This window comes from Falco peregrinus, chromosome 1 (assembly GCF_023634155.1).
Source record: "Falco peregrinus isolate bFalPer1 chromosome 1, bFalPer1.pri, whole genome shotgun sequence".
NCBI classification, from domain to species: Eukaryota; Metazoa; Chordata; class Aves; order Falconiformes; family Falconidae; genus Falco; species Falco peregrinus.
This window is the reverse complement of record NC_073721.1, coordinates 98,715,924-98,787,133: the sequence shown is the minus strand read 5'-3', so window position 1 is coordinate 98,787,133 and position 71,210 is coordinate 98,715,924. Positions and strand designations below refer to the sequence as shown.

The window sequence follows — 71,210 nt, the reverse complement described above, 5'->3', positions numbered from 1 at the left end:
GAATGTGGCAGCTCCTTTAATATAAGAGCTAGCAGTAGGGTAAAGAAGGGGGGCGGGGCAGAGAAGGAACTGTCTCTGAGGAACTCAAGGGGAGACAGAGTGATGTACCCAAGGCCATGTGGAGGATCTCTAGCAGCTCTGAGAGATGCTCTTCCCATGTGTCCATTTGACCTGGTTGCCAGTGTTGTTGTGCCTTGAGGTGTCCTGAATTTCAGGCATGGTGGTTCAGTGCCTCCACCTACTAAAACTTTAAAAGTTTTCTCTTTGCCTCACTCTAGGATGAACACACCCAAATCTGGCTCTGTTCCTTCCACGCTCATCATTCTCCCACACATGCTGTGACTGGATATCTCCGTGCATCTTCTTTTCCCTGCTCATTCAGATATGTTTCTCAAGCTTTTTTTGGGCTCCAGCTAAGACATATCCCCATGGAGCAGATGGAAAGAGCCATTACATTGCTCCATGGGCCTACAGGCTAAGACCACATATGTGATTGAGGTCTATTATTGCTCCTGGTTTTGGAGGCAGGGACTGGAGGGTGCATTTGAACAGGGTGATGGGTGCTAACTGTGCACTCCCTTGTGCGAATGAGGCTTTGCTCTCACCAACTGCCACCCCTCACCCCTGGCTTTTGCTCCATTTTCTGTCTAATTGGAAGGAAAATGAAGCAATGTGAAAAAGCCACTGCAGTATCTCGTGCTAGAGATCTGTGGTGGCTCCGGGTATTTTATTGTACCTATACACAGCTCGCGTCCCCCGCCACCGCTGCTGAATTTCAGATAAACACAAGCACACGCTTGCATTTTCTGCAAGGACTGTCCCAGCTTCCCTTGTTAAATTATTTATTCCAGTGCAAGGGCGCAGCTTTTTATTTATTTTATTATTTTGGCATTCATCCGTGTTCCTCTTGCCATCCTACAGCCTTTTTGCCAGTGAGCTGCCGAGAGCCACGTGGCCATGGGCCTACCACAGCCCTGTAGCTGAGGGAGCCCCTGGCAAGGAGATGCTCATACCCAGCAGGTGGGATGAGGCTCTTCCCTGGTCCAAGGGTATTTATTTGAAGAACCACTCACTTGTGACAGCAATGCAATAGTCTGGAGCAGCCTTCCACATTTTCTGTATGGTTACGGTGAAATTTGCATTTGAGACTTTAAAGGGCTGGTAGGGAGCCCTGCTCCTGGATATAGGGGCTTTTTATTGCTCAGCTTCAAAGAGGTTCAGTAACAGGAACGAGCGTTCAGGTAAGGAAAAGCTTTTTCTTCTTTCCATGTGCAAAAGCATGCCAGAGGACACAAAGGCATCCCCGCCACCCCCACCCCCAACCCCTCCCAGTTACAGGGCTCTGGGGACAGTTAAAACAGAGCAGGCTGAGGATTTTGCACCAAAACTATTATTATTTTTGGATGGAGAAGTCAGCTGACACAATAGTCCAAGCTGTCAGGATCCTTTAGGTTTGGGTGGGGGATGGATCAAAATGAAAAACCCTTCAGTTTGCTGAAAGGAACCCAAAACAGCAATTTTGGGTCAGTTTGAGGCCAAGGTCCAGCTGCCTGCAGGGGTTCACGAGAGCTGAAGTCCAGGTGCTGTGGACATCAACTCCTTGCGTGAGTTGGACCCAACAGCAGGTCACGTCTCTAGGTGCAGACCAGCTGCTGGACCACGCACAGGGACAGAGAGCCCCATCCAAGGGCTGACGAGGGCAGAGTGCTCCTTGCGGGTCTGTCCCCAAGGGCTGGGGCTCCTGACTGTCACACTCCAGTCTGAATATGATTCGCCAGAAGAAATGTAAATGTTTCACCCAAGTCACATCCCTCCTGCCTGAAAACTTAGCAATAAATTTGAGTTTTCTGCATGTGCGTTTTTTCTGGATTTTTTATTCCACAGGCAGGGCTGATATTTTGTAGCTTGCTCACTGTTTGGGATGAAAGTGAGTGTTGGAAATTCATGGGAGAAATTTCATTCATGTTTTAATGTGGAGAAGTTTGGGTCATTTGCTTTCAGAAATAATGCTCGGCCTCCTCCAGGAAATCACATACAGCGCAGGACATCTACGACATGCTTACAGGCATCCTTTCTTGTCCTTCCTCACAGTAAAAATTGGACATATTTGTCCGATTGCCCAGTTTCTCTGCCATCTCTTTTGACTCCCTTGCATATGGGCACACATGTTTACGTATACATGCCGTTACCCCCGGGTAGGAAAACACTGACTGCCATCATTTGTAGCAGCTGAGGGCTGCAAATATATAGCCGTATGTGCACATGGGCATCTCTCAGACATCTTATGTTTTTGGGTCTAACCTCTTCCTCCTCTATTTCCAACCCATCGCTGTGGGGTACAGCCCCCAAAAGGGCATCCCTGCATGCCACCTCCATGGACACAGCTCACCCTGCTCCAAATGGGCTGAACTTCTGAAGGCTCAAACAAATTTGGCTTTTCTGTAGAAAGCTGATGGTGTCCTGAGTGGTCCATGAGCTGATGTGCAAGCCGAGGTGAGGTCCGTCCCCAGGTACCACTATGCTCCTGGAGCTGGTGCCTACCTGTGCCCTGGTGCCTCTGTTGACCCACAGCCCCAGCAGCATCTCTGCTCCTGGCCACAGTGAGGACACTGTGTCCCCTCTGTTGCTTTTTACTGCTCATGTTAAATTATTTGAAAGAAAAATTTCCAGGAGAGGCTGGCACTGGTGTGGGAAGGCGTCCCTCTCTCTGCACTGCTCCGTCCTCCACCACAGCACCCTCCGTAGCTGTTTTCCATCCATGAGTGAGACCCACACGTGCCTGCAGATGCTTCATGGCTGTTCCATGTCGTGTCTGCTCCTTGCTGCACCAGGGAGAGTGAGCCAGGGCAGGGCTGAGGGTGAGATTTCCCTGGCAGAGCCGGCCATTTCCCTCCCAAGCTGTTTGGCTAAATGGAAATAATCTGAAGGCAGCAGTTCCCGGAGCCCTGCTCCAGCTGCGTTTGTGGAGGCTGGGGAAGCAATGGGGCAGGGACTGCCTCTTCCCGCAGACACAGCGGGACTCTGCTCTGGTGGGGAGCATCGAGGCAATGTCAGCCTCCTCTGAAAAAATGCAAATGAAGTCTCGAAGGGGTAGTGCTGGAAGGGGGCTTGGCAGTGCATCCCATTTGTGGTGTGGGTGAGGTGGATGGCCTTACACCCAGGCTCAACTCCACACTTTCCTTTTGACCCCTCTTAATTGTAAAGAGAAGGGTGGGGGATTTATTACTCCTTATTGGACCCTTCTATCTCATGACTGATGCTTTCCTTGTGTCTCTCAACATTCCCCCATTTCTTCTTCCTCAGTAGCTTTTTGCTGAGATTCCGGGATCATTCACACCCCATCACTCTGGTTTTAGCTGGATAACCCTCCCTGGAAAGCCGGGATTGGAACTGATTGCTGCCAATTTTCTGCAGCTCTGCAGTAAATCGGGGTCAGACTGCTGGCTCGGGCTTTGCTCTGGATCCAAATCAGCATTAACCTCCCCTGCCACCCTGCCTGAGCTCAGCACCAGCTCCAGCCCAGTGATGCAAAGCTGGATGACCCTTATCTTGGGAGCGCCGATGACACTGGCTTTCCCAGAAAGGACCAGAGGTTAGCCCTTCCCCAGCTGGCTGTTTTCAGAGGGGAAGCAGCTGCCAGCCAGCGTGGTCACTTCTGTGGGTGTCTGTTTCGTAAGCAGCCCCCTCGCCCCAGGGGGCTCAGCCCAATGCACTCACCTACCCCTGAGTCAGCTCCCTGACGCCGGTGCTGGGAACCACAGCATTTCCCTTTGCTGACTGCAGGGAAATGATTTTAATTACTGGGGGATTTGCCAGGCCTGGGAGACAACAGTGGCCCTGCTGTGCTACCTCTGGGCTGCAGCATGTGCCTTGGGTATTTATTTTCTTAGGCTGGGAGGTGTCTGAAGTGTTTCTGGGACCTGTTCCCAGCACGGGGCATGGGTACAGATGTGCAGGGCAGGATCAGCAGCTGGAAGCTGCTCGGAGTGGGCAATACAGCTGGACTGAGACATTCCCTGACACAACCCGAAATGCTCCCGCTGCAGCTTTCTGGGCAGGAGACGCAAAGCCGGTGCCAAGGGTTGTGCGTTGCGGGGAGGGGGGCTCTGCTGACAGCACGAGGAAGGGCACGTGCTTGTGGGGCTGGATGTGGCCAGGCTGATAACACAGGGCTGACCAGGTGCCAGCAACCACACCGATGAGCTGGAGAGATTGCACCCAGACCTGGGGGTTTTGCCTCCCAGAGCAGGCTGTCAGAGAGACAACTGTTTTCTGGTCATTTTCTGTAGTTATAAATTTTTTTGGAAAGCCTTTTTTGCTGGGCTGGAATGATGCTCAGGTTAAAGAGAGAGGCATCCCAGAGTTGGTCAATGCAGAGCTGGCCATGGTCATACCTGATGGCACCTAAATGATGGGGTGATAGCTGTGCCTGCAGCATGTTGCCAACACCCAGCAGTAGCCAAAGCACCAGCCGATACACAGACTTTCTCCCATGATCTCTCCTTCTCATTGTGCTGCCAAGGCTCAGGGCAGCAAATCTGTGTGCTGGGTTGGACTGGTACAAACTGATGTGGCATCACAGAAAAATCTGAGGAGCGTCACCTAAAAGGGAGCTGTACAGGACACACTGGCAAGGGACTGGTCTAATTCCACTGCAGGGAAATATTTTCACTCTTGGGGGACAGCCACCACCTCCCAGCACCTATGGGGGGAATGGCTGCTCTCCCTTTGCTGCTGCACAAATAAGACAGGAGGGAGAAAATGCAATTCCCTGTATCTCTGGCAAACCCTTCTTTGACAGATGAGCTCTGACCTACTTTGCAGTGGAGCCAGATGTTTAAATTTATGAATGCAGGCACATTTCCGTCAGACCTGGGAAGGAACATTATATTACTGACCGTCTATGCGGTCTCTCAGGCAGAGGAGCTGGATTTCATGTGAAAATACATTTGTGGTTCAATCCTAAAGGTTTTTAAAGGAAAGGAAAACATGAAAGCATACTGCTCCTTTTCAAATGTGATCCCAATGGTACAAACGAAGGGATGTTCAAGTGGTAACATTTATACCATGCTGCAAACTGACTGCTGCTAAAAAAGAAATCCTAGCCTGACTTTTCAGAGGGTCCCGTTTTCACAGCTTTTGTCTTGGCGTTAGTTATGTCTTCTTCCATGGGATTTCACACTTGCTGGTATCCAGCTTGTTGCAGGTTCACGGTACAGGACAGATCTTAGCAGGTATTCCCTCATTCTCTCATAAATCCCCTTTTCAATCATGCAAATGGCAGGGTGGCATCCCTGGGACTTCAATCCCAAAGCAGCAATCATGCTGCTGCGTTTCCAGTTCTGCATCTGGAAAACAAGTGCTATTTTGCTGCTGACCTCCTATGTGGATTGTACTCCTCCAAAGTACCCCAGGTGGTAATAGGAGTTTGCAAGAGTACACTGAAAAAGCCAATGTCCTGAAATACAACTTGGATGTAAATCAGCCAGGTTTCACTGACTGTATTTGATGTGGGCACCTGATTTATGGTAATTTAATTTGCAGCTTTTGCTGTCCTTGAAGTTATTGTGGTTTCTAAACTGTAAGCCAGACCATGTCACCATAAAGGGAAGATGAAGTTAAATACAGGAAAACACACAAAAATACATCCTCTTCCTATTTATTTTCAGATTTTAAAGGTTCATTGTCTATACTTTGCAAATTAAAAATTACATAAAGCTGCTTGTACTGGGTATCAGAAGATACTGATATGAGGTGAATTACTGAGCTTGCATGTAATCAGGGTGTATAAGCTTAAAGAAAGGTATTCCAAAAGTTTTAAGGCATAGATTGTGCAAATTTTGTAATCTGGGGGATGTCTGACGCCATGTGATGGCTGAGAAAAGCTCTGCCTGTCTTTCAGAGAAGTGCCACGCAGGCACTAACTTTACCTGGCAGGTTAGCCAAAATCTTTGCATACTGGAGACAGTAAACTGTTCCTCTACTGTTGAGTGGAGGAAAATTCTTGACTTTGCTGTTGTCCAGATTCAACAGGAGGGAAGATGTTCCCTTCTTATCCTCCAATAAATCCAGTATCCTGCAGCTTGTAACCTGCTGGCAAAGATAGTCTCCTGGGCAGAATGCATTTGAAGTTCTTAGGGCTGCAGTGGATAGGGGCACACTCAGCTCCCCCTCTTTTTGGGATAGCTTTTATGAACAAAAAGCACTTGTGATTGCATTTAATAAGGATCTTGATCCTGTCCAGATGTTAAAATGCCAAGGGCACTCCTGGTGATGTCGTCCCACCGTGATTTACCCAGTTCCCCTTCATGGGAGAGGACTTGGCCAGGGGGCTGCTGCTCACCTCAGGCCAGCACAGACGTGCACAGCAGTGCAGGCATGGAGGATTTTCTGTTCCAGGCAGCATGGGCAGGAATTTGGACCTTGCTGGCTGGCTGCTGAGCTTGCACGGGTTTGCACTGCAGTTTTGGATTTACATGGCTAAAGCTTGTTCAAGGTTTCTCCATCCTTTTTAGAACAGCTGCTTTTCTTGCCACACCACTTGCCACAAGAGGATCAAGGAGTACCAGGAGCACAAGCCAGAGCACTCACATGCCCAACAGCTGATTTGTTTTTTCCCGAGTGTATCATTTGATCTGATATAAGGCTCCTGATCTTCATCTTGTCTCTCACCACCACTGTGATCACAACACAACTCCTGCCAACAGCCAGTAGACTGTCCTGCACTCCTCTCACACGCCTGCTCAGCTGGGATAATCGACTCTCCAGAGCAGCTTTTATTTGCATGTCTGAGCCTAAATGATATCAGCTGCACCCAACCTCATCCCAAAATATTCCCCAGCCATCGGCACTCCAACCTGCTGCCCACAGACCTGGCCCACGGGTGACACTGGCACTGGTGATGGCAGGATAGTGAGGTTTCCACAAGGTGGCATCAAAAGACCTGGGCTTCCCCTCCAAAGCTCAGACTCCACAGGATTTAGAGCTTTCCTGAGATGGTTTGGCATCAGCTGCAGCCAGAGACATCTCTGGAAAGAGGGAAGGCTGTGTGAAGTGCTTTTTTTGTCAGGGATTTGGCCTGGAACAGTCAACCCTCAACCCTGACACCCACTGCTGCCTTCCTGGGGGCTACAGGGGTGTTTGGCCACCCGACCTCATTGGGGAAGGGCAACAAACATCTGCAGAGATCACTAGGGAAATAAATGTGCTTCCCTCCCTGCAAACAACTGTAGCAAGGGGATCTCGCTGTGTGTGTCTGTGGGAATGGCAGCAGATACCAAAAACATCAGGAAGAAACAGCCTTATAACTTGACCCAGAACTGACATAGCCATGTGAGGCAGGTTTGCCTTTTGCAGGGCAGCAAAGCCAGAGAAAACCCCCAGGGAGTGGGGAACAATGAACACAGCCTATTTGACCCCAGAGATCCTCCTTTTTATATAGCTCTAGCATGGCCCTGTGTTTTCATTCACCAGGCTGGGAGGTGAGGTTTGCCAACCCTTACCCTACAAACCATCCCTGGGGTTTCCCGGAGTTTCCCAGAGCTGGTCCCAGCCCAGTAGGAGCAGTGGCCTCAAACACTGCCCCGTCACAGCCACCAGCCAGAGTGATACCTGGCATCACACAGGCACGGCTAATTGTAATTGTAATTGTGCTCCAACTGGAGCATTTGCCCAGGCTCCTGCTAAGCTATGTGGATGAGAAACACCATCCTGCAGCGCTCTGAGGCTGCCCTGGGTGAGCATGGACCCGGCCGTGCTTGGCACCCAGCTGAGAGGTCTGTCAAAAGGATGGCCTCAGACACTGATTAAGCATATTTGAGTGAGCACAAAATACGGTTTTGTGGTTTGTTGTGTTTGGACTGTTTTGGCAAGAGGCAGACTCCGATGGGACTGTTGAACGGTTGCAGCCCTTGGAGGAATGACAAGTCAAACCAAAAGAATGACAAATCTGCGACCTTGTCCTTTTGGAAGAAGCAGAAAAGGGTAATCAGGGAGAATCTGTCCCTTGGCAAGTGTTCAAAAGTGGGCTAAAAGCAAATAACGGGGCCCACGCAGTGTTGCGGCAGGCCCTGGCAAGACGCCGTGCAGCAGGATTGTGCCGGCTGTATTCGGCAGTGCCAGGCACCGCGTTCCCCAGCCCCGCAGTGCCGAAGGTACCGCTCCTGCAGCGCCGGCTGCGGAGGTGCCCTTTGAAACAGCGGCGGTGTCTTGGCTTGCTTTTTTTTTTTTCTTTTTTTTTTTTTTTTCCCTTCAATTAAAGGAAGAAAAGAAGTAAATGAAGGCATAGATGTGACAAGGGGTGGCTGAGCGCGGCCGGTGTCCTCAGGCTCCCGTCTCTGCACACGGTGGAGCTGTTGCTCCGCGCCAGGGCCGGGGCCGGGGCCGCAGCGGGGGCTCCGCCGCTCCGCTATCCCGCTGCCCCGCTCCCCCGCTGCCCCCCAACCCCGCTGCCCCTCTCCCCCCCGCCGCTGCCCCGCTCCCCCGCTGCCGCCCCCCCCGCTGCCCCGCTCTCCCCGCCCGCCCGGCAGGGATTCCCTTTCCTTCCGCAGGCTGGGAGCCGGGATTTGGGTTGAGCGGCGGCCGGAGGGGGCCAGCAGCTGCCGCAGGGCACCGGCACAGTGCGCGGGTGCCCCCCCCCCCCGTTCAGACTCTTTTGCTCCTGGGCGGGGCCAGGAGTCAGGGGCTGTGTCAGTGGGAGCAGCTTTAATCAGGTGGGGGCAGGCTGAAGTGGGAACTGGAGCCCAGAGCCTTACCCAGAACTTGGCTTCAGCTGGTCCTGTCTGGGAGAAAATAGAATTGACAAAGACCCGGCGGTTCCGGTTCCTTCTGCCCTCGCCCTGGCCGTGGGGTCCCCTGCAGACACTCCCCCCCGAGCGGGGGGACCCGCCGCTGCTGCTGCCTGCCCCTGCCGCCACCTGGGCTGGCCCGGCCCCAGCACGGTTCAGGACCGGTAAGGCCGGTATTTGTGTGGCTGATCCCTGCGGTTACTGCTGTGTCGTGGGAGGTGACACTTGGTGCCAGCTGGACGAGCCCTGCCTGGACACCGAGACAGCTCCGGAGCATGACACTGTGTGTGAGGACACAGCCACAGCACCGCTCATGGGTCTCCTTCTGGTGGCCAACATCACCATGAACACCTTCAGTGCTCCCACATGGCCATGCTTTCCTGGGGCCCGTGTGGCCTGGACCCCGTTTCTCCCTGCCACCCTCAGCCGGCCTGAGGTCTCACTCCCTTGCAGCCCAGGAGATTCTAGCGGCAGGCAGCAGGCTGGGGATCAATGGCACCTTTAAATAGCCCGAGCCAAAGCCTCTCTAAGCAGCCGGCTTTGTTGAGCAGCGATAAAACTGCCTGGCTGTAAGCTTTTCTATCCAAACCTTTAATGTTAACGTTACCAGAGAAACTCTTCCTTTCCAAGCAACACCCATCTCATGAGGAAGGCATTGCTGCCACCCACCTGCATGGCAGCTTTCATGCTAGGGGGTCCTTGCAGCCCTGGCACAGTGGTCCTGGCTCCGACGCACCCCAGGCCGGCGCTGAGCCTCGGTACATGCTGAAGTCTCCCGGGTGTTGATGGAGAGGCTGCCCTGGGAAGCCAATGGGGCATAAGATTGTGCTTAAGTGCTTTCCTGGCTTGGGGCTTGTAATTATTAATAATCGTAGTTAATCTCTGCCACATACAAGTCAGCCTGTACACACATCTTGCTTTAAGCTATTTAAGATATGCTTTTGTTTACTGCAACCATCTCTGGGCCATCAGATTATCGCAAATGGGCTATGAATTATCAGTTACATGTTATTAATGTTTTATGGCAATGTTCAATGACAAAGAAACAACAGAAATCTACTGATCTTCAAAGGAAAACCTCAAATAACCCCATGCCAAATCCAAAGGTTTTCAGCCTGCCACCAGGGCTATGAATATTGCAGATACCACATATCTTTGTATGGTATTTGTTAAATATTTAAAATCAGAGAAGAAATTTTAGCCTAAATGGTTGCTTGAAGTTGCAGCATTAGAGACTTGCAGAGTTACTGCTGGAATCCACAGACAAAGACAGAATTGGTTTTGAACGCAGGCTCCTAATATTTTATATCAGGTTAGGCAACCGCTTCCCAAAGATCAAATCCAGGTTACATCCCATCCTACCTGGAGCTCTAAAGAGGCAGAGGATGGAAGAGCTAGTGAGTGGACAGCAAGGAGTCTTGTTGGGCCAACAAAACCCAAGGACTTCACCAAGTATTCTTGGGCATCGTCTTAAATTAATTTTTACATTGTGAAGAAGGTGGTTATAGGCTGGGGTTTTTTTGAGATATCCTCAGAAGTCCCTGAACTGGTATAGGAGAAACTTCATTTTCACTTATCCTGTGGACCAAACTCACTGCCCTCCTCTCCCACACCTCTGTCCAATGCTGCCCCTTGGTCTTTCCTGTGAAAGCTGGGCAGGAGCTGCCCAGTTCCAGAGGTGACCTGGAGAAAAGCTTCAAGATGATGCTAAGCCAAGAACAAGCCCCTGTATAATAGGTTATCATAGAATCACAGAATCACAGAATGGTTTGGGCTGGAAAGGACCTTTAAAGGCCATCTAGTCCAATCCCCAGCAGTGGGCAGGGACATCTTCTACTAGATCAGGTTGCTCAGAGCCCTGTCCAACCTGACGTTGAATGTTTCCAGGGATGGGGCATCTACCATCCCTCCAGGCAACCTGCTCCAGTGTTTCACCACCCTCATTGTAAAAAATTTCTTCCTTAGATCTGGTCTAAAGCTATCCTCCTTTGGTTTAAAAACCTTACCCCTTGTCCTATCACAACGGGCCCTATCAAAAAGTCTGTTCCCGTCAATATTTGGTGTGTTGTATTTGACAGCAGTTGAAGCCTCCTCCTGTGATGCTGGGTAATACAGAAGTCTCTCCACAGGACACACCAAGGCTGTGGCTGGCTGCTGGGGTGCCTTCGCGGCCTTGCGTTGGGGTTTCAGGTGCGAGGGTTTCTGCCAACACCCAGGGGATTTTCACACGTGCTTGGGAGCAGGCAGGAAAAATAAACTCTCTCTGGCAACTCCGTATGGTTTTGTCTTTCCCATCAGCCACCTCCTGGGGAATGGGCTCCATCCTCTCATGCCTGCAGGCTGCTGGGATGGCAAAGGCGACTTCCAGTCACCCAAAATCCTGGCGCAGGACCAAAACCCAGCTCAGACCAATCCCACTGGTGTCGCAGCCCCTCTGAGCAGTGGAAAAGGGGAGAAGCCCCCCTAACATAGTGAGACCCCCAGCCTGCTGCACTGCTGCCAGCCAGGCACGGACTGTTTTCTTCCTGCAGTCACCTTTGGGCCTTGGCAGTAATCTCGAAGCATCTGCTCCAAATCATCCAGGATTACAGGAATTAAAAAAAAAAAACCAATTAGAGGCCCAGGGTCCTGCAAGCACAAATCCGTTTAACCCTAATCCAGGCTGCTGCCCCTTCCCAAAAGGCAAAGGGATAGTCCCCACCGGCTGGTTTTTGTGTGCTCCAGCATCATCTCCTCTCCTCAGCCTGAATTTATGCATTTTTATTCCAGAGGCAGTGCCAGGGGACCCGCTCGTGCTACTGGAGAAATAGTAGATGCTTGTCCTTGGGGTCTGAAATCAGCTGCACAGACACAGGGGTCGGTGCCAACCTCTTCCCTTGTGCACACTCGGAGGAGCTACCAGAGGACTATGGATGCAAACGGGGGTGCAAATAAATCTAAATGTGTTATAGCACCCGTCAGGGTCTGTATGTCAGGTACTGGCTCCTCTGCTTCTTGCTTACCATCATGTCTTTGTCCCTTTGTCCCACCAAGACCACCTTCAGGGCTTTGGTAGGCTCTGCACTCGACATGGACTGAGGCATCTGCAGCCCCATGCTCACTTGCCCACCACTTTGCTGGGAATTCCATGTGGAAATGCTCCTTTGAGGTATGGCACAGAAATCAGTCTTTCTATAGAATGAGAGTAGAGACTGAAAAACCATTAGGAGAATCTCTCTTTCAAAGGAGATTTGAAATCACCCCTGTTTCTTTCAGTGCTATTAGGCTTTTCTCCAGCTAGCTAAATCTTTCACCTGCAGCCCTAAACTCCACAAAATAAACTAAAAAAAAAAAAAAAGAGGGATCCAGTGTTGATTAAAATGCATTATCCACAGAGTTTGTAACTCTCGTGTGGTGGTCTTTGTTTTTACTTGGGCCTTTCGCATCAAGAAGACATCCACATTGAAAACAATCAATGCTTTAATTGTTAATAATTGAATGGGGAAAATTCATGGGATTTGTGTGATTCTAAGAGATAAGTGATTGTTACAGCAGGAGATAAACAATGCTTTGTTTGTATTTCTTCTTACATGTGATGCAAAAAAAGTGATCATGGCAGAGCCTCCAGACAGGTGATGCTGTGACAATTAACGCAGCTCGACCAAGAATTAGGATATAATTCTTTGTGGAACAGGAGTGTCTATGAACTGGACAAGAACCCATTGTGCTGACCATGGGCTCCATATGCTGAGACATGAGATGCTACAGTTAGTAAACAGTTTTCACCATTCAAAGGGAGGTTTGCAGTAGAGAAATCCTCTTCTGGCTTGGAAAGTCCCCAGCTGAGGGGGAGCCTTACAGGACTGTGATATTCTTCTGTTCTTTCCTGGCATCTTCTGCTGCTGTCAGGTCATGTTGACCTCTGGGCTCAGTGTGGTGAGGGCAGACAGGGGGTGAGAAGAAGGTGTGTAGCATTAGCAGAGGGGACCATATGACAGCAGTATGTTGGTGCCAGGTCTTTTTGTGAGCCTAGGTGGGGATTAGATAAGCTCCAGAGAGATAAGGGAGAAGGGCTCTCAGTGGGTGATGGGAGAGGGCTGGGGAGGAGGAAAAGCAGGAAGGAGGGGACCATGGGGTTTGAAATGATACTAAAGCAAAGAGCACATGGACAAGGTGGGGTTTGTCATGAGCAAACAGGCAACCACTGCAGGGCAGAGGATCCACCATGCGAACACCCAAGCACTTCCCTCAAGTGCCTCAGACTCGCACCAATTCCTGTTGGCTTTGGGATCTGGCACCTCTAGTGTCTCAGTGCCACAGGGATGCCGGTATGCTGGGGTGGCTGGCAGAGACCATTGGGATGCAGTTTGAGCCTGGGAGGCTGGGATCAGGGGCTGCGGCAGGGACACAGCTGTTCTGTGAGTGTGTGTAATGCTAGACCATCTGTGTGCCTCATCCTTGTTGGACACAAAAGCCGTGTTTAACCCATCATGTCAATATAGCCCTCAGTTTACAGACTTCTGCGTTTGCTGACTTTTACTAAGAGCTTTGTTAATCTGGTGTATTCCTGACTTGAAGGTCCATCAACTTCCTTGGAACCTGGAACTTTCATCCTTGGGCTATTAGAAGATGCCAGCTGGGTATGGTTGGTCCTGGCTTGTATGAACAGCAGGAATTGAAGGATTCTCCTCATAAACAAACCTTTGCAGGATAAAAAATTCAGGTAGCTCATTTTTCTAAGACCAGTTCCTGAAACTTCTCTGGGGCAGAAATGGGAGACAGGAAAATGACCACACAATGACCACAGATGTGTATTTCTTCCATCATTCAAGAAGATGCTAGCAGTTGAAAATGTTCCCAAACTCCTGCTCGATGGCTAACTTCCATTTGACTTATATACCACTCAGACTGAGAAAGTTAAGTCTACACCTTTTCTTTGACATGGCCAAAGTCCTGTTCATTTTGATACCCACCCCGAGACAGTTTCCTTCTGCTTCTGGGAGACAAGCTGTAGCCCATTTCAGCAAGCCCCAAGACAGTGAGATACTGCCTGGATTTCCTTAGCGCCTGCTAGCACAGCCTCTTCCAGAGTTATGATGCAGAACTGCAAGGGTGGAAGGAGATTTCTCTTAGGCTCTATTGTGCAGCTTGTTACAAAGTTTTTTACGTCCAGCTAATTAAACCTCAGAAAACTGCAGGTTTGTGTGGCTGTAGCAGGACCCAATCTAATGGCCACTGAAGTCAACAGGAACCTGTTGCTAATCTTAAGATGTGTTTGGATATGGCATGAACTGACAGCGAGATGCGACATAGAGCTCAGCAACTAATGCTGAAGGAAAGAACATTTATCTATGCAACAAATAATTAATACCATTCTATTAAAGAAATGAAAGAAGCATTTCATTAATTACACCTACTTTGCAATGTAATGAGGGAGTGTGCTCCATTGCTCTTTGCGTCTTCTGATACGTGGCTGATGCTCCCAGGCATTTCATGTCTTCTCTAAGCCTTACCCCCATCACTTAAATAAATCTGCAACAACTGCAAACAGGATCAGCAATGCCAGTGTGAGCAGCTGCGCCAAGGCACTGTGCTGTCACGTGTGTGTGCTTGGAAGGTGAAGCTTAAGAACTTTATAATGACTGGGTCAATCTAGTACCACAACGAAACCTGAACAGCCCAAACATATACCCGCATCCATATGTATGTACAGCACAGGCTATGTGAACAGCAAGTTCTAATGCCTGAAAGGCCCTGAGAGCCTCAGCAAGGTGACTTGTTCCTAAGAAAACACAGGAAATTGTTAAAGGTAATAAAAATAGCAAATTAAAATCATGCTGCACCACTAAGAACAGCCTTTCTTCTGTGACCCTGTCTCACACAATGTGGATGTGACCGTGCAGCCCCTCGATACTTCTTGGCACAGATACCCCGTTGACTTCAGTGGGACCAGAGGGAGGCTGAGGTCCGCTAGTCATGAAGATAACAGTTTGCCCTATCAGGGTAGCACACAGTGACAGCTCACTCCTGTTTCTGTGGTGCAAGAGAGCAGAAAAAAAGAGGCAGTTCTTGATGAAATAGTTGAAGCAGTGGGGATTTACTGAACCAGTGTTACACTGTCCATGCAGCTTGCTCAGTTTGCTGTTGCTAGCAATTCAGATATTGTCCAAGCTGTCCTGCTCATCAGTGCATGAACTCTGAAAACACTTAGCCACTACCAGCTCTGTGCATTATTTCAGCTGGAAGAACCATGGTAGGTAAAGTAACGATGATGGATCTAAACGATAATAAAGTCTCCCTGTTGAAAATTTAAAGTGCTATACAACTATTTTTAGTGACCTCTCCAGCTGAGATAATGCAGAAAGCTAACTAGATGTGAACATCCATCTTAGGTGAATTGATTCTTACAGTTTGCAAACCAAGGTGAATTGTAGGAGGTTAATGTTCATGCTCCGATACAAGAGATATCAGCTACATAAAAAGATGTTTGCTATACATGTAAAGAAATAACCTATTAAATGTCGAATGTGGATGCAATGGTGATTTTTTCTCCTCTAAGCACGTTTATTTCTGTAATGAACATTTAGTTTAGACAGAACACTAAGAGCTCCATCCCTCGTATCCTCCTCCCTCTGTGTGTATATGTGTGTGTAATGTGTGTGGGCATGAGAAAGGGAGAAGACTTTTGCCTTTGATTCAGAAAAGCAAACATTTCCTAGCTGGGGTGTTCTGATCCCACACTGAGAAAACATATTTAAATGTGATTTTACCAATCAAAGATATTTAAAAAATGTTTTAAAATTGATTTTTTTCTCCCTTCAAACATGCCCCAAACCTGAGTTCTTGGGTGAGCATTTTCAAATTTAGGACTTTAAAATGAAGAAACTAGTTTTTGTGGCTTTCTAAATAAAAGAGCTGAGGACTGGCAGCAATCTTTCTGCATGGAGAAGCAGAGCACTGGGTGCCTTTGCAAAATGCAGCACATATTCCAGGACTGCTACAGCAAATTCTTTACTTCTCAGACCTCATTTATCTCAGGAGGGCTTCACATTCAGCAATGCAGCCTGCTCCCCCTCCCATCCAAATCCTCAGATGGCAATTAGCAACATCAATAAGTAATAGAACAAATACTTGTCTCTAAAAAAACAAGCCACAGACAGAGCAGCTCATTCACTTTACTCTCAGGCTGCATTACAAACCTTAATGTTTTATATTTCATCTGTTTAAAGCCCCAGTCCTACAAACACTTACTTTGGAGATAAGACACTTGAAAGTCAATGGGTGATGAAAGATGGGTGACAGGCAAGTCCTAACACTGCAGGGACCCAGGGTGAAGAACCATATCCAAGTCCTGTGCACACCAATGATGCCATGTAAGGAAGATTTTTAGCTGAGTTCCTGCAGCTCAGCTCTTTAATGAAGAGTTTTAGGAACAGAGAAGTGAGTCTGTTGACTTCTCAGCTCTTGGAGACAGTGAGTTTCCAGCAGAAGCAAAGCCAAAAGAAAATGGTAGACACCAGCTAAAATACTGTAGTAGGTATTGTGTCCAGTTCTGGACTCAAGAACCTTCTGGGTTCAAGAAAGATAAGGAACTACTGGAGAGGTTCCAGCTGAGGGCTATGAAGATGATGAGGGCAATGGAGCATCTCCCTTCTGAGGAAAGGCTGAGAGAGCTGGGGCTGCTTGGCCTGGAGAAGAGAAGACTGAGAGGGGACCTTAGCGCTGTATGCAAATACCTGAAGGGCTGGTGCCAAGAGGACGGGGCCGGGCTCTTTCAGCGGTGCCCAGCGACAGGACAAGGGGCAATGGGCACAAACTGTAATACAAGAAGTTCCACCTGAATATGAGGAAGAACTTCTTTACCTTGAGGGTAACCGAGTGCTGGCACAGGCTGCCCAGAGAGGCTGTGGGATCTCCTCTGGAGACATTCAAACCCCCCCTGGATGCGGCTCTGTGCAGCCTGCTGTAGGTGACCCTGCTTTAGCAGGGGATTGGGCTGGGTGACCTCCAGAGGTCTCTTCCAACCCCAACCATTCTGGGATTCTGTTAATGTATTAGCATTGCATAGTAATTAAATGAAATATTACTGGGAAAAACAGCTTCAAAAAGTTGGAAATGGGTGAGCAGGTTCACCAAGGAGCCATGAACCATGTGCTCGTAAGTACCAATGTGATTCTAGTATTGCTTCAAGAGCCATTCCCTACAGAAGACACCACTGAAGTCCTGAAGTACTTCTGACTCAAGAGTGACCTGCCAAACAAGTCTCCTGGGAAATACTCCAGCAGTTTACATTTAACAACTAAATTGATTAGCATCACTCCTTCAGTGCTTGCGGATGTCAAGGGATAAAAAGGATCACTGATTGAGAGAGAACAATACTCACAGAAACTCCATAGGCAGAGGAAAGCTTTCACAGACGGTGAACTTGATTAGATATCTGATCTTGGTTAAAACTGTCTAGATCTTCTTCCTGCTAAGGATGGAGGGGGAGGAGGGTGGGATGGTCTCTCTGGGCAACAGAGCCAGAGTGACAGTGCTGGATTACTGTGCTAGCCTAACTAGGGTGGGATTAGGTGCTCTGAGCCATCTACCTGAGAACATCTCTCTTCTACTGACTGTGCTGGTGTCCTGCAGAGACCAACCTCCTTCATGTCAGTTGTGGGGACATCAACCCCACAGCAGCTCCAGGGACTGGCTGCCAACCTGCACAGGAGCAGGCACATGAGAAAGCGATTGCGAGCCAAAGTAATTTTGAAGAACAATGCACAAAGCCTTCAAACTGACTTAAGATACAACCTGGCCTGAAGAGCCATTTCCAGTATAAATGTCCTAATAGAGATGTTTATAAGAGGGCTTTTTCCCCAGCTTATAGACACGACAGTTTGCTCCCTGAGGAATGGTTGCATGTCCTTGTGTGCCTTTGAAGTGCCTGGAAAGCACCAGATCTGTGTGTCTCTGTGTGGTTGGCTTCACTGCACATGTAACAGGGAATTATCCTATGGTATGATGTTCCAGAAGACCTGTCATACTGTCCTCGGCTACCTTAGTATTACAACTATGTGGTATGGAAGCATTTCAATAATTGCTTTGGGAGGAAAGGGGTGGGTTTGTTCTGAATCAAGTCACTAATGGTCATTGAAAGAAGATTCAACACAGCAAAAGTCTTCCAGCTGAAAAAAATCATGCCCTGCTCTCCCATTGTAGAGCTCTCCATTGAAATTAACTGGTCTTGAAAAAGAGATGGTACTGCTAGAATAAAACTCCCCACTTATCCTAGTGAAGCCCCAAATAGTGTGTCATTGCAGGTTACTATGGAGTTATTGAATAAAGGCTGAGAAGCTTGTTCTGCTGATCAATACCTGTCTGTGAGGATGCAGATGCAGATCTCAGCAGTGGCGGTATCTCCTGGGGGCTCCCCTCCAAAACCTGCATTCAGCTCGCATAAAGTTTTCAAAGGGATTGAACTTCTGAGACTAGGGCAAATATGGTGTGGGTGCTTAGGACAAATGGATGTCCTGTTCTACTCATACTGCTAGATTATGATAACCTCTCTTTTCACATCTTCGCTTCATATCAGGCCACTAACAAATAACAACAACAACAACAAAAAGTATCAAGAGGAACAGCTTTAAATGGAAATAAAGAGATGTGTCTAAATCCTTTAGGCTGTTTGTGATGTCTCAAGTGATTTAGTCTGGCTGTATCTGTACATGAACACATATAAGGGCACTGAGGTTCAACACTTATCCTATTAAAACGTTAGAAGAGTCCCTGGCACAGGGTTGCCTCACACTGGGAAGAACTGTCCCACATGGTCCCTGGGGACCAGTTCAATAGCTAGCATGGGGTGCGGAGCCTTTCCCATCAGCAGGATGGACACTGCCACCCAATTTGGAGGGTGAGAGGGCTGAAAAGCATGGAGCAGGGCCCACCACCAGCAGGCAGCATTGCAAGGACGTGTCATTTAATAGTGCAGACATGGCAAAGTGGCTGCCTGCTCCATGACATGTCTCTACTGTGACAATAAAGAACTAAACTGCTGCCAGATGCTTTCCAGTCAGGAGTCTGCGCTGGATGAAGGCATGCTGGGGGAGAGAGATCACCTCATGAGCCTGGTCTCCATGTGGATACCCTACTGACAAGGCTGTCCTGCTTGTCTGAAGGTAAACTTCAAATCCAGATTTTGGTGACAGCAAGCTCCCATTCCTGTCTGACACCATCACCGTCTTTATTTGGCTTGGGATAGGCACGGTGGGAAGGCAGTCCTGGAGGACCCACTAACACCTCCTTGGGCATTGCTGCAGAGGAGATGCTTTTTCTCTGGCCATAAGTGTGGAGGGTGCAGATCCCATGCTACCCATTTGCCATGTGTGTGGGTCATGGCAGGGAAGACCACGGGGGTGGGTTTAGCTCAGCACTATGGGGCAATCCCAAAATGCAAGGAAAGCCCCTTGGGTTTTACTTTATACCGTGTGAGAAGAGCCTGCAAGGCAAGAGCACTGGGTGACTGGCATTGTTTTTAGGCTTTCTGGGACAGAAATAATGGAAGTGGTGGTGAGAGCTGATGCCTCGGGGCTGACTCCAACAGGATGGAGTGGCACCAGCTCTGCTAATTGTAAGGGGACAAACTAACAAAGTGTGGAGGCCACAGCCCCTCTCCCACACCTCTGGGAAGAGGCAGAGGGGACAAATATGTAAACCCACTTTGCTTTTATAAAGTTTGAAGTTGGAAACTTCCCTCCAAATCTTATTTTTTGAAGGGAAAGGTGTGTGTCAGAGAAGTCTGTGTCACAGATCAGAAGGCAGCAGAGTTAAAATAGGAATATCTGCCTTTTGATGGGGCCTTAGGCTGAATATAGCAAGTGATGAAGGAAGGGAAGCCATTTCCTGGCCTTTTATTGGGGGTCTTTCAGCCTGTCCTGATACAGAAGGGAACAGAAATCCAAGGGCTTTATCTGTCACCCTGATGCTGAGAATAAATGGCAATAGAGTGCAAAGTGCTGTATCCCTCGGGGGATCTAAGATGACATGTTTCTTCCCTTGATTCCCAGCTAGGTCTTGCCCTCTGGGCCCCCAAGGTCAGCTCAGGGTTCAGACTGTGTTGTGGGTGCTGGGGCTGTGGGGTGGCTTTGCAGAGGGGACAGGAGAGAGGACAGGTCAATTTGGCAGCTTCTGCACCCCACAGTGCCTTTTCCCTTTAGCCTTCCACATTTCTACCTTCCCCTCCAGCAAACACATTTAGATTTCCTGGAAAAGAAAGAAAGAACATGCATGTAGAAAAGCCAGTATCCAGCATTGCTGACAGGCAGGCACAGGCATCACTGGGGAGTATTATGCTCTCTCTCACGGTATTACCCCTGCCTTGGCCAGGGGTAAATGGATCTGCAATAGTCTGATCCTCCCAAGCCTTTAATTGGATGCATGAAAGGTCCAAAATGCAGCTCACTCTCATGCTTCCCCCAGCTATGACATATACAGTCTTCTTGTCACACAAGGGTGCTTCCCAACGAACCCAGCCTCCTTTCTAACCTCCAGCTCCCAGGCCAGCATGCCAAAGCAGACCCATTGTAAAGGAGCCTTCCCAGCCAAGTGGGGTGCTGGTGGTGGCAAAATATTCAATAGCTTTCCAGACACCCCCCCCTTTTTCTGTTCTGCAGAGAAAATGTTGCAGTTAGATGAGAGGGAAAAGGCAGTGGCAGAAGAATTAGGGAACAGGCACTCCCTTCTGTGGGATTGAGCTGCAGGACAGGGGAGGATGAGCGTTCTGCAAGGCTCGTGCAAACTGGAGCACGAAGATCGGTGTGCGGGGAGCACCCATGTGTGCCAGCAGCAGCTGGGGTACTGCTCCTGGCCTGGAAAGGCTGCTGTGGTTTTTCTAGAGCTCCTGCATTGCCCACCCCCCACCCCTCCCTCCACACCGGTTTCCACCACAAACAGCAGCAGCCCTCCTCTGTAGCACCCAGCTTGGGACAATGCGCCCCAGATAAGTGGGCCTTCTGTCCCCAGCTGCACCGGGGCCAGGCTCTCCCCAACCTGCAAGCCTTTTGCTTTCTTTTTTTTTTTTTTTTTTTTTTTTAGCTCTTGCGAAATCAATTTACGGACAGCTCACTCATTTTTCCCCCTTGCAAACTTATTAGCTATTCAGCCCTGGCAAGCACTCGTAAGCATCCTTTGTCCCAGGGAGGGCTGGAGACCCCTTCATTAGCAGTGATTACTGTGAGCAGTTTGACAGCCTCCCAGCCCGCTTACAAGACTTTCCCATTCAGCCCTGCCCGGAGCTGCCCCGCTTCTCAAAAGAAACGGAAATATTCAAACATCCATCCCCTCCCCCCCGCCCGCCCCCCCCCCCCAAGTGAAGAGAGGAAAAGCTGTTTCTCTTCTCCGCCCTCCCCATTCACTCCACTTTTGATACAATATTTTCCTTCTTTGTTAAACCCAGGAGAGAGGGGTCAAGGCAGACTTTTGAGCGACCCTTTTCTGAGCGTTTTGTTTAATGTAAATACAAGCTCCCACCCTCTTCCCTGATTATTATTATTATTATTATTATTATTATTATTATTATTATTATTATTTTAAAAACAACCGAAGGCTCCGGAGCGCGACGGCTTGGGCTGATCTTCAGGAAAAAAAATAAAATACCGAAAATGCCAGGGGAAGGGCATTGCCTTTCAATGTGGGAAGGAAAAAAAAAAAAAAAAAGTGGGGAAGGGGTGTGTTTTTCTTCCGTGGGTTTTACCGGCACAGCCAAACGCGGCCGGCGCAGCCCCGGCCCCGGCCGCTGCGCAGCTCCGGCGGTGGGTAAGCGGGGCTGGGAGATGCTCGGCTCTGCCGATCCTCCCTCACCGAGCAAGGCCGGGAGCGGGGCTGCTCTTCTCAGGGCGGCTCCGTGCTCCGCTCCCCTCCCCGGCCGCCGTTCGGGAAGGGGTCGGTGTGTGGCCGCGCTGCGGCTGGCGGGGGGCGCGGAGCATCCCCGGCAGGGTCCCTCTGGAACCCCCTCGGGAGGCACAGCAGCCTTTGCACCGCTTTGCACAGCCCTCTGTGGAAACAGGTGATATTCACGCCGCTGCCTATTGTCCAAATGAGAGCTTTTTTAGTTAGAAATTCCACGTTAGCAGAGCCTGAGCGTGTGTGTTCACAGCATCTTCCCCCGCTCCCTGTGTCTCTTTAAAAAGCTTTAATTCCCACAACACGCGCCGGCTGCTGCGCCCGCAGAAGCCAGGGGAGAAATTGCCAGCCGTTCCACCGATTCCCGGGGAAGGAAAGGACGAAGACGGTGTGTTTCAGCCGACTCCGTTTTAAGGGCAAACCCCTCTTTTGTTCCCTTCAGAAACCTCGTGGCTGGGAAGCGCTGCCCGCCAGCGAAGCCACCATGGCCAAAACCAAGGCAAACCCCCTCACTTCGTTTGAGGTTTGGGCAGCAAAGCCGGGCTCCTCTTGCATGGCTCAGTCGGGGACCAAGCCGCTGGGGTTTAAGAGGCAACAAACCTGGCGCAAGGTTGGGGTGCAAGGTGCGCTCCGGCCCCTCCCGCAGGTGGGTACCCCCCAAGGGAGCTGGAAACCCCCCCGCTGCCCCCGCTCCCCGCCCCTGCCCTCCGCTGCTCCCGCACCCGCAACACACGGCTTACTTGCCTCTTCCGACGCCCTGAATTACACACCACCAGGGAAAGAGTTGCTTGTAAATGGACTTAAAAAACCAGCTAATAAATACCTGCTACCTGCCCCGTCCCTGTGATGGTCTGTGAGGAAAACCAAGGCGCATGCATTGGGGATGAAACGCAGATTTAGCCATCGACGATGGCAACGCCTTTCAAGCTTTAAATGCAAATTTAGGCTGAGGGGGAAAAGCCGCTGCCGAGACGGGAATGTACATCCCGATAAAAGGCAACACGACCAGATTGATCTGTCAGGGAGCTGCCGCAGCCCCCGTGCCCGCCCGGCAGCCTCCTTGCCTTTGCAGGGGAGCGGAGCCGAGCAGCGGCTGAGGCATTTCCCGCAGCCGCTGCGGGTCGGCTCTGCCCGGCTTCCCCCGCTGCAAGGCTTCGCCTGCTAAATCAAACGAGCCGAGCAATCAGCTTACCGGGGAGGCATCTCTCTGAGGACAGGGAAGTAAACGCGACGAGACCGAGCAGACAAAAAAAGCACAGCTCAGGCGATTTAAAGATCAATGTCAAATTGTATAATATAAAATCCTTCTGCTGGGGGGAAAAGCTTAGCACGCTCCTTAGACCTGGCGTTTGGTCTCCTCGAGCAAAACCGCCGCAAAACAAAGCGAGGGAGGCGGATGGTGGGGACAGTCCCTGGCACATCGCAGGGGCCGGGATTTAGGATTATTTCGCCCCCGATCCGGCCCTCCCCAGGCATGGAGGGCTCTTAATTCCCCATCTTCTCCTCTCATTTGCCAGGTGAGGGAGGAAGCTTGGTTTCTCCAGCTGGGCTTTCCCTAACCCGTTCTCTCCCCCTTTTTCCCTCCTTTTTCCTTTTTCCTCGTCCCCGTCGGAAAATTTGCCGCCGATAATGCTAAAAGCCTCAGCCCTTGGCAGAAGAGAAGCTGTAGGATCCCTTCCCTGGGCACCTGCATCCTCCACCAGCCCCGGCCCCGCTCCCCTCCCTTCATCCCGGCTCCCCCCGGCTCCCCATCTTGCAAAGCCATCACCCCCGGTCCCGGGGAGCCGGTTATTTCTGTTCCTGCCGAGCTGATGCTGAAATACCCGTGGCCTCGGAGATCTGCTCTGCGTAAACCGGCGGGCTTGAGACCGACACCGTCATTTCAAAGCAGATGCGAGGGTCGTTCACCAAATATTTTATTATGGTTTTAGGCTGCTTCATACAGTTTCGTCCTGCACATGCTCTACAAGTCACCTGTGCACATAGAGAACAAGCCAAAAATAATAATAATAATTAATAATAATAATAATAGAAAAAATCTACCATAGCAATCCCTTAAATAAGTAAATAAACATTATATATATATATAAAAACCCTTTAAAGTAAAGCAAAACCCAACCAAAAGAACAACGTCTTTTCAACATGAAACATCCCCGCGGGATAAGAGCAGGAGCTCAGACATTTTGCAACTTGGCATTCCGTTTGTTTTGTTTTTTGTTTGTTTAAAGTTTTCTGGGCTTTCTTTAATATTTTTTTTTTTAGGCATCAATTCTGCAAATCCCTCGAAATAAAGGCGACAACGATGTTTATCACGTTTTTTAATGCAGTCTGCTACGGGACTGGGCGGGAGGCGCGGGCGGGCGGCATGTGGCTGGGGAGCGCCCCGTACCCCGGGTTTGGCGACCGCGGGCGGGCGATTGCCCGCCCCGCTGCTCCGGTCGCGTCGGCAGGCAGGCAGGCACCGGTTAGCTGGACCTCCCGCTCCCCCCGGTTTGTCATGGCGGTGGTGTCAGATGTCACATTCACTGTCGCTGGATGTGATGGAGATGGCGGAGGTGGCCGCTTTGCTGGAGAGGCTGGCCGCGGGGCTGGAGGCGGCCCCCACCGCCTCCCCGCCGCTCTCCTCTTCCGCTTGTAGCGAGCGCACCGAGCCCTGCGTTAGGACCTGCTGCTGTAGCCTGCAAGGAACCGGCACACACAGCATCACCGCCAGGCCCTCCGCGCCCCGGGGACCCGCCTGCAGCCCCCGCTTCCCCCACACGGCCCCCCCCGACCGGAGCCCCCACCTCCAGCTCACACCAGTTACCCCAGTCTGGCGGCTCTGCCGGGGCGCCCGCCCCAGGGCCAGCCCAGCTCCTCCGCCAGCACAGCTGGGGGGCGGCTGTGACCCCCCCTCCGCAACTTGTCCCCGAACCGGGCCTCACCCGAAGGGTCGGTGATTCCAGCAGCGTACACCGATCCCGGTTCCCCCTCGTCAGATTTTACACCTGTCCCCCCCCAGGCGATGGGAAGGGGCTGCGGTTGGTAGCGCCCCTTTCCCAGACGTGCGGCCGCCCGGCTGCGCGCAGTGGCCCGTGGGGCTGCGGGGTGACAATGCGAATCCCGCTCCGGGCTCCTGGAGAGGAGCTAACGGGGGACACTGCTCCCTTCCCCGCTTCCCGGGGCACCTGCTTCTGCCGCTAGTGCTGGGTAGCACCGTGCATTTAGAGCCGTGATTTTTTTTTTTTTTTTAAGATTAAAAGGGGAAAAAAAAAAAGAGGAGTAGTAAAGAAATAAGAAAAATATCCCAAGAAACGATGCCGGCTGGCTCCGGCTGAGGTTTAGGGCAAGGCGGCTCCCTGCAAGCGAGCAGGGTCCGCAGAGCGGCATTGCCGGCTCCGCTCCGGGTGGACATACATGAATCGGGTGCGTCTATGTCCGGGCAAAACTTTGCAGCGGGGGTCGCTCCGCTTGGCCGCTGCTTGCGGCCCTTCTGCCGCCAGGTCCTGCCGGGGTCACGGCAGCTTCGCCGCCCACGGTGCCCGGGCGGGCTGTCGCCTTCCCCCCCGCCCCGGTCCCCCAGGAGCGGCCAAGGGGGAGCCGGGGGGAGGACCCCCCCCCCCGTTTTTTAAATAGATAGATAGATAGATAGATAGATAGATAGATAGATAGATAGATAGATAGATAGATAGATAGATAGATAGATAAAAGAGCCGTAGGCTTTTCCCAGTGCTCTTACTTTATGTCGCTGCATTTCCCGGGGAGAAACTTCCCGGGCTCGTTTCCCCGTGTCCCGAGGCAGGGCTGGCCGCAGTGCCCCGCACCGGCCCCCACAGCCCCCCGGCCTCGGCGGGCGGGGGCAAAGCCTCCCTGAAGAGGGGCCCATGCCCCGACGGGACGGGCAGCCCCTTACCTGTTCTTAGCGGCTGCTGCCCTGTCCCTTTGCCTGCGGTTTTTGAACCAGTTGCCCACTTGCGTGGGGGTAAGTCCCGTGGCCTGAGCCAGTTCCCGCTTTTTGCTGGGGTTGGGGTAAGGGTCCTGCAGGTACCACTCCCGCAGCAAATGCCTCGTCCGCTCCTTGAAGCAATGCGTCTTCTGCTCGCCGTCCCAGATGGTGCGGGGCAGCGGGAACTTCTTCCTCACCCGGTACTTGTCCACCGGCCCCAGGGGTCGGCCCCGCAGCTTCTCCGCCTCCTGGTAGTGCGCTTCCAGCCAGAGGGCTTGCAGTTTGGCGTGGGACTCCTTGGTGAACTTGTGGTTCTCCAGGATGTGGTAGAGCTCCCGGTAGTTCCCCGTGTGGAAGGCCACGATGGCCCGGGCTCTCAGCACCGACTCGTTCTTGTTGAGGGCCTCGCAGGCCGCGGGGGCCACGGGCAGGGACCAGAGGAAGCGCCCCAGGCGCTCGATGTCCCCGCTCTCCTCCAGGGTCTCGCATACCCCGGCCACCTGCTGCGGGCTGAAATTGAGGATGGGCAGCTGGAACATGGAGACGGCGCCGGGCTCCGCTCCGCGCTCCGCGCACCCCCGACGATGCCCGCCGCCGCCGCGCACACCCCCGCGGCGGGGGAAGCGGGCAGCGGCCCCCGCGGCCGCCCCTCGCTCCGCTTCTGCCTCCGCCGGCGCCGGCGGAGCTGCCGCGGGAGGGACGGCGGAGGGCGGAGAGGCGATGGGGAGCGCTCGGCGGCTCCGGCGACTGGGGGCGGTGGGCAGGGGCGAGGAGGAGGAGGATGGAGCAGGGGGGAGGGCGGGCGTGGGGGGAGGGCGGGAAGGGGGGAAAAAAAGAGGGAAAAAAAAAGGGGGAGGAAAAAAAGGAAAAAATAAAAGACACAAGCCCAGCTCCGCGCCGCCGCCGCGCTGCTGCGGGAGCGGCTGATTCGCTGCCGGGCTCGGCAGATTGGCTCCCGGGTTTCCATGGCGGGGCTGCCACTCACTGCCAGCCGCTGCCAATCACGGCGGAAGGCCCCCGCCGCCGGCCGCAGCACCTCCCCGCCCCGCTCCCCGCCCCGCTCCCCGCGGCGCCCCGTCCCGTCCCGCTCCGCGCCCCAGGGCCGCCACCCCGCCGCCGCTGCGGGCAGGGGAGAGCGGTAGGCTGCGGGGCGGGGAGGGGGCACCCGCTGCGGTTTGCTGCCTGAAAGTTGGAGGGAGCGGTCCCAGCAGTGGGATAGATGGCGGGGACGCCCCCCGCCCCTCCCCGGTACAGCCGGGCGCTCCGGCCCGGTGCTGCACGCACGGAGCTTGGCGCAGCCAGGGTCGGAGAGGGGAGTAAGGCAGAGCTGAGAAATCAGTTAAAAAACCGGCTGTGTAACAGTAACAGTGATGCTGGGAGTGTCGGGTGACAATGGATGCAGCGGGAGGACCGCGAGAAAAGCCAAGATTTAGGGAAAAAACTCTCCCCCTTCCCCCTATAGGTGTCTTCCCGTCTCTGTTACGACAAGGCATTATCTGCAAAAAGCCCAGCGCCCTTCTCCGTTCAACTAAATTATTATTATTATTATTATTATTATTATTACCACCATTACTATTACTATTATTATTCTTCTACATTTAAAAACTTATTGTTTTCGGCTGAATGGTCCTGAATAGACGCCGAGAACAGTCGCGGGGAGTGAGAAGTCATTTGTAGGTCAGGACAGCGACTTACACAGATTTCAGGAATCTTTTGAAATATTGATCACCTAGTAGTAATCATTCCCCGCGGGTTCCCCCCCGCCCCGCGCCCCGAGCGAGCGGCTGCCGGTGGGGGGCGAGGTGAGCGCCCGGCCGCCCCCTCGTAGGAGCGGGGCTCCCCCAGCCGAGCCGGGGCAGGGATGAAACCGCTTTCCGGGAAGCTGTGAGGACAGGGTTTGTTTTCTGGAGAGAAGGGCGGGGGGAGGAATCAAGAAGCCATTCTTTATTCTACATATAGCCGCTCAGTGGCAATTTCTTCCCGAGAACATTAGGGACCATGCTCGGAAAGGCAGCATATATTTTGAATTAAGATCAGTATGTTCTCTCCTCTGCTTTTTGCAATGCATTTTTTTTTCCCTAGAACGCTTGTCAAAGAAATCCCTTCTTAATTTGATATCTTGTTACTGTCTCTTTCCCCCTTCTCTTTTCTTCTCCACCCCCCCTTTTTTTTTTGTTTTCCTTTCTTCCCTTCTTAAAGAAAGCTTCTTTGCTAGTTGCCCGTAGACCGAAATTAAACAGATTTACATTTTCTCCAATCATTTCTCCGCAGAAATGGAGCTGGACTGGGGCTCGCTGTCTTTTCTTTAGTATCAAGTACAATTTGTCTTTTGCTTGTGAAGATTTGGTAAATCAGAAGGCAGATAGATAGCGCAGATGGTCGGAGGTGTCGGGTCAGATTATGGTACGCCTCAGTACAGTGCTAAGCTCATTCTGACGGAAAACCCTGATATTATTTTCACAGATCTACACAGTTCACTTGAAAAAAACCCTTCGAGCCATTTACATCATTTATGTGAGGCTCACAGCTAGCGGGATGGAAAAGCTTTCAATACTGCTCATTTTCATAAAACCCGACAGAGCTGGGGAGACATAAAAGCACACACAAAACTCACGAGTTCAGCGACACTCCACAGAAACTTAAAAAATAAAAGGGAAGACTCTTCGGCATCACTTTACAGACCCAGGTTTGATTTGCCGATCTGCTCAGGGAAAAAAGATGGGAAGAAAAAGCCAGAGAAGAGGAAAATATTATCTATAGATACTGCTGAGGGAGACCTTCCTTCCACCCCATCCCTGTCCTCTCTGCTAGGGAAAAATAGTAATTTGGGCAGCTCCACGGAAGATCCCAAATAACCTTTTCGGACAGGAATCGCCCCCGCCCAAACCTTCGCGGTGTGAGCGTCGCGCTGCCCCGGCAGCGGGGGAGGAGGCGGCGACCCCCGCGGCGCCGGGCGAATCCCGGGGCAGGGGAGCTGCTGCCCCGCCGCAGCCCCGCTCGGGGGCGGCCCGGGACGGGGGCTGGTGGGGAAAAAACAGGTGGAAAGCCTGTGATAATGGGTAGCTAATTTAGACCTGCCAGATGATGATGGTGATGATGATGACGACGATGACTAATATTACTAATGGTCTTTTTATTTTTCCCTCTTTTTTTCCCTTTTAATTTTTTTTTTTTTTTCATTTTTTTTAAAGCATGCACATGATCTGGCGAGGGAGTTACTGGGCTGCAGCTTAATGATCATGAGCAGAGCGAGACAGGCTCCATAATGAAAGCCAGGACTGTAGGCTAAAGAAATGAATCTTCATTAAGAGCAGCGAGAGCAGTTCTCAGGGGCGAGGGGCTGCCCCCCCGATCCCCGGCTTTTCCTCCCCAGAAACCGGCCCGAACGGTGAGATGCTGGCAGCTCTGCTGGGAGGGGAGAGGAAGAGAAAGAAAAGACAACACCGAAATGGACCCAGGAACCCTGTGCTAAACCATTTAAAGGGTGACCCGAGGGGGAAAACCAGCCCAGCCCCAGCAGCTCTGCGCCCTCTTCAGCTGTGAACGCTGGGGTCTGCGTTTGGGAAGTGGCACAGTCCGGGGCGGGGGGGCAGCGGCTTGTCCCTGGCTGGGGAAAGACCTTGCTCTGGGCCACCAGCGCCGAGAGAGAGACCAGCTCCAAGGGGCCCCTCCGTCCCTTCCCCACCCCCTCAGAGTTTCGTCGGTGGCCGGGACCCCGGCAGGTTCCCCCGGAGGAGCTTCGCTGCAGGGCCGGGCCGGGCTTTGCCCGCAGGAGCGGCCCCCCCCAGCCCCGCGGGAGCCGGTGCCCCGGGAGCGGCTCCCGGGAGAGCACCGGGTCCGCGGTGCCCGGGCTCCTGGCTCGGGCCCCGGGGCTCGTTATTGCTGCCTGCCAGCCTGGGTGTGAGCTCGGGCATGCCCGCTTTTTGCTGCTTTCTTGTTTCCCCCTTTTTACTCCTTTTCTCCCCATACACTAGGGACACTACTCCTGACATTAATAGCCGGCAATGGTGACTACCTTAATTTAGGTCACGGCTCTGACCCTTGCTACAGGTAGCGTGAGGAGTTAACCCTGCAGATATGAACCCACTGGAGAACGAGGAATAAAACTGTACGTTAAAAAATATTTATCAAAAAGGCTGCCAGCAATCCATATCATCCCGCCGGTCTGCATCGACACGGTGTGCTCTCTGGCCTACAGACTGAGCCTTCAAGCATAAATATGCTGAGCAACGGATCTATATACCTTTATATCAGCTGTTATCAGCTACCCTGCGTCCCCGAATCTCAGTCCCTGGGAATTATTTATGCGGATGGAACTTCGAAACGCAGCGGAGGTGCGAATAATTTTTTCGAACCTTTGACTGGCGTTAAGTATTCCATTAAAAAAATACCCCTGGGAATGAGAAGCCCCACTGTAAAGGTGTCGGTAGGATTGCCGGAGATGGGGGAGTTCGGTGATGCTGAGCGACTCTGCAGCGCTGGCTGAGCGCCGCAGGGCAGGCAGTCCCTCGGGCGGGTACCTGGGAAATCAACCGGAATTTTTTGGCCTTGATTCGGTACCGGCAGGACCTGGCCTGGTGGCGGGGAGCGCTCCGAGTCTGGCAGGGCTGGACCTGGCACCGGGGAGTGAGGAGGCATGCTCAGCCGGAGGAGAGTGCCTGCTGTCGCCTATAGAAAAGGTTACTGGAAATGTCAGCCCTTCCAGGGACCAGGGCAGGGGGTTTCGGGAGCGTTTCCCACCGAGCCACCCGGGAGCTTCGGTGGAGGGCGGACTACAAGCTCAGGATGATGTGGCAGGAGATGCTTGATAGGGGAACGACCCGAGTTTCGATGTGGTTCGTGTGCTCACCTTTTTATTTTTAAGAGTGCCATAACTGCTGAAATAGCAGCTATCAATTGCTCATTTTCTTCCTAAAAAGAGCTATGTTTAAAGCTCTAATCTGCCTAATATTAGGGAGAGTGTGCAGGCTGGATCCTCACTTAAATTACTGATAACTATCGAAAGCACCAAAGACGCCCTAAAATGCTGTGCGACTGACAGAGATGTTCATCACTTTCCACTTTCAGTCCGTCTATTCATTAGATCTTTGTCCTTCGGCATGTTATTTAGGTTACGTGCAATACAAAGTATCAGACCGTGGCTGGTACATTTGATGTTAGAATAAAGCAGCACTGAAAACTCAAAAAACTGAATTATTTTGAGACTGAAAGGAAAGACCTCCCTTGTACACGAACCTGGTCAAGGCCAGGGCTGCAGGCAGAAAGGTCTACTGCCCAAGATTTATCTTTAATTTTCTTTAAGGTGTAGTTATGGGCCTGATTTTAAAGTCGCGAATCCGTTGGGATTTCTTTGGCTGCTGCCTTTACCTCCTTTTAAACTAAGTTGTGTTTAAATAAAATCTTCACGTTGCTTAAAATCCCCCATTTCTATCAGGGTTTTCACTGAAAATTCACACAAAAGCAATCAATCAACTCCCCAAAGTATTGCAATAAATCTAGAAGTTTTTAACTATTCAGGTATTTTTTTCCCCACCAGTAAGTCCTCTTTTCCCCTTTCCTTTCCTTTCCTTTCCTTTCCTTTCCTTTCCTTTCCTTTCCTTTCCTTTCCTTTCCTTTCCTTTCCTTTCCTTTCCTTTCCTTTCCTTTCCTTTCCTTTCCTTTCCTTGCCTTGCCTTGCCTTGCCTTGCCTTGCCTTGCCTTGCCTTGCCTTGCCTTGCCTTGCCTCGCCTTGCCTCGCCTTCCCTCGCCTTCCCTCGCCTTCCCTCTCCTCTCCTCTCCTCTCCTCTCCTCTCCTCTCCTCTCCTCTCCTCTCCTCTCCTCTCCTCTCCTCTCCTCTCCTCTCCTCTCCTCTCCTCTCCTCTCCTCTCCTCTCCTCTCCTTTCCTTTTCCTTTTCCTTTTCCTTTTTCCTTTTCCTTTTCCTTTTTCCTTTTCCTTTTCCTTTTCCTTTTCCTTTTCCTTTTCCTTTTCCTTTTCCTTTTCCTTTTCCTTTCCCTTTTCCTTTTCCTTTCCCTTTTCCTTTCCCTTTCCCTTTCCCTTTTCCTTTCCCTTTTCCCTTTTCCCTTTTCCCTTTTCCCTTTCCTTTTCCCTTTCCTTTTTCCTTTCCTTTCTTCTCTTTTTTCTGATGTGAAGTGGTCCTTTGGGGAAAGAAGGCATTTTTGCGGCTCCTTTCTTGTGGGTGGCAGGGAACTGACAGCAGGAGTCATATGGAAAACTACTCTATGTCTATTGAAATGCAAAAAAAGTCCTTCAAATATTACATCTTCTCCCAGGATGGGGACAAAGGCTGTCACAGAAACGCTTATTTAGCAGAAAGCAGGAATGGGGACAACTGGTGTGTTTGGGGGGAGGGTGAAGAGCCAGGATTAGACTCTCTGAGGTGTAGTAGTGTCTAAATGCTTCTGGGGCTGAATGTATGGGGCTGAGTCGGGAGCAATGTTGTGTCACCGCTGGTCTGGGTACTGGCACTGAGCCCTTACTGGAGACTGCTCACTGTGGATGAAGGTTGCTCAGGAATTGGGCTGCCTCTTTTCTTGTGAGGGAGCTCTTCCACAGCTTTGGGTGCCCTCTGGGTGTCAGCAGCATCACACCCAGGCCAGGCCAGCTCCTGATTCAGCTCCCTAGCACCACCCAAGGCTTGGAAACAGGATTGGGACCACTGCTGCAGGTGGGCATCTGCCTGGGCTCTGGCATTCACTTGCTTCAAGGAGCAAGTTTATCCCAGAGCAGCCACATGAGGATGGGAATCATCTATCCCTTACCCTGAGAAATTGCTATGCTTTTTTTTTTTTTGCTTTTTTTTTTTTCTTTTTTCCTGAGAGAGAGATAATGGGTAGGATGTCCCTGAACCTTGCCAGGTTTTAAGGGCCAGTACTTCAGTCTCTCTGCGTTACCTGCTCATTGCCTTTCTGAGGTAGTTATTCAGGTTGAGAAGAAAGGCACTTGTTTGGGATACATTTATCCCGTCCCTGTTGCTCTTCAGCTGTAATGACTCGCCCACCATGTCTCCAGGACACCCCTGGGACCCTGTTTTCCACTGGCCATTAACCCCCTGGGCGAGTTTAGGCTCCTGCCAGCCAGGGCAGGCTCCAGGAGCACAGGGCAACTCCCTGCTTTCTTCAGGAGGGATTTGGTGGGGGTGTCCCTAGGGCTCTTCCCACAGTTGGTCATAGGTGCTGCTAGGGATGCTGGGGACACAGGGCACCCTATTCTCTCTGGGGGAAAGGTCCCGGGTCGCTTTGCTCTCTCCATCAGCTGGAGAAGGTGACGAGCAGAGGGCTGGGGGGAGCCTGCCACAACCAGAGGAGAGAGGCACGGAGGCAGCAGAGCCTACCGAGGGTCAGGGGTCTCCACTAATGGAGGGATGGGCCTGGGGGTCTGCCAGCAGAGGGGAGTGGGTCTGGGAGCCCTTTCTGAGCTCTGAATGGACCATATCTCTTTTCAGAGTAATGCAACCTATTCACCATTGATCAGAGATACTATGAAAAATTCCTTCCTGCTAGCCAGCCAGTAGTGAAAGTAGTTCTTGATGGCTTTGGGGTTATTTTTCTTTCTTTGAGAAGTATGTTATTGGGAAGCAAGGCAAAACAAACAAGGTGGAACCAGTGGGACACAAAGCACTCCTTTCTGCAGCTTCAGAAACTGTTTTTTGGTGGGTGCAGAGCAATAATCTTGGGTTGGGAGCTCTTGTAATAAATAGATGGGCTAAAGGAGATCCTGGGCCCTGAAAAGCCCCAGTGGGGACCAGCTTGTGACAGTCCTTAGAGGGAATTAACTGGGAAGTCAGTGCTGGCTTTATCCAAAGCCTGTTGAAATGACTGACAATCTTCCGGGTGAGCTCGGGTCCCTGGATCTGTGGGGACCTCAGCCTCCCTTGACACCGCTGCTTAAATTACCGGGATACTGGGAGCTGTTAATGAGCATCATTGAAGTTATCTGCTACTCTGCTATTAAATTCCTGTTTCTAGAAGTTTGGGAGGGTCTTTGAAAGAATTGCTTAAAGCAGAAAAAAGCTCTGAAGTGATTTCTCATTGGGTTTTATTCAATAATCTGGGAAGATGGGTGACAAAACAGCAATTGCAGAGGCCCCAGGGGCATCTAGGAATTAAAGTGTCACAGGGGAAGCTGGGCAGGGAGGCAGCTCTTGCCCTCTGAGACAGGCAGGGAGATAAGGTGGGTGGTGGTAGCATCATGGAGATGCTCTGGGAAAGGACAGAGCCCTGCCGCCAGCAGGGTGCAAGGAGCAGAGGCCGCAGGCACGTGGCTTCCAAAAGAACATGCCGTTTTCCACTTGGCTTTCTCTCTTCTTTCCCCTCCTTCATCTCTGACCTGAAGCCAGGTAGGTCAGCTATTTCTCTTTGAAGATGCGTTTCTTGTTGGTTGAATTGACTCTTCTTGAAAGCAGCATCGCATCTGACTGCCACCTGGGCTGTGGGTGGCAGAGAGTTTTCTGTTCGTCTGCTCTGTCCTGTTTCTACTTCCCCCGCCCTTTTTCTTTCATCAGCCATGCTGATGTCTTTTTTTTTCCCCTCCACCCTGTTCTCATCCCCAACATTTTTTTTCCTTTGCTTGTTGATAGTCGTAAATCCATCCTCTGCCTCAGTGATCTCAGTAGGGAGGAAAAAACCCCATTGCTACCGCAGTTCGGAGGGAAGTACTGCATTCTAGTTTCTTCCACGTCAGGGCCGTGCATTTTTGCCTTGTAATGCCGTACATCGATAAATAAATAAACACACACAATTTTGTTAGTGCAACTTGTGCCGAGGTGAGCGTCGAGGCTGCTGTGCGTGTCAGGGCTGCCGGGGCGGGGCACATTTCCCAGCATCGGCGATGTAAAGCACCGTTCCAGGATGCGGAGTGTGAGACTTTAATGCGTTTTTAAACTGTCAGAGGGCTGGGCTGCACCTTTAGACCTGAAGGTGCAGAGGGAAGAAGGTTTTATGCAACTGCTACACCTCCCCCCCGTCCCCGGCTGGGCCAGCAACACGCGTGGGACACGGAGGGTGGATAAAGCAAGTAAGTTACACGCTGCAGCCCCTTCTTTCTGTGTGAGACCCCCGCGGGTGGGTAACCCCCCAGCACGGCTGCAGACGCCCCGTGCCAGCGGCGCTGCTGCCCGCCGCCGCCCGCCTGCGCGCTCCGCCCGGTAGATGGAGCATCCTCATCGCTTTTCACCCGCCCCGGAGCGCTCGGGAATGCTGATCCTTCCCTTCTAACTCTCACTGTTCAGGCAAGCATGTGTTTTTTTGGGGAGTACGCGCACCCCGCTGACGTGCCCCCGAGGGAGCAGTGCGCTGCTGGTTGACCTGCCCGGAAAACGGCCTCAGCCCCTTCCCCGGCAGGTGAAGCTGCTCCCGGTTTCCCAGCGGAAAGCCCGACGGCCGGCAGCTGCCACCTTCGCCCTCCCACCCGCGGCGAGGCGGCGGCGGGCAGGTGACACCTGCTGCCCCCCTCCGCACCGTGTGGCGGGGCTGAGCTGGCCGTGCCGCCGCAGGGGGCCGTTGCTCCAGCCCGGCCCCGCACCCCGCCGCCGGTCCCGCACCGCCTCTCCCCCCGCCCGCCCAGGGGCGCGGGGCTGCCCGGCCCTTTTCCCGCCTTTCTGCGGTGGGGGGCGCGGGCGGCGGCGGCGGCGAGAGAGAGCGGCGGGGCGGCGCTCGGCCCCCGTGAGGGCAGGAGCGGGCCCTTCGGCGGCTTGCGGGGCTCCTCCCGGGGTAGGTTGGCGGCGGCTCCGGCCCGGCCCTGTGTCCCTCCGGGATGGCGGGGGTGAAGCTGAGGGCGCGGGGCCGTGGCCGTGCTTCGGCCCCCTCCGGCTGACGCCCCTGGGTGAGCTCCTGCACGGCTCTCGTGGCTGTCCTCGCCCTTCCCCTTATGGCAGCGCCTCAGGTGGCGCAGGACCACCGTGTCCTGGTCACTTTCCCAGTACTGATGGCCCCTCAAAATGCAGAGGGGCCACCTGGCTGCCCCGGGCCCGTCACCCCTCTCCACCGGGAGGGACGTGCTCCCCTTGTCTTGTGCCGCCATTTTGTGGCCCTTACCTGCAGCCCCTGTGGTATCCCATCGGAGGGGGTTTTCCCCCTAGCGTTTCGACAAAAATCGGTCTAGTTTTGAAATCCCAGGAATTTAGGGAATAATCTGCAGCAATATCCTTTTGTTTGGTATGTGTCCGACTAAGTAAAGTGTGGCAAATTCGGAAGTTTGACTTTGAGGATTTGATGGACACGTTGGTAGCTACTAACGAAGGCACGGTACCTAATGCACGGTGGCAATGTGCTTTAAGTTAGTGTTAGAAACAGGAACTTCATAAATGAAGAGTCCTGCAATTAAGGTTAACTCAGATGTAGTAACTAGAATCGTCACCCATCAGGAAAGGGCTTCAGTTATGTTGGGAAACAGCAAAAACAGCAGCAGGTTTTGAAAAAGATGGCACATCCTTGCCTTGAATGCAGGGTTCAAGTCTCCACAGGGTTCCTAATACGGTGTTGCAGAAGAGGGGCAGAGGAGCATAAACAGAATGATGAGAAGCACTTTTTTTTTTAAACAAAGACAAAAATTTAGTGTAGAAAGGTGAACTTTACTAAATTTCAAGAACAATAACATAACCAGTCACTTAAGAGAGTCTTGAACAGTAATGAACAGCACAGGAGAAATAGAGCTTGCTCTCATAAAAGCCCTGCCGGAATGAAAACTATTTATATAAAGCCAACAAATTAATGCTGTTGCACAGCTGACAATGGGTAGAGTTGAGCATTTGATTTTAAGGAAGAAATTTACCTCATAGTTTATGAGTATTTTGTACCTTTTAATGAAGAACCTAGAAATGGCTGTTGTCAGATGGGATATGAAACTACTGCTGTAACTCTGCTATGAGAAGTGGCATTAATGTTAGCTAGAATGGCTAGAGAGTCCATCAGGCAGTTTGTTTGTGGTTTCTGCACTCAATGCAATCTTGTAATACATTAAATTTTATTGCCACAATTGAATTGCATATAATTACATTAATGCAGTACAAAAATGTAAGATGCATAATATTTTTCTTCTGGCAGTTTTCTGAATAGCACCATTAGAAATAATGTGTGCAGTTTGAAGCTGTTTTACCTGCTGTTCTGTATTACGTATTTCTCTTTAACAAAAGTAACAACCCTGTACGAGAACATCCTTTGAATTTGTCATCCAGAGTTAGCTAATGGTTTGATGCTACTTTTCTCCAGTAGGACCAAGAATCAGTCTTGACAACAATTGTACCCTGGAAGTCATTAATTGTCCAAAATTTAGATGTCATCTGTTTGAGGCTGGTGTTAACTACTGTGTTTAAAATCTACAAACATCCTATAGATTATCAGTGCAAGTGAATCACTCAGCCCTTTCTGCTAGTGACAAATCTATCGTCTTAATTCAAAACACAGAATAGCATTTGTTATTTGCAGTTATGTTACTTCATTTTAACAATATCCAGAATGGCAGGTATTTTACATATGCATGCTTTCAGAAGCACTGTCATTTTCTGCAACTTTAGCCTTTACATAAATTGTATTGTAAAATTCCAGAAAAAAATTTAAACACTTCAGTTCTGTTTCTCTCTTCTACAAAAGCATTCAAAAGATAAAATTAATGGTAATTGTCTTAGTGACTGGATGATAGAATAGTGTGTATCAACACACGGTTGTACAGTCTGCTCTATTGGTGAATTTTGTATTGATATTTATAAACCAATGAATATGAAATTCTTTGCTGTTTAAAGTAATGTTTGTGCTTATTTTGCATTCAGCTGTATACCTTCTCTGTATGCCCCACTATCATGCAGTTATGAGAACTGTCAGAGAAACAAGTAACAAACATTGTTAAACTGTTTCTAGAGAACAGATTTTTAATATATGCTCCAAACTAATTTTTGCATCTGAAGGAATTGTTTGGAGTGTTCCTTCATGTTGTGTAAAAACAAAAATATTCTGCATTGACTTGTGGCTTAAGGTAGTATTTCTTAGTATTTTCAGAAAATATTTTGTTTGCTATCTTGTTTCCAGGCTCTAGGAACTAGGGTTCCAAGCTTTTAAATACGTTTGATAAACTATTATGTCTTTCTCGGAGTTTTTATCACAGCCTGTACTAATCCAGTCACTTGGATTAGGTGTTCTGATCCTCACTTAACTATTAGGCAAATTCATTTCTGTCAAACATCCAGCATTTTAAATGCTCCCCCCCACCCCCTCCTGATTCCACAGTCTCAGTGCTGCAGAACGTAGCCTTAATACCACTCTAGTTAAATTCTTCAGCTGTTTTCTATTCCACTTTATCCTGGATTAGGATCTCATCCTCATCACCAATTTGTTGTGATTTTGCTTCTTACACAGTACTAAGGGTATGGGGAAGCACTGTGGGACAGTTAAGTATTAGATAACTTTGATTAACATTAAGTATATCTTAGCTAACTAGCTGTATTCAGTATGTTGTGATAAGATGGTGATTGCATTCTTTTTAGAAGACTACATGACTCCCAAACGGTTTAAAAACCCATAACTGAATTTCTGCACATAGCAGCACTGTACAAACAGAAGAACAAATTTACAATAATCTGCTTTCCAGTGGATGTGAGTTCTGTCTTTAATCATACTTATGCATATACCTTCTGATTTAAATGTACTTTGCAATTACTATGGGAGGAGTGTACAGAGTGGATAAGTAGCTTTTCCATTACCGGTATTGTAGTCGATAGGCTTAGTAAACCAGCTGGAGTAGATGCTACACATTTTGTACACAAGTATCTTTTCTTGCATTCTTCATACCTTCTAAGAACATTAAGCCTCCCAAAGATAGAACTGCTTCAGGAGCAAAGCTTTACCTAAACGATACAACTCCTTTTTTCGTTAAGTGTGGTTTAGACTTCCTGTGAGTCCATTACCACTATCACTGAAAAATTCGGTTCCACTAAAGTAATTTAGATACTACTTCAAATGCAGTTAAAACTTTTTTCTCCCTTTTATCCTAAAATGTATAGTATTGTCTTGCATTTTTTACTGGTTTATTGTGTCAATAAAGCTTCTAACTCTGTAAAGCCTTGAATTACATTTTTCTTTTGTAGTTTACAGAATGAGTGACAGGCTTTTGAGCAACTTAGACAAACTTCTGCTTGAGTTTGGTAGGTCATTATGTATTTTTTAATTAATAATTACTAATGCAGTACACATAGTGATGTTTTCTGCTTTAAACAGTTACATTAACTTCAAATTAGAATATTAAGGTTTTAATGTTTGCCTACATAATGCTTTGTCAGCTGTGAGGTTATGGAGAGGGGTACTATCAGCTATTTAAAAGCAAAACTGCTATTTAGTATTTTGTTAAAATCTTTGTTAATCAGTATTTGTGCAATTAATGCTGGATGACATACATTTGTTTCATAGCTCAACTCATATATTTGTGCGCATATATATATATATATAAAAAAGTGTTTATTTTCTTCTTAGTTTTCCAGCTAGAACAAACTTCTTATTTTAAGGACCATGTGAAGCAACAGATAAATTGTGAGTAGTGATGAATTATCATTTTATTAGACACTGAACACACTGCTTTTGTTTCATTAGTCCTGGTACATGTTCTGTGTTTCAGGGGCGGAAGCAAGAGTAATAATGAAAGCTGTCCCGTGTCCTGCTCTCACCCTACCTCATCTTTTGCCATCAATACTTGTTCATTCTCCCTAGCAGACTTTGCTTTTGCTTGCGACTTTTAACTAATGCTGTTCAGCTGTCTCATGGACAGCCAGTTTCATGCTGCGCCATTTCCTGCTCTTACTCTGTAGCTCCTCACAGTCACTGGCAGTTCTTTGATTCAGCTGTGCTTGCTCAATACATCTGCCACTTGCCTCCCTTTCTTCATGTTTTTTGTTCTTTCCAGATTTGGACCTCTGCCTCACTGCTTCTGCTCTCTTTCTGTTTTCTTGAAATAATGAAAGTTCTCTCAGTTGCTTCTACCTACTCAAGCCTGGTTCTCCTTTTTTGCGATCAAGCAGCTGGTATTTATATTTGAAATTCAAACCAGTAAACCCAATGAGAAAGCCTTGCTCAACATCAAATTTTTTTCCCCCAGGACTTACGGACAGCATAATATTATGGACTTAGGTCTGGACTGATTTTTTTTTTTTTTTTTTTTTTTTTACCATGCTGCCATGTGGAATCACTCTTTCACATGAACGGTTGTGATAGGTAAACTGTTCTTTAGACAATCTCAGGGCATTTGTGCTTATCACTGGTACTTCATAGGTGGGTATTGATGCTCATAACCTTCAGGAAAAAGAACAAGGGAAAATTCTGGTCTAATCGGTGTTCCTTTTGATGGCAATATTTCTAATAATTTTGACTGATATGGCCAAGGAAGTACTTATTCATTAAGAAGATTATCAATATTAGACTTAAGCATCTTAAACATTAAAACATCTGTAACACTAAATCTGGTACACCTAGAATTATGTTTTAACTCTTCAGTGACATAATTGAGCCTTAGAGTTGAGGTTTTTCTTTACATTTATGCAAACTTACGGCAAAGGAGCATGCTTTTAGGGAAAATCCAAAGGCTCTGTAGTAACATGGCATAGCTATTTATGTATTCAGTTCAGATATATTTAAATATGTGTAAACTCACAACCAACACTCAGACTTTTAAAATTTGGGGTTAAATCTTTCAAAAACTTACCCAGAAATAGTTCCACTGATTTAATTCTGTTTGTGTGTGAGTATTACTTGGCAGAGGAACAGCTGTAGCATTCAGCCTTGGACTTGTAGTCTGAGATTCATCAGGCTTTTTGGCTAGAGTCCCTTTATAACCAGTGGAGGGAAATAGGCACTTTTAGGGTGTGAATTGTCTTATCCAGAAGAAAGAGTTTAAAGCAGGTTTGACAAAAAAATGTTTACTTTTCTCCGCTGAGTGTACCTGTAGCCGTGGGTGTATAGTTCTGAAGTAGGTGCCTGCATTGTAAAGTTGGATGTGATCGGTCTCACCCACAAGATCCTTGTGAAAGCAAAGGGTGCGTAGAACAACTCGCGCTTGTTACAGAAGTGCTCATCTATAGAAGATACTAAATGAAATGTTAAGTGTATAGCTTTACTTATGTAATAGATATTTTGTTAATAGTTATGTTACATCTTGGTAAATCTCAAAATGTCATTGGCAGGATACTTACAAAAACATCTGATTTTTTTTACAGAAAATGAAGCATATGTCAGTTGTCCAAAAGTTATGCTTCATGCTAAGTAAAGGCCAGTTACTGACTTAAGATACTGAAAATATTAAGATACTGAAGACATTCAGGATAACTCAAGATATTAAAATACACTGAGAATCTTTTGCTTTTCACTGACTGATGCTTCTGGTTATAAATGCAGCTGGTGTTGAAAGTGAATATGTAACAAGTACTGCAACACCAGACACAAACTTTAGGATGACTTGAAGTTCTAGAGTAGTAATTCAAACAGCGCAAGACACTTCTTGCATAACTAAGATGCCCTTCCCAGTTAAGTAGATGTGAAGGGCAGAATGTTTGTGATTGACTTTTGTTTAGTGCCACCAACTTTGGCATACAGCGCAGCAGTGGTGGGAAAGGATAATTTGGCACTAACAAATCTGAAACCTTGTATGAAAAAATAGGAAGCAAACAGCTCAGAGGAAAAAAAATATGCACCTAGTTGTGCTCATTGCATTGCAATGTGAACGTGCACAATAGCTCTCACAGCTTTTTCTTGTGAAAGAGAATACTGCCCATGTTCAACAGTGTGGATTCTCTACTAACCATCCATTCAGAAAATGTTATCAGCTGTCTGCTGTTAGAAAAGGCAGGATTAAGAATCTGCCTTAATAATCTCCGCACATGTCATAGTGCTTGGGGATTTGTTGTTTATAATGCACTTTTTTCATTAATTAACTTCTATCTCCTATATTAATTTATCATCCATTACACATTCTCACCTTGAGTAAATTTCCTTTTTATTTTAGTTTCTGTTTCTAGTAATAATTTGCTTATATGCCTTTAGTGATGCTTTTATTTTTCTCCTCTTGTAGTTAGCTTTACCATTTAAAACATTTGTGTTTCTGGACTTCTGTAAAAGAAAACAAATGTTTGACAAAAACCTTTATCTCAGGCAACTTTTATACTTTCATCAGTCTCCCCAGCTGCAAGTGTGACTGAGGGCAAGCAAAATGGCTTATGCTTTGGTTTCCCCGTATACTACGTCTAGTATCTGCAGACGCTGTGGACTGCAAAAACAAAGAAGGATGAGCTCTGACTGTTAAGAGTGCTTTGCTTTCTACCACTAATAGTTAAGTTTTATATAGACTGGGATGCAGAATCAGGACTATTTTTTTTTTCTCCAAAGTCAATCTCACAGTATTAGATGATGGTTAAAGTATTCCCCACAAAGCTGAAATTCCGTAAGTTTTTGACTCACTTTGTTGTTGCTTTGTTTAATTACAGGCTGTCCACTCATGTGGCACTGTTAAGAATAAGTATTTTGGAAGAAATTTTTTAATCATTCTGAATGTAGACTTTTTATTTCATGGATATGTTGAAAATACATATGCTTACTTTTTTCTTTAATTTCAGCATGTACTGTAAAAATTACAGAAAAAAAGAATGAAATCGCTAGGTTGCAGGAAAATATAAGTAACAGCAATGATGCAATTACTGATTTACGCAAGCAAAACGAGAGTAGTAAGAAGAGCTGTAATGCGTAAGTATGTTGTCGCCTGAACTTTGACTTATGGATGGTGTTAAGAAAGTCAGCGAAGAAGCAGTGTAAAAATATGTATATGTCTGTTTTGACAGGAGTGATGTTAAAGAAAACTGTAGTATTGTATTTTTTTCAAGCTGCAAATGATCAGGTACAAAACCTGCAGTATTACAAATCCCCTGAAAAAGTAAATTACAGAAAAAGACTACATTTAAGTTTACATTTCTATTAGAATCAACCATTTTCAGAGATCACAGGTGCTGTCTTTGCAGCATGCTAAATTATTCAAGTAGTAAGGTAATAGAAACATATTTTTTCTGTATTTCGATGCACCTGAGTTCTGTTAAATTTGAACATCATTAAGAATACTGTTCAAAAAAAGTTAATTTTTTAAACTAAAAATATTTAATAACTATCGGTGACAATAAGGCTCCTTTGTGTTCTTTGTTTAATTCTGAGTTTAGGTTCCTGAAATTAAAGCATCTTTCTGTTCTTTATTCACAACCTGTTTCACATTACTTTTTGTTCTATACATATTTTCTCTATGACACAGAGATGTGTCATAACTGCCTCTGTGTACAGATACGTGTACTTCTATCAGATTTTAGTGTAATTTTTACTGCAGACTGCAAAATTATTCTTCTAGGCACACTGTTTGGATGAATACGATGAGCTGCAGTTCACAATTCTCTTTATAGAACTTTTTCTATCAGAACATCAGTGCAAGTTTTAACTGCAGACCACATTTGGATCTTAGTAATTAGAAATTTCTCAAGCAAGAATTTGGCTACAGGGAGTTTTTTCTTACTCACGTGGAATGTCTAATTTTTAAATATGAAAATCTCAGGTGTTTGCAAGGGTAGCTAAAAAGGCAAATCTGTATTTGACAATACAGACAGTTTGTCCCAGATGATATAATGCTGTCTTTTCGTTGCAGTGTTCGTCTCTCCACAGTCTGTCTAGTTCCTTGGCAGTTGAAGTGATGATTTGTTAGCAAATTCTACCCATTTTGTTTTCTCTCAATTCTATACCTAGATATAAGTGCTTGGACGAAAATGTCTATAACATATTTGCTTTTTTTTTTTGAGGGGGGGGAGGTGACACAGACATGCATGGAGAATATGGGTGTTTTTAAGAATAAGAAGAGAAGTAAAGATAACATCAGGGTCCTTTCTAGGTTTATTTTGAACTATCTGAAAACAAGAAATAAAGGAAACTGTGAATGAAGCGGGTGTAGTAGCTAGCTGTCTGAATCAATTCCCATACCATACAGATTTGTAGCTTTATCATAAAAAGAATTAGGAAAAAGACTTGACCTTGACAAGAAAATTCCAGTTTTCCTTTACATTATATTCTTGCCTCCAGTGCAGTAGAAAATGAATGCTTTTGTAAGTTTCTGAAACTGTTCACACTAACTCCTTAGATGTCTTTTGAAGTTCAAATTTGTTTGCAAATCACAAACTGTTAAGTGATGCAAATAAAGAAATAAAAAATTAAGGGTAGAACTAAGGATCTGATCTAAATCTTCATCATTGAAATCAATGGGGATTGGCTTAGGTCCTACAAAGGATAATTAATGGCATTAGTGTAAAGAGACTGAAAATGAGAAGTGACTCATTAATGAATACATGTATTCATAGAAGGACAATGCTTGCAGAAGAGTAGAGACTTTGTGTCTTAAATTATTGAAAATGTCATTTAACGACATACTGAAAACTGCAATAAACAAGCCCTAGCTATAAGATCAGACAATTAGAGCACTTCCATAGTAGAATCCTCGTAAACTTCTAAAATTTATTCTAGTTGATACTCTGTATATACTAGTGATGATTCTAATGTTGATTTTGTAAATTTGAATATTGTTTTGGAGTCACAATCACCCTCATAGTTGACTAATTGTCAGTAATACTCGTTAGAGGTCTCAGGGAAACATTTTCTCTGGATTAATTGACATTGTAGGTATATTGAAGCATGTTTGAAGACTCGGAGCAAAGTACAGGATATTTATATTCAACAAGTCTGCAAAAGATATGATATATGAGATGGGTATATCAGGGTACTGCTGTGCTTTCTGAAGAAACCTGTATTGATCTATGGAAGAAAGAACTGAAGGCACAAAATGAGCAAAATGAAATACATCTTTTTAGACAAGTGATAACATTTTCCTAATATTTAGTTTCTTGAATGATTCAAACTAGAAATATTGGTCCCAGAACAATAAGAAGTACTGATGGAACCCAATCCAATGTTATTGTTTCTCTTATATTTTTTAAATTTGGGTTCAAGGATGGTGAGATTTCATGGCAACAAAAAACCCCCAACCAGATGAACTTAGAATTAGAATGTTGCTGATTTGGAAAATAAATTGTTGTGTTATCCCACAAGCTAAATTAAGGATATTTTTATTGCTTCCGGATTATAGTGGATAAAAATCTGGGTTTATACCCTAGCTGATGAAAGGAAGGAAAAATAAATGTGATAGCTACCAAGAACCTCTGTGAAACAATGATGCATTTAGCAAATTAGTAGATGGGCTACTTGAATCCTGTATACCTTTTTGTATTTACAGAACAGTGTTCCTGTACTACGTGTTTTTTGCATGTCCACAGAATAGATGTGAACACAAAATGTAACGCACAACATGGTTTGTGCTTTGATTAATAAAAGCCCTATGACTTTATCATTGCTTGGGTTTGTTTCCTCCAGAGAAAGGCATGGAGTTTTCTTTAGATCACAGTGTTAGTGTGTCAGTACATTTTTATATGTGTGTTGTTTTCAACTTTTTAAAAAATCTGACCCTTCAAAAATTCAGCATTCTGCTGAATTTGCAGTAGATATGGTGAAGTAGCGTTTTGTAATTATATTTTGAATTGCCAATGGTGTCAAACAATTTGTGCCAGTAGTGCTGAATTTCCTAAATGGATGGTGCAATTTCTCATTCACCTTTTTGACAAACTTTGCTGTTATAAATATTGATTATATATTGTGTTGTCTCACCACCTGGAATTCAAGGTTACTGACTTCAGTTCAACAAATTAATTGTGAGGTCTTTGTTCTTTATTTATTTCCTTGATGGAAATTGCATTAGGTTAACTGTTACACCTTTGTAACACCTTTGGAGTGATTGTCCAAATGCACATTCATACTTGGTACGATTGCATGCTCCAGTTTTGAACCACAGGGCATACTCACAACCAAAAATGCCCTTTACTTCCCCTAATCATGAATATGCAGTGCAAAGTGAACCATACAACCTCAGTTGCTCTCATCTGTCCAGTAATTAATTGTTTGCTTTGTTCAATTGCAACCTTATTCTGTATTGCTGTTTCTCCCCTCCTCCTTGTTGATGGAACTCTTTAAATGTAACTGTACCTTTGCTGTTCCAGATTCACTTAGCCTCTTCAGTCCTTTTGGATTTTATCTTCTTCTGTTTATTCATTGTTTAGTTTTGATTGTATCTATGTATGTATTCCTAAAATCAGGTAGTGTGTACATTTCCTAGGACAGATAGTTCCACTCAGGCAAACTTCATTGTAGGTGTTTGTGTTGCCTTAGGGTAGCTTGTGTTCTGGACAAAAGCTGAATTTATAGATCACTTTAATCCCTGACTAGAGAGAGGGTGTGATAACTTTTTTCTATAGAAGGTTGCCTTGGAGGGAGCATGTGATTTTTTTTTTTTCTTGGAAGTAAGATCTCTGCCCAGTCTGTTCAGATGATTTGTCCATCATCTGAATCTCAGCTCCCAGCATCTCAGAAGTTGTGTGTTGACAACCTGTCATTACAGAGGTTATTGTCTCTGAGTGAGCACAGTGTTTGTAGCACATATCCTATTGAGCTTAGCAGACTTAATTTTTCTGTTCCTTCTCTTGTGTCATAACGCTTTGATATCTGTTAAGTCTACTTCAGGTATTACCTGCTGTTTGGAGGCTCCATGCACCAGATGTTTCTGGATTTGTTTCTTACCGTCTTTAACTGAGCCACATCCTGGCCATTTGTTCAGTTACAACTTTCTGTGACAGTGTCTTTCCTGATAGGTGTTACCTCAGCTGGGAGGGTAGGAGACATCCAGGCCTTGATGGCTTATGCTCCTTAAGCCACCTTTTTTCAGATAGGATGCTTTCTTTTTAAAGACAAATTATATGCCTCTCCTAAAGATCACATCTGAATTTCACTTGAATCAGAAAGTTTTTCTGCCTGTTTTCCTAGAGTTTTCACATCCAAGGAAGAGGCTGTTCTAATACTTAGATGTTGACAAAGTACTATTAGTTTACTAGTTGTAAGTCCTTCATGTATTCCCTGAAGTTGCTGTGCTTTCAGTACAATCTACAGCATCCTGCTGCAGGTTGTGACTGCTGCTTACATTTAGGTATGAGGTAGGTGCTGGTAATAGATGAGAATGAAGCTGTGTGCATCTCCAACCAGAAGATCATACATATCTAAAGGATTTACTGATGGCGCTGAGTACCTATTATGTGGATTTAGGTGCCTAATGGCTTAGCATTAGGCTCCAAAAATTTGTGAAGCTGACTCTATTTATTCCTTAAAAAATGCTTTATAATCTTTGTTAATCCTATAAATATATTCTTGAATTTGTTGCTTTAAAATCTTAAGAAAATAAATGTATGCATGTAAAAGCTTTCTGTACTAAACCCATTTATGTTTGACTTTCAAAACATGAAGTAAATTATTCATTCTAGTAAGCTAGCTAAAGTAACTTGATGTCTTTGTTTCTGAATGGCTTTTTATTAGGAAATACCACTTATATGCTTTCTTTTTTTTACTTTCTCCACAGCTGGAAGCCCACCTATGTAATTCTTAGCAAGCATGAAGAATATTTAAAAAAAGAACTTGAAGCTTTACAACAAGCTACAGAAAATGAGAGGTATCTATGATCATGTGAGATGAGGTTTCTAGCAGTACTACATATTAACCTGCCTAAACTGACTAGCAACTATAGTGCAGTCTGTGTCAAAAAGTTGTAAAATTTTCAGGATAAGTGACTGAGTAATTAAAAGAATTTTTGGTTACCTTATTATGACGTCATATGTTACTTTGTAGTCACCAACAGAATAGGATAAAATATGGCTTCCTCAAATTCAATTGCTTCTGAAACGCCTATTATAATTTTTCAGAACATTGTTCAATTGCCTACAATTTCAAGAAAAGCCCAAGAAATAAAGGCAATGAATGTTTTAGCCTTGGCATAAATATCAGAGCATCTTTACAAGAGTGTAAATAAGTTTTATCTTTGAATAATTTTTTTGCATTTTTTATACATGTCTTCATGTACACTGTGATTTCAGTAGTTTTGGATATTCAGGTTTGGGAAGACTTTTTTGAAAATACACAGATTTTATGTTTTTTTTTTTTTAGAAGCACCATTTAATTGAACCTAAGCCTTTAAATTCATATGTGGACTAAGTAAGATAACAATTAGAAGCATTCACACAATCTTATCCTTTTGTTTATTTGTGAATGAATAGCATGTGATTATTAGCATATACAAATTGTACTTTTGTACACTGCTGTATGTTCTTGAAAATAACCACAAAGCATGCAAATTCAATACTAGATCCTGAAAAGCAAGGTGAGTGGTTCAGGAAAGCCTGGTCTAAAACCATTTTAAGAACAGTTGTAGGTAAGTTTCTGGTCAGTATTAATTGCAAATTCAATTCTGTTCAGTAAGTGACATTTCAGTTGTTTCATTTTCATTAATTAGATTCTGCATTTTAAAGAAATGATTAGTTGTGCAATGTAACTGCCTACGTCCAATGGAATAAAGAACAGTCCCTGAAAATTTTCACTGAAAAGTTCAAAATGTGGTGCCCAGTTAACCCTCTATTATTCTCTTTTTCTATTTTTTTTTCTATTTCTTTCTATTTATTTCTATTTAACACTCAGGTAAAATTGGTCTTAATTTTAGAGAGGTTGCTCACCTTTACTGATCTGCTTGTGAAGTGGAAAAGTTCTAGGGTGCAAATGTCATGGCAGACCCATATAGATATCCAAAAACCAATAGAGGTGCAACTTTAGGTAATTTAAATGTTGGCTTTGATTCTTTTGTCAGTGTTCTTTTTGCCAGTTGTCCAAGACAGCAGAAATAGTATGCCTGATAGCCTTTAATTAACTCAGTTAGTAGCTTATCTGTCTTCTTTCTGTTCAGAGCTCTATATTTGGTGAAAAATAAGGCTAAATTGGCTTTCTATGAGTATATGATTAAGCCATTTTGGCTTTCACTAATTTGAGCTGACAAGCCAAAGAAGCATTACTTTTAAATTGCTTCTTTAGATAACTAGTTTCAATTCCAACATGAAAGTGTTTGATCTGTTTTTCCTGAGCTTAATTATAAGACATCATGACTATACATCATAAAATAAATTTAATTCATGTATTTTACAAAAGTGGTCTCAAATATTGTCCCTCTGTATTTAAGCATTTGATGATATATTCAAATCAACAAGATGTGCATTCAGCAAGTTCTGAATATTTAAATTAGGAAGAAAAGTAAGTACATTTAGAACTTTATGCACTGAATGTGCTTTTCAGCCTGGCTTTTGTGGGCACTGAGGACATATTGCTTTAGATAATGGGAATATGTTTTTAAAAGATGGGCATATCAGTTTGCATTTAATTAGGCACTTATGGAGGTTTTAAAAATGTTCTACATTTTTTTGCTGCTATTAGTTTCAAGAACATATAAGAATGCTTATATAAACCGGAAGTTAATTCTGACAATAAGCGGTATGAAGAAGGAAAGAGGAATAACTAACTATCCACATAATGTTCAGGGGTTTTATGGGTGCTGTTCTTTTGCAATTGTCCTCAGATTAAAACTTTTTCTAATTACTTTAATGTGAACTGTGCTGAATCCTAAGTAGCCTAAGTTTAACTGTGTTAACTGGATTACTTGGGAAAAATATTAAAAATAGCGACAATTTCTCAAGACTACTATACTATACTATACTTACTATATATGGCCATAAATACTAATCTGTATAAATTAATTTTTAGGAAAAGAATATAAAGTTTGAGGATTATTTTCAAAAGCTTGAAATGTACCTGCTACAACAAATTACTTATTTATATTTTTAAAATTTATTTGTAATGCATTCTTCATTGTATATCAGTAAATCTCTTTGCTGCTCAGTTACTGTTTGTAGCATCTATTAAATAGAATTGACTATTTTCCACCTTTCATACCTGGGAAATTTTGTACAGTATGCGTAAATTTTCAGTAAATCAAGAAACATAGATTCCCGAGACCACCTGTGTAGAAAAACAAACAGATTAATGTCATTTTCTACATGAAGTTTGGGAAGTGTCTGTTCCTTGGTTTCACAGTGTTGAGCTACAACTTCTTTCCCCTAAACAAATGCATTAAACTTAACTCAGTTTAACAGGAACTAGTGCTTGGACTGTAGTTTTATTTGAAAATTAAGATCTTACTTTTTCCCCCCCCTGTGACATTTGTTTTCCTTTTATAAGAGCAGAAGCTTCTACTATTGGATTTGGTCATATATTTTCCTCTCTTCCATTGCCAGGGCTAGCCAGTGGGAGTGTCTGCCTTTAAGTCATCCTGCATTTAAAGGATTAATAGCAGTGTAAGATAAATTGTGTTCTTTAAAGAGGAATACTGTATGCTTCACAATCAGTGAGACCTGTTTCTTAATGTAGGCTTTATTCATGGTGCAAGTAAACAGACGGGTCTCTGGCTTTATTTGCTATTATGCACCGTAATTTGTTCATAAAGGAGTTTCTGCCTAATCTATGGGTGTACTATTAACTTAGTATTTTTAATTTTACCTCTCTGTTGTTTGCATAACCTTTGCCTAGAGGGTAGTATTTCCTGTGCCTTCTGTGATTTTATATTGGCATATTCTAATATCAAGCAACTTTGTGTAATATTTCTTTCTCAGTTAAATGACTAGTTTGCATTAATGATACATGCTGGATGTCTGTAGCTGTGATATCTCTTTATAAACATGAGCCATCTGTATAAACAGTCACCATCAAACTCTTATTATATATTTTGCATACACCTAAATTTATCTTTTGATAATTTGATAGAATATCAACTTTCATAAAAAAGACATAATTTAATTTCAAGCAGTTATTAAGCTTTTGCTTTCAAATGAAGAGAGAAATATAGTTACCAGACACTAGTTGCTATTATTCATAATTTTAAAAACTATTAATAGTTAACTTTTGTCTATGTGGGAAATACAGACTTCTAATAGGTCTATACTTAGATTACCTATGTATTGACATTAAGATCCCAAACCACTTTCTTGACTGCATTATTAATTATTCAGTTTTCTCAAATGATACTACTTTGTATTGGAAATTACTTGTAAAAGAAGTCATGCCGAGCAGCATTATTGGTGTAATAAAAGACTCATCCCAATGAGAAGGTTGAATATTTGATGTATCATTAGCAATTTATCCTGTAAATTCCTTGCCTGAATGAGAAAAGCTGGAAAAAAAAACCCCAGGCTTTTCTAATATAGTCACTGTCATTGATTTAACACAAGAAGATGGCTGTTTTGTGCAACAGCACTGTTCTTTCTGTTCTTTTCGTTCTTTCCAAGATCCATAATATTGATCAATTTTCAGCTCTATGTGTTGAGTTATAACCTATTACTTATGGTATTAATTTGTTTCTGTACTACAGTTTTTTCAAAGGCAGATTTAAAGTTTTAAAAATGTCGTGAACATTAATTGATGCTACCTGCTTCAATAATTTGTAGGTATGTGCTCACACGATGTCAGTGATACTGTATTAGTGTAACTTTAATTTAGATGGCAGTCCTACAAGAAGCTGAACATTCTGGCTCTTTGCCAATTAAACATTTAAGTGTTTGCTTAACCTTAAGCATGAATAGTCCTATTGTTTTAGTGTGACTAATGTGTGTGTTTAAGGCTTCCCTTAAACAAGTCAGACACAGATTACTCAGCATCTCCTTGGAGGCAGCTCTTAGTCCAGCGATGCATCAGGCTGCTCTAAATATGAGATGCTAGGCCAAATTCTCTTTTACCACGTTTGATACAGCTCCACTGAAATCAGAGGAGTTGTGCCAATATACACAAACAGAGAATTTGGCCTGCAGTAAGTTTCATGATTATTACACAGGGAAAAAAAGTTGTCATCTGCCAGGCTGCCTTTGAATATGGTATGGTCTACATTCCTGTCAGAACAATGAGGTTTGACTGTTTTTTACATCATGAGTGTATTCTTTGTTACAGATAGCATAGTCTTCCTTGAAAACAGCTGGAAGATAAAAAATAGAGCCAAATAGTGCTATATTAAATATAATCTGACTTTTTTTCCAGGACAGCAGCAAGTCTAATTGAACTGATGCCATAAATGAATAGGTTTTTCCCTTATAAACAATGGCTTCATGTGAAAAAAATTAAATTACATGTATTTTTATAGGAAAATGTATCAGGATTACATAACCCAGTATAAGGAGATATTGAAGGAATATCGTGAAAAATATGCAGAAACTGCTCTTGCACAGGAGTGTTACAAAAAAAAGAAAGAACTTGAAGAAATCCAAACCAGAGTTTTGAAACAGTTGGAAAAATATAAATTGAAAGAAGGCGCTTGCTTGGATATTCTGGGTACTACTATTATCATTGCTTTTACTGTAGAGCCTATTGGTAGTGCACTGCACATTAAAAGTGCTGTACAGAAATCCTCTGATTGATTTTCCACAGTTTCTCTTAAGCCAATAAAAAGGTCTTTTCTTTGTTACATCATTTTTAGGAAAAAAGGCTGTAGCAAATTGAGACTTTGAACAAGAATTTAAGAGTATACGTACTAATATTGCTTCCTCCAATCCATGAATGTAATGGGGAGAAGTTTGCCATTGAACTTCTTGGGGTAAAAAAATCCTAAAATTACTTCAGAACTAGCCTCTCAAAATTTTAAATTTATTTTTGATTTATTTTTTAGTGCTGTTTTTAATGGCATTACTCTGTTACACTACTACTTCTTTTATGTATACTAAGTGAAGATATGTGCTTCTGGTCTATTAATTTATCTTGTATTTGTAAAGGAAATCAGATTTGTGAACTAATGATCTGAAATTAAATTTCATTTCTGCAGAGCCTGTTCCTTTTAAATCCCTAAATGATTGGGCTATACAGATGTATCCTTGATTTGTAGTGTTTATGTAGTTGACAAGGAAGAAATTTTCTATTTACCTTTCACAACTTTTTATTAGACAATATAGTAATTATTTATAGATTTATGTTTAGAGTGGCAGCATTAGGATTTTTCTGTGAGAAAATTGAAGGTTAGATAATACTGTTCAGTTTATATCTATGGGAGCATTTTGAGGAAAGAAAGTAAGATTTCACTTAATGACATATCTGTCAAAATGCTTCATCAAGGCGGAGAAGCCTAACTTAAGATAGATTTGAAGATTTGTCTAGGAAATGTAGATTTTTCAGAGCTTTCTGCACCTCTAGCATTTGTGCTTATGGCATAGAGGGGTCAGGGAACTGGTAGTATCCCTTGCTTCAGAAAAGTAATGTTGCAATCTGTATTCCATAACATGAAAGTGCTTCTTCAAGGCACAAAACACAGGAAATTTTAAAGCTTGCTGCAGTTGCTACGCAAGAAGCTATTGAACTGCAAAAAGAAGTAGAGGAGTTAGAAATGAAAATTAATTATTTTAAAAAGGTAACTGTATTCTAGTTTTATTTTATATGAATACGTATATATACCACCATTATAAATACCATCATTGTATTTTCTGAAACATAAAAAAGTAGTGTATTTTCAAGCACACAGAGCAACAGGATGATTCTAGTATTAGTAATTATGTTTCTATAGCATCATGTATGTTTCCTTAGAGAAGAGGGGTCCGTGAATGTAAAGGTTCTTAAAGCTTGCTTTCTTTTGACCTCAGTTCATACCATAATTTCTGTCAAGGCACCGTGTCACTCTGTCAAGGCTGTTTAGTGCTAGCTCAAGAGGGCCAGAGAATACACTTAAAAATATAGCAGGGCAATTCCTCAGTGAGCCCCAGGGCTTGAGTATATTTCACAAGTTCTGCTGGGTTTTAAGGTTTTGTTAAGATGAATGTGTTTAACTAAATATGCTTTACAATAAGAATCACGTACATTCCAACACACCCAAGCCCCCCCCCCCCCCCTCCCCCAGTGTGTGGGTAAATAATGCTCAGAGGTAAAATTGGCTGATTTTAGACAGGAGATCAGCACAGTTCCAACGACTAGAAGAAGCACAGATTCCAAAGGGTTGGTTTTCCAAAAAAGACTTTGTTAGGACAGCATTTTGACCCACTCCTCTGCGAGGAGGTAAAAGGTCTCTCCTAAACCTGAGTAGCCCAATAGGCCAATCTTGTAGATTTTGGTAATTTTTTGTAGTATTGCATCTGGACATTTTTACTTCTCTGGCCCAGATGTTCAAGGACTCCATTTACTGCTGTGTCCACTTCTGCCAGGCTTATGCTGATAGGAGCATATTGTGCACAGGTGGTGTTTTCTATTCATATTTTGTGATAGTTTGATACTCATAGTTATAAAGTTCCTAATGTGTTATGTGCTTTATTAACATACAGTAAGAAGGGATGTGGTGAATTTATTTATAACTACGAAGGAGACCATGAAAGGAGCTCCTTGTTCTGAACAGATATGTAGAGTCTGTGCTCAGAAACTTCTGTGTTATTCCAGTTGTTACAGTTGGTGCAACAAAAACTATTGCCTCTCTTTAACCTTTTTCTACTTAGTTCTTCAGACAGTCCTGGCTACAAGAACTCTACTACTGTGCACTGATTCATCAGGTTTAGAAAATATTTGCAGCATGTAGCTATAATTTTTCAAGGTTTTTTATTATTTTTATGTTATTTGTTCTTTATCTTTTGAGACGTTTGAAAAGACTACGGAAGATCAAAAGAATTCCAAAATGATTGAAGGAAAAAATCAGAAAAGTCTAGAGAAGTCAAAGGAGTTGAAAGAAAGGTACACTTAAAAATGATTTCTTTACCTTGTTTTTGTCCAGAGTATTATCTTAGCATTTACACAAAGACTGCCACAAACCAGAAATTGTTGTTAAATAATGACTGGCAAGCTTCTCTAACCGTGGTCATGAGATTTAATGATGTAATTTTAAAGGTTTTGTATTTCTTGGTGTTAAGATGGTGGCGAATTTTGATTCATGGAAGCTAAATACATCCGAAACATACTTTTCAAAAGTATTTTATAGAAACCTTTGCTCCTCACAGCTACTGCTGATAGATCTATGTGAATAGTTTAATGAATTTTGAATACAACTACAGTGACCGTGCAGTCAGAGATAGAATACATTAACCCAACTAAATGTGTATTTGGGGAAAAAGAGTCGGGGTTCCACATGCCATTTGTCTTAGCTCTGAACTACTTAAGAAATTTAACTCTTAATTTAGTTCTTAAAAACAAGCATGAGTGAAAGTTTCATAGACAGGATTAATGGCTTAGTAAATTAGTCAGTGGTCATTTACAGCTGGGACTCACTTTAATTTGAGCTCAATTACAATGACTGAAAATCACCATCAGGACTATCTTGCGTTTGTCTGGAGTCCTCGTGACTGTTGAAACATAAGCCTTAGAGCTGACACTTTCAGAACAAAATCCAAATTAAACTGAAGGTATGTCCAAAAGGCTTTGTCCAAGTGATTTTACATTATGATGGGCTTGGAAAAAAAAAAGCTTTTTAGAGCCTTAAATAGGGATTTAGTGGACTATGTCTATAGAAATGTGTAATTTTAATCGTCCCCAAGACCCTTTCCACAGGGGCATTTTAGGTCTTTAATATCTGCTTACAGACCTATGAATTATTGAGGTGATTATTTTTTGTGGTTTAAGACTTTACACCCATTCTACCTTCTTATATCAGTTTTCTGTAATTGTCAAGACCTCAGAAACAAATGTAGGGAAGCAAGAAATCCACTCAGTTTTAAGACTAGATAAAAAAAAAAGATGGGAAGCATTCCCGTTGAATTTTCAAAGAGACCCATGTATATTCAGACTGTAGAAAGCAAAATGCCAATTAAAGACCTGCTGTAAAAGGCAGAGATCTATGCTGTGCACCTGGAGGCATAGGAAGCACTCTGTAGGGCTCCTCATGGAAACGAATTCAAAGGGTGTGTTGCTAGACCTGCCATTTGTATGTTTACCTCCATGTCAGGGAGACTTCAGGTGTTTGTGCCTTCACCTGAAGTTGTGTCTTGATTGCATACAAGTAGATCTTTTTGATGCTTTTACTGAAGCAATAAATCCATGGTTTGCATCACAGTTATAAGATATTGTAAACATTTGACACTATCCTAACTCACATTGCCTTTTAACCTCCATGTGTGCATTTATGTGATGTAGCATATGCTATTAGATCATAACCTGATTATTAATTAATATGTTTTTCCTAGAGTAAATTTTAAAGCTTATTTATGTCAAAGATATTAGTAACATCAAGGCTTGTAGAAAATGGCATAAAAATTGTTTTAAAAATCCTTATTTGGTGTTAGCGTATTAAAAAAAACAGTCTTCACTAGAAAGCATAGATGCGTCTGATTAAGTAAGTACGATGTTAAAGATAGGTGTATTATGAATCTGCGATTATCAACACTAAAAAAAACACAAACGGAAAATGTGCTAAGATAATAATAGAATCATTTAGGTTGGAAAAGAGTTTTGAGATCACTGAGTCCAACTGTTAATCCAGCACTGCCAAGTCCACCACTAAACCATGCCTCTAAGCACCACATCTATGTGTTTTTTAAACACTTTCAGGGATGGTGATTCCACCATGTCCCTGGGCAACTTCTTCCGATGCTTGACCACACTTTCAATGTGATCAAAGAAAAAACTTTGTAATATAATTCTTGGAAAAATACTTCTAAAGCTGTTTCTGGACTTCTAAATGTAAACATATATGAAGAGTCCACCCTGTGCTGACCACAGCCTCATAGGCAGTTATTAGTTACTGGTTACTATGGCAGCTAGTTATTAAAAGTTCTGCTTCCTAAAGGACTTGCTGGTGTGCGCCTGATCAGAATAGTGAGCATAGCTTCAGTAGAGAGTCCTGGTAAATACCACAGTAGCAGGTGTGATTCTTCATATGCTACAAAGAAGAAACTACTGCTAAGGAAATGGGATTTTATTTTGACTTAAGAATATCTATTTTTTCCTTTGCACTTTAGTAAAAAAAAGTTATCTATTTTGCAGTATGGATCAAAGACTTTTTACCTACTCAGATGTCTACTAACAATATAAAGAAAGAAGGCAAATGATCTTTCTTGTTACTGCAATTTGGACTATTCTGAGCTTCAGTACGCAGTTTGATTTTTCCTTCAATGGTTATTAATTATGTCAGAGAAGATGCACGTGGGTTTTTTTTAAATAGTGTTTTTGGGGAGAGAAGGGAGCAGGTATATAGCATATGCATAACGTTTAACTGCAGGCTTTTTTGGAAGGTTTTTTTTTACTTGAAAAATAAATACCTTAAGTGTTTCCGAGTCCTGTTTGTAACTCTGCCATTGATATATTCTTCTGAATAGATACACATTGTGAAAGAATGCTTTATTTCATGGAGAGTGACTTTTTAGAAATGTAGAGTTGTCTGCTAGGCCCCACAAAAGCTCATGGAAACTGACTCCAGAAACTTTTAAAAACACAATTTGGCATCTTAAGTTCTGTAAAAATAAATGGTTTATGGCAATCTAACTCATGACCTCAGCAGCAGCAGCCTTGTTCAATTCATTTTTGAATGATGATTGTGGTAAAGTGACCAAATAAGCCATTTTGAACAAAGTGAAGCATTTTTAGCCAGCGTTCTGTGCTTAGCTCTGTTTTTATTTCTCCTTGATTTTGTGCTCTCTGCATCATCCATATACACATCTTATTTCCTGTAGTACACATTGCTGACAATATGGGCAATTACTGTAACTGAAAGATTAATAGACATTTGGTAAAAAATCTTTTATTACTCCTGGGTTTTTTGATTGATGCATTAGGTGGTATGTGGTTTATATAGTTTGTTAGGTCTCAGCCCAGCACAGAACTAGGTGTATATGTAACTTTATGGGTGAAGATAGTCCTTTTCATCAGAGTTATTTGACTGAGGTGCATTAATGGTTTTATGTGAGCACAGTTGTGCATGTATATTAGTTTTATGTGTTATTTGGTCCATATATCTTAACCAGTGCTTCTAGTTTGCTATTTTTTAGTAGTGTTGCTAATTTTACTCCACACTACCTTATAAAGTGCATCCCACATTTTATATTATTTGTATTTATGGAAGATTACAAGAAGAACAAAAAGTCTGACTCAATGCTTCATTTGTTCTGAATAGCATTGTTCAGTCAGCTATAAACCAGATGTTGTAGCTAGAAGCATAGAGGCCTAAGCAGGAATGCCAGGGAAAAAATAAAATAGAACTCATTATTTTAAAAAATGGTAAATGTTCCTGTGCCAAATACCCACTTTATCCTTCATTGTTCTTCTAACCATTGTCTTTCTACACTGTAAAAGGCTATTTACCCTATGCAGATAATTACCCCACAAGTGAAAACACTTGCTGCAGTTTTCTCCTTTGTGTATGTGTTGTGAGTATTCCAATCTCAGAGAGAAAGTGTTTTTGAATGTGAAAATGTGATTTCAGAACTACAATAATGAAGTACTTAAATCAAAGTGTAAACCCCCAAACTACTAATACTTTTCTTTGATATTGACAAAATTTAAGTCAGCAATGTTCTTCTGATTGGGTTATTACTACTTTATGTCTTCCAGTGATACTGTCTGTCTGATATAATTTAAGAAATCTTCAATTTTTATCAGCTGCTGGAGCTGAAAGAGGTAGAACCTCTCGACAGCATGCATCTGCCTTGAAAAGTCCACTTATTTGAAGCAGTTATGTTTTATTATTTCCTTTATTTTGCAAATGTTAATTTTTTTTAAATTTGATTTTCTTTAGGGTATTTGAAGAGAGTGAACATCCATCTTTGCTAAGTGAGAAACATCAGCTGTATAAACCATTACATGTCCCATGCATTCCTAGGAAATTAGTCCAGTCTGTACAGAGTATTAGGTTCTCAACGCAACGAACAGAAACAGGTGCAGTGTGTTTAATGATCTTTTTTGTGAGAATTTTGGATTATTTTTGTGTAAATGAATGGAAACCATGATAAAAAAACCCAGTGAACTGTTCCTACTGTGATAGCTGAAGCCAGGCTTTTGATGGAAGTTGGGTACATACCCGTCTTTATGTTCTGAAAATCTGTGTCTGATTCCTCTTTTATCTGTGCGATGAGTAAAGTAATGTGACATGTATACCTGGTGCATAGTATCAGAAAAATCTGAAACATATCTTTAGCATGGTTTGCATACATACTTAAATATTAACTGAGTATTATTTCCAGTAAATTGATTGATACTTGCATATTTTGTGATAACTTTCTTTTAGCTCTCTGTTAACAGGAAAATTTATAAGCTTTGTTCCCAAGTTCAGTTTAACAATGCCGTGCTTTGCATGCTTAATCCTATTGACAGTATTAAGTAATATTTATTAATTTAGGGAGAGAAGAAAAAGAAAAATCTATGGAGCTTTCAGTGGCCACTAGCAGTTGTTCCAGCCTTACAGAAAATTCATCACAGGTATGTAGCTCTCCCACCGGTAAAACCATGGGATTTTATGATCTGTTTTATGTGATTGTTTAAATTCAAAACACTTCAGATATATCTAGTGCTATTATATCTTAGGTAAAATTTGTTAATACTGCAACCAGGACTCTGATCTTAGTAATCATAATAAAAATCTTTCTTTGATACCTTTTCATTCTGAAAATATCTATGTTCTTAGAAAGTGCAACTGGTAGTCATAGAAGCATTCTAATGCCAAACTTGAGGTGGACCATCTATCCAATTAATTTTGTATAATAGTTTTTAAAATTTAGAATAAACTTTGAGGATTCACTGGGTTGTATGTAGCAAACTTTTGGAATTCTAAAGAAGGAATGTAATTTATTAGTGACTAATTGTCAGCCATCTACTCCATAATGAAGGATTTAATAAAAGACATAAAAGGATGTTATACAGGACTGCCTACATTTAACAGCTGAGTTCCAGAAACAAAAATCTGGGCTGAGAGGAATAAACCCACAAGCAGCATTGCTTTTTTATACACTTGAGGTATCCACAATTACATTTTCCATCTGTCACCCATAAACAAATAGTACCTATGGCACTTTTTTGAAAAGGTGAAGTGTATTTCAGCTCATTATCTTAAATATACAGACACATTAAACCAATTCAGAAACAAGCTGGAGGAACAACTTGCACACTTATGAAAACCACTGATAAAATCTCAAGTGCAAGGATATTCATAGGATCAATAGACTGTTAAATATAAAAGGAGTACTCAGATAAGGTAAGGCCGTAGGAGATAAGTAGTTTGCAACTGTATTTGCTGTGCAGAAGCTTGGGGAAGTTTCTATATTGACACTTTTCTTCATAAGGAGCATCTCACTGTACCTATTTAAAACCAAATTTTAATGAACAGCAGAAATTGTCAAGTAAAAAATTAACAGAACTAGTTGTGATTTTCTTAAGAATTTCAAGGGAACTGAAGGATGAAGTGAGTGAACAGTTTAGAGTGGAGTCTGTAGTAGAAGAAGCAGCCTTTGTAAGACAAGACAACATGAAGGACCATGGCTAGACTGAGTGGAACAAGACCAGAAGAAATTTCAAGCAATTCTGATTTGTGACTGGTTGAGGGAGTTGGACATGATGAGGATGATGGAAGGGCTGTTGCCAGGGTAATCCAGAGTTGAGGATGGGAATCTGGGACCTAGAATTGCACTTACAGAAGAGCAGGAAGCAGTAAGTCAAGGTTAAGGGAACTTTAAGGAAGGGTGATGGCAGCAAGGGAAAGAAGGTGGAGTCTGAGGAAAACCGAAAAGATTGGAAGAAAGAAGGTTGCTATGCTTCAGAAGAGGCATGATGTAAACTATAGGAGTGGCAGTCAGATTCTGCATAACCAGCCCTTTTGTCCCCCACCCTGAACTGAATTCAATTTGATACATTTTGCCAACTAAAACCAAACCAGAACTAGCAGGTTCCTGTGAAATAATGTGTTATTTGATGCCAAGGCATAGACTCCTAGTGCCAGTCTGCCCTTAAGGTGCACATACAGGCTACATGTAACAGTTAGGCCTTCTGATCTGATGAAAATCTGTGAAGTGGGAGTAATGCCATGTTTTCTGCAGTTTTTCAGTCCACACATGAGATGTATTCACTGATGTGCATACTTACTTTGGCCTTTAGAGGTGGAGACATGCCTGGCTCCAGCCCTTTCTGCGTTGTCAAGCAGAAGCAACTTGGCTGCAGTCATAGCAAGCCTGGATATAGTCTGTAAATAATGTGATGTTATTTGTGCAACAGAAAAGTTAATTATTCACATCTAGTTATCAGTGCTGTGAATGAGACTTTATAAAAAAATTATAGAAGCAGTTTTGGGTATCATGCTGTTAAAATGCAGGTAAAGATAAGCAATACAAGTTATGTTGCCTGACCCCTAAAGACTGGTTAGGGGTCAGGCAAATCCCTAAAAGAAGGGTTTTCCACAATCTAAGGAGAAATCAGAGTGATATTGTTGAAGTGACAGTTTCATATACTGCTCATTTGAATCTTTTACTATGTTTTAGATGGTTATTGACACTGCAGAGACTAATAACCCACAAATTGCCCAAGTTCCATCAACAGCAAACTTACAAAACCAAATGCAACTCAGGTAAATTTCTTCCATAAATAGTTTTCATTCTTGAGATTGAGGTTTATGGAAATAATCCATATTTAGACAAACAATAATTTTTGGTTTTAGACTGGTAATTCCTGCAAAGCAGATGACTTCCAGTCAACCGTTTGAGAGTGAAAGTGCAACAACAGGTAAAGTATCACTGTCTTTTTTTGATAGGTTGGTTGTGCTGTTACTATATGCTGGATCACATAATTAGACAAAGTTCTAGGGGCCAAATTTTCATTCTGGTATTAAGTGAGGCACCATTTATATTCCTTTTCCACCTTGATTATTTAGTTCGAACTTTTAAACATAGCAGACATGCAATTTCCTAATTTAAATAGAGACTAAACTGCTCAGTAATGTGGGATTCATTCTGCATTAACCATTGTTAATGAAAGGAAGCTTCCAGCATCTCTTGTAAATCCACGCTCTAGTCTCAGATTACTTGGGTAAAATGAAATCTGGTGTGAAAGTCTGCCCACAAGGCATGAGAAAATGCAAAGAAAAGGGATATAGTAAACTCAGTAATTTAGGAATCTTGATGCATCAGTCTAAGATTATTAAAGATGAAAATTATCTTGAGAATTACATACAGAATGTGTACAAAACCAAAACAGGGTAGTTACAAATACAGCTATAGTTTTTTAAATCACAAGACACTGAGCTTCAGTTTAAATGTATTTTTTCTAATTATGCTGCCACTTCAGATGCATGTCAGAAATTATAATCTTTTTTTTTTTTAAATAGAATCCTAATTACATGTCCTGAAACACAGCATCTTAATCCACAGTGCCTGAAATGTTGCACCACCTGAAGCTTGAAAGTCTGATAGCATTCTTCTAATTTCTTACCCTGTCTTTTGCCCAATTCTTTAAGACACTTCATCAGTGTCATGTGGATGTGCTTTTTATATTGTTTCCACCTGGTTTCTATTGACTGATATTAGCACTCTCAGAGGGCAGTAGCTGGATTAGACAAACAGCACTCTCAGGGAGCAATAAGTAGGTTTGAAGAACATACCAAACCATATGAAGCAGCCTAAGCGTTGCTGTAACGATAGCGAGTAAGTGGCAGAATGAGAGGTATTATGGACGTAGCTACGAAGTGGGTTATTATAATAAAAACTACAGTCAGAACACTTCCTTACCAATTGCAATGCCAAGTTAGTAACCCTTTCTCAAGGATTCTTTCACCACAACATAATTCTTATTTATCTGTTCAAAATGCTGTTATAATAAAAGCAGTGCTGTCTTTTTTGTATAGCAAACCAAGAGGCCAAATGTGGTGATAAAGAAGCAGAAGATGAGCCAAAGGATTCTTTGTATATACCTCAAGTAAGCAAAGCATTTCTACATCATAAGTAATTATTTTATTTAGAATAGTCAAAGTGTCTTGTCATATTTGAATCTTTTGGCAAGAGGTAAATCTCAGAAATCAGCAAAGTGACTCATTATAAAGCACCTAACAGGTGAGAAGCCAGTCAGTGCCTTCTGATTACTAATACAGTGATCATTGCCCTTGTTCATGTCAGCGTTTTGGGGGTTTTTATGCTACCTTAACAACAGGCTATTTAGGATGACTATGCTATTCACATCATAATTTTCATCAGTGTGAGCTGATGAAACCTTTTAAAAAAATGTTTGCATTTGAGACTCATTTCTCCCACAAAACTACAGTAAATAAGCTCTGTGCTAGCTGCAGAGTCTGTGTAGCTCCATTGGCACTGCTTTTACTAGCTGTGCCTGAATGTGAGATCAAGCTCACCACACCATAATATTGAAGCCAGATGTGTGTACAGTTGGCATATATAGGTGGTATCAAGACGTGGTTTAACACTGGCCAACAGCTAAGCAGCACACATCCACTTGCTCACTCCCTACACAGTGGGATGGGGAAGAGAATCAGAAGGGTAAAAGCGCAAAAACTTGTGGGTTGAGATAAAGACAGTTTAATAGGTATAGCAAAAGCTGTGCATGCCAGCAAAACAACATGAGCAATTCATTCACTACATTCCACCTACAGTATTTATCCATTTACAGGAATGCAGGTCTTCATCACATGTAACAGTTACCTGGGAAGACAGATGCTGTAACTCCAAATTTCCCCTCCTTCTTCCCTGCAGCTTTTATTGCTAAGCATGACATTGTATGGTGTGCAATACCCCTTTGGTCAGCTGGGCTGACCTAGCTGTGTCCGCTCCCAGCTGCGTCCCCTACCAACTGCTTGTGCATCTCCAACGTATACTCAGTGGCGGGGCAGCATCAGAAACAGAAAAGGCCTTGATGTTGTGTGAGCACTGTTCAGCAATCACTAAAACATCCTTGTGTTATCAACACTGTTTTCGTCACAAATCCAAACTACAGCATCATACAAGCTATGAACTCTCAGCCAAAACCAGTGCACAAAGATCAAGTTTGAGATCTCATCTTATGGTTGGCTCAATACAGGCTGACGCCTGCAGGCAGCTGGTGGAGAAGAATGTCTTTAAAACAGCATTGGGTCTGGTGGAAGTAGCTCCACAGAATCCAAGTGTACATTCACATTTAACATTTGCTGAGGAAAAGGAACTATCTCAGTCAACTGAAATATATTCTGATGGTGCTGTTCCTTCATTTCACTAGGGAGTATCAAGAGGACTCCAGTGTGACTTGAAGTGTCATGCTAAGACATACTTTAGAGTGGAATAGTTCTTTTATTCAAAATCAGTGTTTTCAGTCAGTTCATGAGTGTGTTTATTTTTTGGATGAAAATTTTCATACACAGATTCATTCACAAGAGGCCCATTTTAAATTAGATAAATTAAGGCTACAGTTTTAAGTATGGTGAATATGTCACTTAGCATTTTATTAAAATACTTTTATTTTTAATGAGAATAAAAATAACTAACCAACCCTAAAACTTATAATGCATTTATTTATAGGTAAATGGACCAATGATATTTTTGGGAAATTTTATGTGCTATAAACTTTAATGTATTTTTTTTTAATAGGGCATACAGACATATTTTGAGTCAAATGAAGATAATCCTGACACAGCAGAAGAAAGTGCAGAACATTTTTTAAGAACACCTGAAACACCTGCATTTGTAGGAACACCTGACTCAAAGGGGAAGAAAACTCGGTTCTCTAAAACACCTCCATTTGACTTGTATGATATCAGCTGTTATTCTGATTTTGAGCAAAGTTGTATTGATGTTGATTGTATAAACATTTCTGCTATTTTTGAAAGATACTATAGAAAGACTTTTTTAGAAAGCTCTTCTGAAAATATTTGATTTGTTTTTGAGTTATGCTAGGTAATTTATTAGATTTTCCTCTTACAATGTCATTTCCACTTGAAGCTGTTTTGAAAGTGGGGGACTGCTTAGAAATATACAAGACATAGGTTCTTTGTAGCTCCTTTGCTAAAGTTGTTGTATTTTCTTGCAGTAATATTTGTTACACCCTGTTCTATCTTTAAACATTTTTTTTGGTAAAAAGGTAGGGAATTGGTGAGAATACCACCTCACTTTGATATAAATGGTTGTGTTATTCATTCTGTGTTGCAAGAAGCAATTATTGATGGAACATATGGGAATCTAAAAAAGTGACAAAACAGAAAAAGAAAAAATAGAACAAAAAATCTGTCTTGTCTACTTTTAAAAGCTAGTAATATAATTTCTTCCTTTCTGTCTTTACAGCATTCAGAGTTTAGGTTGTGAAGAAGGAACATCAAAATCTCCTGCTTTCTTTTCTCTTGTGAACTTCTCCCAGAAGTCACCTGGCTTTAATTTATTTGACTTTTCTGCGTTTGGGGCAGAAAATTCATGTGATGAGGTAAAAATAAGTACTTGAGAATATTAAATTTCCACAAAGCAAAATATGCTAAGCACACAGGATTGACAGTGAATGAGGTTTTTGAGACTGGTTGTTTTTGTGGCAAATAATTTTTTTTACTGGCTTACTTAATTTTACATTCGATATCCTCTGAAAATACTTATCTCCTTTCCTGGTGATCCCCCTGTGATGACTTCTGATCAAGTATGAATCATTTCCATATGGGCAAGATTGGATCTTGTGCAAACATACAGCCCACTAGATTCACAAAAAGGCTGCTGGTTCAGCATTGCAACGCAAAACTTTAGGTACCCTAGGAAAATTCACAACTTGCATGCCTGTCCTATGTGGTTTTGTCATGCTGAAGCGGGGAATCAGATACTTAAAATGCTACCTGCCCCCCCCCCTCCATTTTTCACAAAATACAGAACACTGAGAAAGGGAATGAAGGGCTATTTATTAGGAGTACTGGAGAACAAATATGGATTAGCTATACTTAAATGGAGGAGACAGGTAGGCAACTAATTGGAATAGGGAGTGGAATCCAGCTCTTCCTTTTTCTTTGCAGGTCCTCTAGTTAGAGAGCTCTAGAGTAATTTTTACTCTCTTGGGCTAATAGGTAGATAACTGAGTATTTAGGGTAGATGTGTGTCAGTGCATATCAGGTATCACTGGCTGGCAATGTCGTTTCAAACCCTGTTATAGAAATAAGGGATTTGAACACAGGTATCTCCTATTTCAATGGGTGGGCTCAGTCTTGAGGTTACTAGGTAAAAGCTGAAGGAGGGAAGAAGAAAAGCATCATTTTGTCTTGTGTTTGCAAGATGTGTGTTGTTGAGATTTCCTAGCATCAGCTGCCTGTAGGAGAGAATACACTGGTGAGTAGTTAGTGAATTGTTTAGGAATGAGGTAGGTATTAAGTCACCTATTGCTGTCAGAACCCATGTTATTTTGTGCCTGCTCAGAGGCAGAAACCAAGAATTTATTAGCCTGTACTAGTCACATGGGATTCTCTGAAGTTAGATGGGAGTTTTGAAGGACCTAAGTATCTATTATAAATCTAGCCTAAGAACTACTCTCAAGAGTGATGAGTGGTTATTCAGCTACTCTTTCTGGCAATATCAGGTCCTACTCAGTAGGCAGTAATTATGTTGTTGCTTAGAGGTTTTTCTAAAATGTCACAGAATGAAATAATTTTGCATCTTTTCAGTTTAAAAAGCCAGATCAGATTTTGTTCTGTTCTCAACCCGATGCTTTTTCCATAAGAATGGCAGGAGAGTATTTGCAGATGTAAGTGAATATGATGAAACATATCTCATCAAAGAGTTTACCTTGCAGCTTTAGGGACTGATACATACATTTAAATGCAGATTTTGCGAAGGCTGCTAACATTCGCTGGGACGGTGTCTTTCTCACCAAAAGTGAATGAACTAATTACATTAGAGCTTATCTTTTGTGTTTCTCGTGTGTTAAATAAAATGGCTGTTTAAATTTCAGACAGAGGAAAGTTATTCTGTGGGAAATTTGAACCCTCTCTCCCCACACAAAGATACTGGTAAGTCTGAATCAGATGTATTTGCGTATACCAGCTGTCTTCTACTGGTGCTTCTGTGACTAACAAGCTCGTGAGCCTGCTTAATAGGGCACCTTTGGTTGTCTAAAAGGTGTTCAGTGGTGATACTGTAGTTCAGTCGTTTATTATGTTCATTTGTGGTTTGTCTAACTTAAGTCTTTCCCTGCACATTTGGCTTCAGATGTATGAGATGTCATGAAAAAAAGAGGTATGAGAAAGGAATAGGGATAGTGTTATGTGTGTTTGAAGCAAACTGAGAGAACCTGCAAGGGAGAAAAAAAATTCAAATGTCAAAGCTTTTCCACTGATGAAAACAACAGGGTTTTTTGAATGTAAAAAAGCTACAGTATTTAGTAAATGCTGCTTTTTAACTTGAGGCTACCAGCTTAGTATTGTAAAGAGTACATCTTTTGGGTTTTTTCGCCCCCTCAACTAGAATGAAAATAACGTTTTCATTTAATTAAAGAAATGTTGACAGTAAACTGACTTCCATCATTTTAAACTGTTGGAGGTATGCAATGTAAAAACAGCACAAGTAAAAGTGAGGAGAATCAGACTTAATAAACAGTGTCTTCCACTTAGTATTAAGTGAGCTATGCATTTTTACACATTCTGTGTGAAATCCTGGCTTTACTGAAATAAAAATTTTCACGATATCAATAGGATCAAAACTTATTCTTGATCAAACAGTTTTCTGAAGGGAACTGTAACTACTTTTTTTTGAGGTGTGGCAAGTTCAAAGGTACTTTTTTTTGAAGTGATGAGTATAAGGTTATATGCATATATAACTGTTGCAGAGAACAGTGTGTGACTTTTGTGTTACTAAATATAAAACTCATGTATTTTTCTGTCAGTAGCTTTGTTTCTCAGAGTGTTTTAGTGGCTGGTGGCATTGTTTGCTAGAGAAGAAAGAATCTGCAAAAATGTATCAGTTATCAAAGACTGCTGCTTAGTATTCTAAATATTTTGCCTAGTATATCATGCAGAAGTGTTTTGTTGTTCTAAATCATTCAAGTACTTCACACTTCATTCTATGCAGATTCTAGTAACGCCCTCCTGGAAGTACCATTTCTAGTGCAGAAATAAACACACAACTGTAGGCTGATACTTGGCAGGGTGTTGAGTACAATATTGTTAAAGAAACATATTATGCTGAATGCAGTATTCTTACAGTAGATTTAATCTAACAATAAATATAATATGTATTCCATATAGGAAGCTTGTTTGGGAAATCAGAAAGTGAGGATGCATTTGCTTTTCCCTTCCCCTCGGAATCAACTTCTCATGCATTTGGAGATGGAAAAGATGACTTTAGTTTTCCATTTGCATTTGGACAGGATCAGAGATCATCACAGTCTCCTTCTGTGAAAGGTTTTCATTCTTCCTTACAAAATACAAAGCCATTTACGTTCTTTTGAATACCTTTGACTTCCTTTTAAATTTTTTTCCTACTTAGCCTTGACAAATGTTTTCAGTTTCTTAACTTAAAGTACAAAGCATTTCATCTTCTCCTTTCATTTCATGGAAGAATACATTATTGCAATTGCTGCAATTCTATGTTTATGTTCATCAAGCACATATGCTTTGAGATGTAGCTTTTAGTTTTCTTACTTACTTTCTATATACATTGTTTTCATAAAATGTTATGGAACTTTCTTGCTAAACTGGCACTGAGAAGCAGCAGAAATATCATTTTACAGTAATGTGTCAAGTTAATTCAACATCTGTAAGAGCGTCTAAACTTCTAGATGAGTACTCTCAGCCTCTGATATAAACCAAATAACTTGTGTTGGAGTAACTGTTTATTGTAGCTGTAAAAGCTGAATTTGAGTTAAAACCGATGTTTTTAAATTGTTACATTTATAACATTTTTGAAATAAATATTACTGTTGATTTTATGTAAAGTTTTGTAGGTATTTCTTAATATTGGAAGTGAAATGTAATTATAATACTGAACATTTCAACTTCTATCTTTCTAACTTGAAACACTGAAAGCAAGTTCCTTCCTTTTTATCTAGTATTTTTTAAAAAACCTCTCCAACAACAAAAACCCCAAAGCAGACAGTTCCCAAAGTCTAACTTTTGTCAGTACACCTATATCCGCCAGTTCTCCACAAATGGCTCCTTATGGAATGGCTGGCTATAAAGACAGTATCAGGGTTACTCAGCAAGGAATGCTGTTCTGAGCCACCACAGCGCTGTGTCCTGTGAATCCCTCAGAACCATGTTCTCTAAACCCAGCAGTTGCATATTTATGACCTTTGAAGGAAATACCAGATCACTTTTGAGTTTTTTCCCCGTTACATGTGAAATGTAAGTTACTGATTTTTGAAACTCTATGAATTTGTAAGGGAAATGGGGTTTCTCAGTCACTTACTATGAAGTAACCACCATGCCTGACAGCAGGCAAGCAAAATGCTGAAATGGAAGCAAAGCAAATAAAGAATAGACCCCGTCATTCAACAGACTTCACAGAAGACATTGCAAATGCACAAACTGATTGGAAGGGCATGTGGACTGAGCGGAACAAGTTGACAAAAAGCATCCTACCAGTATAGTCTGCACAGCCTGCCAATAAAATGTCAGCAGAATGCAAAGGGGATTCTTTTTAGAAGAATCCCCTTCCCTCTGCTGACCTGCAAAGCCCTAAATGACCAAAAGCTTGGTTACATATGCCACTATTTCTCTTCTGCCAAACTCCTGAATGCCTTGGGACTTCTGTGCAGTTCAGCTTCTCCTTAAGTACTTGTGCCTAGAGATTTGTGAAAGTTGGATTTTTTTATTTTATTTTTTTTTTTACTGGAGAGGGATTCAGGAAGTTTTAGTGAAGTGCTGCTGAGATCTGGCTAATAAGAAGTGAGACACAGGGATTTCATGAACTTTATGCTCTCCAAATGTGGGTTTCCATGTTAATCTATTTAAAACTTTTTCTGATCTACTACGTACCTCTGAATATGAAAAACATAAGCTAGAAGCAAGTTTAAGAGCCTATCTATGTTATTTGGGGTAGTGGTTTATGGTACGCTACTGGCACATCTTTTGAAATCATTTAGAAAGCTGGAAAGTACAATTTTTTTTTTTTGCTCAGTTATTCCATACCTGAAGCTTGCTTTCCTGCCTTCTGATGAATTCTGTCATCCACGTCTCTGACATTACAGTCTGGTAGTCAAGGCTGCTGGCTGAAGTGGGAGAAACCATAGTTCTCGGTCTTTCTGGGTGTTTACTTACACAAATTGGATAGGCTGATGAATAACATAAAAGAGAAAGCTACTTCAGAAAAGGCAACCACTCAGTATTTGGGATACTTTCCTGAAATCTGAGATCATGAACTGCTTATAAACATATACTGAGATTTTTCATTAGTATCTGTCAAATTCTCCCTAGAAATGATCCCTTGTTATTATGCCTATAAAATCAATAGCAGTTATGTTGCTGGACTGCCAAGCCTAGCATGTATCTCCCTGACCAATGTATTTTTGTTTTGTCCTTTACATACACACCTGACTACACTTATCTGAAAGCATAGACAGGGTCCTCTTGTCAGTGTAGCAGGGGCTGCTTGAGAGCAAAGGGCTATTTGTTCATTACCACTTGTTATTTGCAGTTACTGCCGCTGTGGTGCAGATGCAGTAAATGGACTGTGCAGTTTTTCCTCATTCCTTAATGTGAAATAAGTAAGTTTAATTTGTATCACTGTTGAAAGTGTGGAAGGCTAACTTGGCTCACCCTGTACTCCAGTAGGTGAAGAACAGGTGTTACTCACACAACTAGAACTTAGGGACCAGTAACCTCCAGCAGTGGGATAGTGATGGCAGGTGGGAGCTGTAATCTCTTAGAAGTGGTGCAGGCGTCTGCAAAGTGGTAATATGGTTATACTGTGTACTTCTGCTGTGAATCTTTGAAGGTGGGGGTTGCCTTCTTGTTCTATTGCACCTAGTAAAATAGAGTTCAGGTTCACATTGAAGCCCTAAGGTAAGAACAATAAAACCCCTCTCTTAAATAGGCAGAGCAGGGGTTTGACTTTGAATCTTATATGAGTATCCTAACCAGAAGGCAAACGTTTATTTAGGGCCCTGATACCTTTCCTGTTCCATTTAAGTTTTTAATGATGTTTTTGACAGAAAACTATTTAACTTGAAAATTCCTTGTAAAAGCTAGTGTATCACCCAGGATTAAGTCAGTGCTGGTTAAATACTTTGTGTGACCAAAATGGTAGGAAATATTATGATATTTGAATAAATTAATTTTGTAATTTGTTGAGTAAAATTTTTTAAGTGAAGAATGAAATTTACACTCTTATCTGCTGCTGCCAGGAGGAAGAAACTGACACCTCAGCTTTCTTTCTCCCACAGAAATAATACCTGTGTGGAGATGTCCTTTTTCTGATCAGAAATAACACAAAGAGCATTTCTACACTTTTGCCTTGTTGTGTGAAGTGGTCTTCCAGTAAAAAAAAATTCATTATAATTTTTAAGGTGATAAAACTCTTTGTCTGGAGACCCATCTACTATTTTACTGTTAATTTTACTGAGGCATAACTGTAAAGCATGCTTATAGACATTCCAGGATATTTGGCTGACAAATAAGCAATGGCTGGATAGGTTTGATACTAAAAAAAATAACTAGGAGGTAAAGACTAATGGAATGACTTCCAGCAATTGTGGGATATACCATTAATTTTAATGTAGTGCTGTTTTATGGCTTCACACACCACCTTCGATAACTCTTACCACTTAAAAAT

The 71,210-nt window shown here is 43.7% G+C and overlaps 2 protein-coding genes across 2 annotated transcripts; one reads left to right on the top strand and one right to left on the bottom strand.

Annotated features, from left to right (window-relative positions):
* Window positions 1-23,951: 23,951 nt before the first annotated feature.
* SIX6 (SIX homeobox 6) lies at window positions 23,952-26,548 on the bottom strand. Its single transcript, XM_055793946.1, has 2 exons — window positions 25,543-26,548; window positions 23,952-24,328 (listed from the first exon to the last, which is right to left on the bottom strand). The coding sequence occupies exons 1-2, from the start codon at window positions 26,112-26,114 to the stop codon at window positions 24,160-24,162; spliced, it is 741 nt and encodes a 246-aa protein (XP_055649921.1). The 5' UTR covers window positions 26,115-26,548; the 3' UTR covers window positions 23,952-24,159.
* A 12,108-nt stretch (window positions 26,549-38,656) lies between these two features.
* On the top strand, window positions 38,657-67,970 carry C1H14orf39 (chromosome 1 C14orf39 homolog). The gene is made up of 17 exons (XM_027793082.2): window positions 38,657-38,705; window positions 39,031-39,087; window positions 42,156-42,282; window positions 47,075-47,164; window positions 51,716-51,903; window positions 52,391-52,433; window positions 52,849-52,969; window positions 54,176-54,270; window positions 58,259-58,398; window positions 58,859-58,938; window positions 60,987-61,072; window positions 61,163-61,227; window positions 62,345-62,415; window positions 64,071-64,228; window positions 64,761-64,896; window positions 66,394-66,451; window positions 67,685-67,970. Exons 1-17 carry the CDS (start codon window positions 38,657-38,659, stop codon window positions 67,885-67,887), a joined length of 1,767 nt encoding a protein of 588 aa, XP_027648883.2. The 3' UTR covers window positions 67,888-67,970.
* The last annotated feature ends 3,240 nt before the right edge of the window (window positions 67,971-71,210 follow it).

What these genes read in the sequence shown, in the direction of transcription:
- SIX6 (XM_055793946.1), bottom strand. Translation starts at nt 26,114, where the DNA reads ATGTTCCAGCTGCCCATCCTCAATTTCAGCCCGCAGCAGGTGGCCGGG. An exon ending in GCAGCAGCCGCTAAGAACAG is followed by an intron (nt 24,329 to 25,542) that starts GTAAGGGGCTGC and finishes GGTTCCTTGCAG; the next exon opens with GCTACAGCAGCAGGTCCTAA.
- C1H14orf39 (XM_027793082.2), top strand. Translation starts at nt 38,657, where the DNA reads ATGAGTGACAGGCTTTTGAGCAACTTAGACAAACTTCTGCTTGAGTTT. An exon ending in CAGAAAATTCATGTGATGAG is followed by an intron (nt 64,897 to 66,393) that starts GTAAAAATAAGT and finishes TTTAAATTTCAG; the next exon opens with ACAGAGGAAAGTTATTCTGT. An exon ending in CTCCCCACACAAAGATACTG is followed by an intron (nt 66,452 to 67,684) that starts GTAAGTCTGAAT and finishes TATTCCATATAG; the next exon opens with GAAGCTTGTTTGGGAAATCA.